Source organism: Pollicipes pollicipes, unplaced genomic scaffold (assembly GCF_011947565.3).
Source record: "Pollicipes pollicipes isolate AB1234 unplaced genomic scaffold, Ppol_2.1 Scaffold_4881;HRSCAF=5763_pilon_pilon_pilon, whole genome shotgun sequence".
Taxonomy (NCBI): Eukaryota; Metazoa; Arthropoda; class Thecostraca; order Pollicipedomorpha; family Pollicipedidae; genus Pollicipes; species Pollicipes pollicipes.
Genome location: NW_023596576.1, coordinates 50,191,495 through 50,253,199, shown reverse-complemented (window position 1 = coordinate 50,253,199; position 61,705 = coordinate 50,191,495). Strand labels below are relative to the sequence as shown.

The window sequence follows — 61,705 nt, the reverse complement described above, 5'->3', positions numbered from 1 at the left end:
TCCTCCACTGATAACAGAGATCATTGACTTTGGAAACCTGATATGACGTTGCAAGTCCTCACCTGCTCTAACGTCACCTCATTATACATCATTATAATATCATTGCATTTTTCAGTTGGGTATTCGAATTCTACACCAAAATTTGCCCACAAAGCTGCCCTTTTTGGGTTCAGCATGTGTTTTGTAGAAGGCACCGTCAAAGGTAGGTCATGACCTGGAACGAACTCATATGCTCAGCAGGAATATGATGGTTGTGCATGTAAGTTAATAGGTAGCCTTTTCCTCATATACAAAACCAAAGCTTTGCAGAAATACGTGCAAATTGTGTTATTCAAAATACCAACAATGACCTGACCTCAAGTCGCTAAGCTCGCCTGTTTCGAAAAATCTGACATTAAAAGACTGTAAGTGCTATCATGACCTACTGCCATGGTAAGTTTGAGCAATGGCAAATAATCTGCAAAAAAGTTAGGCGTGGGGAAAGTTTTTGTAGATTGGTCTCTTTGATCTGACCTAGCTCACTGACAGATTAGAATTTCAAATTGCATAGAGGATGCCAAACAGATAGATAAAGAGCCCCTGAAAATTTGGTGTTGCTGCTAGTGTTCATCTTTGAGCTGTGTTTGAAAAACCTTAGTGGGAAGTCAAGTTTCCCGCCCTGGTCGGGCGCGAAAAAACCTGTTCTGAGTGTTGCTGACATGCTTTACACTTCGGTGTCCGCTTCAGACACCTACGGCCTCTTATCTTTGGAGCCTTGCCACTATTGTGTGGTTAGTCGTGGGACTACATAACATGGTGGACATCCAGTGTTGGGAGGCCGCTTTACCACAGTTTTTTTCCTTCTGGCACTGGGGATAGCCATTCACTCCGTTGCGCCAGCTTCTTATGCAGCATCGGGCACGAGCTAAGCGATTCTTTTTCACCCATTTATTGTTCCTCGGCCATTGGACGCCGGGCTTGTCATACGCGTGGTGGATTGCAATGACCACCTGTATTCTAAGCTTTTTTTTGCTCTGGCCTTCTCATCGCCATAGCCCTGTTGGCCTGAGCTAGACAGCGCGCTTTGTCTGGATTCTCCCACAGCTTCGGCATAGACGCCCTGATTGAGCTGTTCCATGCCGTGTATTTGTCAATCGTTTAGGTGACTGTCAAAAGCTGCCTGCCGTCACCGTCCGTTTTTACTGACACATTCGGCCACGATATTTGTTTGTGTTCTGTAGGCTACGCAACCAAGCCCACTGTGAGAAACCACAGCATGACTAGGAACATGAACGTGATCGCATCTGAAGTGCTGCTGTGGTCCAATTCTGTTTTGGTGCCATTTTATGTGGTCTCCCCACGAAATAGTCAGATCTGCCCAAAAGTTATTGTGGTTACTCTGGTAAAAGACTGCTAGCCGAAGTCATGCAACTTTAAGATGGTTTCTTACATAATGATACAACTGAATAAAGGACTACGACTGTTTCATTGGCCCTGGATCAGGTACGAAAGTCAAATCAAAGTCGAGGCCAGGCCGCTCTATTATTAGGAAACGTTCTTCATTGCTTAGTTTTTGTCGTTCATTGAATTCTTTGGTCACAGTTACGTCTGGAAAATCTATGTAGGATTCATGAAGGTCAAGGGAGGTCACCAAGCTAAAATGACCCGGATCAATCTTTTGCTTTAGACATGCCATTTAACGTAGTCCTGGACGCTGATGTAACATTCAAATATCAAAACAATCAAGATAGTTTGTGGTCATCTTTACCTGCACGGGGCAACGAGGCTACTCAAGCGCATGCTTCGTAAGGCGTTGATAATTATTTTGAGGTGAGGTGATACAATTTATTTTGAGGTGATGCGTGTCCGCCGGGTCCACGCTTTTCGTATGGGCATACCACACATGCGACGGATTCCGCCCTTCCACGTTGAACACTCGGTATAAAGAGCTAAACTTATGCAAAACCCTTTTCAGAAACTAGAAACTTGACGTTTTGTAGAGCGTTTTCCGAAACACAAAATTTCACAATTTTACACCAACCACGTTAAACCTGTAAACCTACCCGCGGTCAAGATGTCCAACAACGTGTTGAGATGTCAGTAGCCTGCTTGAACGAGTCACCATGCGTCGGCCACGTAACCTACCCTATCATCTCAGCTGAGGGTTTCACCACAGGCGGGTCGGGCTCGTGCTCTGTCCTGCCGGTGCCCGCCTGACCACCTCCAGCCCCCCCCCCCCCCTCGACACCACCCAGCGCCGGTCGGCGCCCCGACCACTCACAGGAGGCGCGAAGTGGTGCCATCGCTGAGGCGGACTGCCAGGTTGGGCAGGTCGCGCCAGTCGCTGCCCGGCGCCGTCGGCACGTGGCGGATGCGCGCCGCGATGAGTGGCGCCATCTCCTTGCACACGTGGTCGCGCAGCAGCGCCGTCTCCTGGCCGGCCCGCATCTGCGGCAAGAGGCGGCGGTGACGGCTGGCTCGTCACGGCCCCGGAGGGGGGTGCGTCAGGGCGCGGCTCGCAGCCGCGTCAGCACATCACGTCATGTTCAGCGGGAATCTGTCGCCAACCACGCTGTAACTGTACCCTGCCGGTGACGCCTAGCGGCAGAAAATGACCAGGTTCTGGATCCTTTCAAGGCGAAGGATGCCGAGGTCCTGAAGTTCAAAGTCTTTTCGCTTTGCATGATAATGGACTGATATCGTCGAGATATGGATGGGAGGCAAATATGTTGACGTATTTGTCTGTTGCCGTTATGCTGCGACGATATGCTTACTATTCGAACATAATTTCGGAAGGAGCTGAGTCCAGTGACATAAAAATGAGGTGCCATGCGTTCTACCAAATGTCGTGTGACAACTCAACTAGGTACACATTTTTGATAAGATGCTTTCTAATCTTTCCGGCCGTCTCAACGAGGCAATCAATAACCGTGGCCCTGTTGGCGCTGAAATAATAGGACGATAACTTATTTTACCCACTTCACAACTCAGCATACGTCAGTCCCCAAGTGCCGTTTCCCAGCCATATATTTTGGTAACGTTCTTGCTTTTGATCGCGTTTAGTTTTTTGTCATCTAATGCGTGCAACATGAATTGCAACGACTTACTACACGCGACGACACTTTTGGGGATGTACACCACATTGAACGTCAAACGTCATTAATTGTCGCGATACTTCAAGCTGATCGCTGCGGGACTCTGGCGGAGCCAGCTTTGAACCCTGCATCACTCGGCACGTGCAGCCAAGCGGACGCTCTCCCTCGTGACACCACCCCTCCGCCTGTGCCTTTGTAACCGCCACTAGCGCAGGCAACAGGCCACGAGCACCGCCCGGAACGCACCACTCTCTGGAAGTGCGAGTTGGCGTCGCGGTCGTACGGCATCTGTTCGTGCTTCTCGCCGTTCAGATCTCTGGCAGGTCAGACATGGCGTCCCGCACAGTCACAGTCCGGTATGGCGCCGACTGCGACCACCGGCACGTGGGCGTGTACTGCAACACCGCGTCCTCAGGTCAGCCGGGGTGCGCGCTGCGCATGTCAAATGTCATCTGGGTGAGGGCACGTTGAAATACTGGCGCCGCTGCAGACAGCCTACGACAGCACCGATAAAGACAGCCTATGTGGTGGGTTTTTGACCAGCATCCCAAATCCTTAAATGAGTGGCACTCAACAAGTTGTTTAACGTTCAAATCCGCAGGTTATCACACGTCATGCTGCATGTTGTCGTTTAAGAGCGGCGGATCGCGGGGGAGTGCCCGTCCGCCGTTGTCCGTGAGCCGTTTCGCTGTCCATACCTTGGTGTCCTCCATGACCATGGCCAGCGAGGAGGCCCTCAGCGAGAACACGTGCTGGGGCTCCGGGTACAGGGGCAGGCGGAAGCCGGGGGCCGAGGCCATGATGATCGCCCTACCGAGTAAGGCACCGTCAGACTCGTCGGTGACGTACGGTGGCGGGCCATAGCGCCGCCAGCAGAGCGGCGCATGCCACGCATAAGCCCCAGACGATACACAACTGCATGCGATCCCAATGTTAACGCGGCGACCAGAAACTTCCCATCAATAGACGGCTTTGATCTGCGCAGATGACGGACTGCATGATGTCAGAGTGGTGCCGACCGAGGTCCCCGGCACGTGACCGACCTGCGGCGCGTCTGAGGGACGCCGTAGTTGCCCGCCTGCAGCACACCAAAGCCGCACTGGTAGCCCATCTTCAGCAAACAGGCCAGCGTCAGCTTCAGCACCATTGGCCTTGTAAGAAACGAAGTTGCGCACGTTCTCCAGTATGGAGTATTTTGGCCGGTAAAGTCGCAGAAGCTCAAGAAGCTGACGATCAGCGAGTTCTGCGGAAAAGTGCTCCAATAACAGAGAGCCTAGCAGGCTCCAACTGCCCAACAATCCTGTGGACCAGCTCTTCAACGCAACCTATCTTGCAGTTGTCACCTCTTCCCTGAGCTTCAGCAATATGCAGTTCAACGCGATATGGAACAGCGAATAGAAGGGCAGCGTAGTGAGGTGAAACAACAAACTAGTAGTATGATAGAAAGCTCGCCCACGTCCCTCTGCCGAAAGTTGTGGGTTCAAGTTTGACATTAGTCCGGTGTTTCGCAGGTCCAATAGACGTCGACGTTAAGAGACGACCGCAATTCGTCATCAAATAACCCAGAAACTGTTTCAATGAATTGCAAGATAATTCAAGTCGCACAACAGTAAAAAACTACGGGAGCTTTTTCGGGTAGTGGCGCAGCATCGCGACGGTGAAGCAAGCCTTCGGACCACGCGTTGAAAGAGGCCGCAGATGTGGGAAACCGCAGACATACACGAGGCCGTGTAGGGGGGTCACGATTTAAACACGGCACACACGCCCTGGGACCGGCGCGCGTCACAGCGGGTACCTTGAACTGCGAGTACTGCCGGGAGTTGAAGCGGTTCATGCCGGAGAAGCCCTGGCACGGCAGCCCGCCGCACAGCAGGTCCACCCTCCCCCGGCTTCGGCAGCCGCTGGCCGCTGGCGTTCTCTGCTCTGCACCCTGCAAACGTCACGCGTCAGGAGAGTGTTGTGGCACACTCAGTGACAGACCGAATTAGCCTCTCGTGCACATCACGCGATGTGAACATTACACCAACAGACATACCAATGTGGGTTCGTGCAATTTCTCCACCCCATCTGAATCTGGAAAAAAGACATTGCAGTTGAATGCCACTGGAAACAGCCATCCAGTAGTAACATGTAACTGAATCTGTCGCGGCAGTGATGACGCATACATATTTGGCACCAGTGGCATGCGAGCCTCCTGCAGCAGCGACACGATGCGAGTCTATTGCAACAGCGAGATGTCGTGTGCCTTGCCCTGAGACCACGGCTTCTCATAGAAAACAATGGCATGCCATCACTTCATCTGCGGCGGCAGCGCTGAGTCAGAAGCTAAACATAAGGGCAAAAGTTGCAAAATGTCGTTATTGGGCCCCAAACATTCCTGCAAGCTGAGAATGAACACAACACAGTCCTCAAGTGTCAGAACGTTCATAAAGGTTAAATTCCCTCACAAATTATCCGCTGCACCAACTGACGTCAGTTCCCATCAGCGGCTATGACGGCTGCCTGGTTGGGGACATCATGGCTATAGAGTCCAGGGCTACAGAGCCCTGTCCGGGAGGTGGCCGGCACCAGCTGGTGAACCGGCCCCGTCCTCACGTCTATGGCCAGCTGCAGTAGATGGTTGCAGTCCTCCGAGAACACCGTGGCCTGCGGGTTGTTGAGCCGGTACGCGTTGGCCGCCGGCTGGTTTATTTCGATCGCCCATTGGCTGAAAACCGACAAAAGGCTCAGCCCGTATGGTGATCATCCCGCGTAGAGTAACGTGGCAAACAGCGCTAGATAATACGGAAAGTCCCTTTTCACCACATCCACGATGTAATCTATTATACATTATCTTGGATTGCTATATTCATTGCACAAACCCACCTGATATATATATATATATATATATATATATATATATATATATATATATATATAGAAACGTGAGAGAAACGTGACACAGACGCCCACTGTCACTCCTCCTTCCCGACAGACAGTGACGCCTGCCAGGCCGCCCCCCAGCCCCGCCCTCACCTGACGGCCACGCCCACTTGGTGCAGACCGGCGGAGAGGCCGCCGCAGCCGGCGAACACGTCGAGCGCGCGCACCGGCGCCACGACCGGGTGTTCGGGCGGCGGCGGCACCGCCCGCTGCGCCGCCGCACCCTTACCCTTGCCCTGGCCCTGCGGCACAGGCGGCAGTCAGCGGCCGGCGCGAGCGAGGTGCCCCAGCACGCGCTGGAGCTGGCGGAAAACCGCGTGCGACGAGTCGAGTGACAACACAGCCGATCGTGGGGCGGTACGGGTGTCAGGGGCACTGCCCGTCAGAGCCGTCGGCCGTGCTCAGACTGAGCAAAACAGACCCAAAAGCACGGGACAAATACAGGAGAAAGCAGCAAATGGCTTCCCACATTTGACAGCCAGCGGGCACGACAGGGAGGGGATACGCCGAATCGAACATGCTTACATGTAAAGGAAATTTATAAGCCCATGTGTTCATCCTATGCTACACAGAGCCTCCAGGGTGCAAGCAACTGTTTTTCTGGTAGCAGGTCAATACGTACAAGCAATCTCTAGGCATGATCAGTGCCGGTACAAAGCAATCTCCAGGCACATGCTCTCCCACATAAAGCCATGCCCTAGGACCGGCCCCATGCGCAGGTCGTCCCCTCGGTAACCGGTACAGACAGCCTCACCGCACCTTTCTGAGCGAGTCCCCATGCGTTGGGCGGCCGGCGGCGGCTCGGTTGAAGCTCTTGCCGTCAGCGTCGTACGCCTCGAGGAAAGTAGAAGCGGTGAGGTCCACAGCGGCGGTACTCCTCTGGCGATCAGGTCAGGTTGCCGCCGTACACCACGTGACACTTGCCCATCACGTGACCGAACGCCACCGACACACCTCTGGCGGCGCGAGGCGGCCGGCGTCAGCGGGCGCCCGCCACGTGTCGTCGAGTTTACTCGAGAGGCACGCTTCCGAGGCTTGCAAACATTACGTAGAGCATCAGTCATTGTCTTTATCTAGACACGATCAATGCATGACGACAGAAGCGTCACACAAACCCACACGGTATCTTCAGGTAGTGGCTCACGCTCCACACCGAGGGCCAAATTGCATCCGGACACCCACACTGCCATTGGTGCTGCACGGCGCCACGGCAGGCCGCTCACCCTCGCTACTGTAGTAGATCATGTGCGGGTCGCTGTGCTGCGAGCCCTCCTTGCCCCGGAATGTGTCCTCTCCTCGGTAGAACTTGGTCACGCGGAGGAAAAACGTCGCCCGCCTCCGCGTTGCTCCCTGCGGACCGGACGCCTTCGGTAACGTTTCGCCAGAGTCACGCCAGATAACGCCGTACTGCTATTGATCGTAGCCAGTTGATTGGGCTGCCGTGTAAGCTCACTACCTAGCAGAATCATTTACAAAAGGCGACTCCTCACCGACATTAGATGAGTTGGTCGCTTAGGCTTAATGCTGTCTGAACTCTGGACACGAAGGTGCGGGTGTAACCAGTGCGAGATCTTCCCAAACCGCAAAGCGAGTTGAAAGCTAGGGCATCACCATCATCTCGGCGAACGATCAGGAGAAGGCTAAACAACTGACACCAATACAAGACCAAGGTCGAGTCGTCCTATTGGGCGTCACCTGTTCTGTTCAGTGAAGATGCTGCTGATGCGGGCCGATGCGGAATGGGGTACGGCGTCTCCTCGTTGGAACCATTCACGTAGCTGGTGGCCTTGCGGTAGTATTCAGGGTAGAGTTCCTCGTCCACCTGACGGGAACAACCGAACAGCTAGGTTATGGACAGCTATTGACGAAGACCTACCATTGGCGAGCGTGCAACAAATGTCCAGGGCTGTCAACTGGTTGCGACAATGACGCCTGCTTTCCTCGCACTGCCAATTCGCCTCGCTCTGAGAACAATTGGCGACAGAGCCTGCGCTTGGAGCCGGCCGCATCCGCGCCTCTCTCCAGCACGCGTGGTGGATCTCGCCACCACGATACCTGCGAAACGTCGCACGTCTTGACCGTCTTGACCCAGGCCTGCCGCTGGCGCAGAGAGAAGGCGGCGGGGTCCAGGAACACACACATCTGCCCACCGAGTATGTCTCGCCGCCGCAGCGCACCTGGCCGAAGCGCGTCTACCGAGAGCGAGTGGTCATCGGCCGGGGACGCGAGACAGGGCGGGAAGAGAGCGACGCTGGAGACAGGACGTCTCAACGCCAGGGACTAGACGCTGATGAGTGATTGACTGGAGGTATTCATGTAAGACTTTGTAAATAGCGAATAATGTCGCTACTTCATGAGTGGCGTGGTCGCCGCAACAATGCAGAACGTGCGAAATGCCATCTAAATAATGAAGAGAATAACCACGATGAGAAGTTGGGCTTTGGGTGTGAGAATAAGTAGACAAAAAAATAGTGCGCTGACGGAAGATACACAACTTCTGTGAGAGCATGAGCACGTGCACGTATCAAGACCAAGAGAAGGCCAAGAGGCGGCGAGGCGGAGAGGCGGAGAGGCGAGGAGGCGGAGAGGGCGAGGAAGCGAGGAGGCGAGGAGGCGGTAAGACACACAGACCGACAGACAGGAAGAGAGAAACAAAAAGAAAATCGAAAAAAGGGAGAGAGAGAGAGAGAGAGAGAGAGAGAGAGAGAGAAGAGAGAGAGAGAGAGAGAAGAGAGAGAGAGAGAGAAGAGAGAGAGAGAGAGAGAGAGGAGAGAGAGAGAGCGAGAGAGAGAGAGAGAGGAGAGAGAGAGAGAAGAGAGAGAGAGAGAGAGAGAGGAGAGAGAGAGAGAGAGAGAGAGAGAGAGAGAGAAGAGAGAGAGAGAGAGAGAGAGAGAGAGAGAGAGAGAGGAGAGAGAGAGAGAGAGAGAGAGAGAGAGAGAGAAGAGAGAGGAGAGAGAGAGAAGAGAGAGAGGAGAGAGAGAGAGAGAGAGAGAGAGAGAGAGAAGAGAGAGAGAGAGAGATAGAGAGAGGAGAGAGAGAGAGACCTACCTCGCTCCCCCCTGGCTCGTCATCCAATGGGCTCTCCACGGTGGGCACCTTGCTCAGCTCCTCCAGACGGAGCCGCTCACAGCACGGGCAGAAGTTAAGCCCACCGTCGGTGGCCACCGGCTCCGCCGCCACGTCCTCAAACCGGCCGTGTTCCGGCCGGTACCTGACCAGGGGTCAACGGACTGGTGACGGCCAGCACCGGTCACAGCCCAATGGCCAGGCCGTAAGCTGGCATGTCAGGACAGCGTTTCGCAGCCCGAGACCGCGGAACGCCTTGAAGTGTTCCAGTCAGCGGCCACGGACTCGCTGGCTGGCACCCTCCTTGTTAGATGTCAGGGCGGGGTGAAATAGATCTATGCATCAAAAGACGCTAATGACTGCAGACAAATTAGCAAGGTAAGATGCCAGGTTTAAGTTTGGTGAGATAAATCCAAGGCAAACTCGCATGAAAGACAGAACAATGCAACATACGCAAAACATGGGTACAAATGCAGATCAATATTACTGTGACGTCCCAAAGTCGTTGAATCAACTCACTTTTTCTGGAACCAGAACGTATCCGATTCGTTCTCTGGTACGTGGAACGACTCGCGCTGCTGGAACCAGCAGCGCGCGTCGCTCCGATCCAGGACTCGCGCCTGCCGGACCGGGGTCAGCTGTCACGCGCAAGCAGGTCTAGCACACGGCAGACACACGCGGCTGTCACGCGCAGGCAGGTGTAGCACACGACAGACACACACGGCTGTCACGCGCAGGCAGGTGTAGCACACGGCAGACACACACGGCTGTCACGCGCAGGCAGGTGTAGCACACGACAGACACACACGGCTGTCACGCGCAGGCAGGTGTAGCACACGACAGACACACACGGCTGTCACGCGCGTGCGGCCAGAGCGGAGCACAGCTGCGGAGCGGAACAGGGCAGGGGGCACGCTGAGTTGCCCATGACGGAGGTGTCGCCGCTGCGTGTGTTGACCTCGCGTGTGACGGACTCGGCTGCGTGTGCTGACCTTGCGTGTGACGGACTCGGCTACGTGTGCTGACATTGCGTGTGATAGAATTGACGGCATGCGCTGACCTTGCGTGTGATGGGCCCGGCTGCGTGTGCTGACCTTGCGTGTGATGGACTCCGCTGCGTGTGCTGACCTTGCGTGTGACGGACTCGGCTGCGTGTGCTGACCTTGTGTGTGATGGACTCGGCTGCGTGTGCTGACCTTGCGTGTGATGGACTCGGCTGCGTGTGCTGACCATGTGTGTGATGGACTCGACCGCGTGTGCCCACATTGCACGTGACAGACTTGGCTGCATGTGCTGACCTTGCGTGTGACGGACTCGTCTGCGTGTGCTGACCTTGCGTGTGACGGACCCGGCTGCGTGTGCTGACCTTGCGTGTGACGGACTCGGCTGCGTGTGCTGACACTGCGTGTGATGGACTCGACTGCGTGTGCTGACCTTGCGTGTGATGGACTCGAGGGGCATGTCCTCACACTCGTCCGTGACGAACAGTTCAGCAGGGTCGGCCGTCTCTCCAAGCAGGGTCCTCCTGGCACGGCTGCAGCGGAACGGCACACACTGGTCAGGTCGACATGCCAAGGAGCACGGCTCTGGATCCACAACAGACCTGCTTAGGCCAGTGGACAGCAGCAGAACAGTCGATATATCGCACCGATAAAAATGGTATCATTCTCATTTTACGAAAGTTCCGTAAAGGCGAGGTGTGTGTAGTGGGAACACGTATTTCATTATGTGTCAAATGGGGCAGAAAAAAATGTAAAAATAAACAGAAAAAAGACAACACGCAACAATAAACTTCGGATCACTGCACGCATCCAGCAGCCGAATTTACACCATTGCGAACTGCCGTAACAAGACAAGTGAAATTTTGCGGAAAACGCCCTAGATTGTAAATGCTAACATCACGAGAGACACCGGCGGCTGTTACCCAGAAACGAACGACATGTTTCAGAGCAGGGACGGTGTTCACGTGTCCGCCGCGGGCGGCACTGACCAGAACCAGGCGGCGTGGTAGCAGCGCTGTCCGGAGGCCGTCTCCCACATGTACACGAGTCGGGCCACGTACGGCAGCTGGCCGGCCGCCTCGGCCTCCACCACCACACAGTCACCCGCCGACAGACGCTCGCCGTTGACATCCACCGAGCTGGGGGCGGCGCCGGCCGGTCAGCACACGCCAGCTGGCCGGGTGGTACACGCTAGCTGGCCGGGCGGTACACGCCAGCTGGCCGGGCGGTACACGCCAGCTGACCAGGGCGGTACACGCCAGCTGGCCAGGGCGGTACACGCCAGCTGACCAGGGCGGTAAACGCCAGCTGACCAGGGCGGTACACGCCAGCTGACCGGGGCGGTGCACGCAGGGCACGCACAGTTCACCGTCCACAGCCAAAACCACCCGCCATTGTATGAAGATGCCAGCCCCGAAGTACAGTGGTAAAGTTAAGCACACAAAAGCGCACACGTTTGACAAATGGCTCTTGTCGCGTCACCCACGTGAACTACCACAAAACTACACCACTTTGTTGGCAAGCAGCTGCTTTGCTGCCACCCACGGCTCTAGCGCCGACCGTGCCGCACAGCCGCCGCTCGCTCTTACCTGTAGTAGGTCCTGACGGCGTGGATGCCGCGCGGCTCGCCGGCCCAGCTCGTACGGAGGGAGTGGCGCCGCACGCGGTGTGTTCGCTCCGCCGCCGCCAGCGCCGCCGTCCTCGTCGAGTCGTCCTCCTCGTCCTCACCGCCGTTAGAGTCCTCCGCCTCCTCAATCGCCATGTTCGGACACCTGGCGATGGCAGTTGGCACACAAGTCACGGCCATGGCCCTCGTCTTCGCTCGTCATGGCATCTATGTGCGCACGTCGGCATTAGCAATGACGTCCCATGCATGATGCTGAACTCAGTTCGGCACTTGCGGGTTTTCGTTGAATGACATTTCTCCGACAAGACGCTAGCAGCAACAACTACAAGAACATAAACGAAAAAATCAGGACAACATCGCGCCACAGTTGCAAGCCTGATGTAGCACAGCTGGTGATTCAGGTATCAGTTTTCTCCACTCGTTTAGCCATCGCAGTCCTCCGTCATTTCAAGAGGTGTCACCTGCAGTTGGTGCAGCACTCGTGACCTGCGCCTGGTGCAGCTCTGTAGTGGTGCATTGCACGGGCACTGACGACAGCGGACGGCGGCAACGCTTATCGTACGGTTGGTGCAGCACCGCTTACCGTGCCGTTGGTGCAGCACTGCTTACCGTGCCGTTGATGATGATGATGATTTGGGGCTTTAGGGCGCATCGACTGCTGTAGGTCATGCAGCGCCCACCTGTGCCGTTGGTACAACACTGCTTACCGTGTCGTTGGTGCAGCACTGCTTACCTGTCGTTGATGCAGCACTGCTTACCTGTCGTTGGTGCAACACTACTTGCCTGCCGTTAGTGCAGCACTGCCTACCTGCGGTTGGTACATCCATGCTTACCTGCGGTTGATGCAGCACTGCTTGCTCCGGCCGCTGCCGCCGAACTTCACCATGTCGCGGCAGTGTTTGCAGTCGCCGCAGTCGGGCTGCTGGCAGGCCTCACACACCCCACAGCGCGTGCGGCGCGGCCCCTGCTTCAGCTGCTAGCGGCAGGGGGACGCTCAGCGGAGGACGCGGCGCTCGCACGAGACGGGGCACGCGGCAGACGACATGAACGTGACGTGAGAAAGGAAGGGGGACGCTGACAGCTCCCACAGCCGCGCAAAGCACCAGCGATATCACAAGAAGCTCATTTTCTGGGCTGCTACACGACAGCACGGTAGAAAGTCGGTCCACACATCACCTGGCATACAGACATGCATGGACGTAGAAGGCTGGTGATCAGAATAAAACGGACGGTTCCACAGAAGACTCTCCTGATGGCTTTATCCCCGACATGGCGGCTGACCTTTCAACATCGAGCTACCCTGTATGTACGAACCAGCTAAGCTCGTCGGTCATTCATTCCGCAATCCGCCAACCCAGGGCCATCCACTTGCCTTATCGTCGAGTTGGGTCTGTCCCTTGAAGAAGTTCTCAAACAGTTCAGAGACCAGTGGCGTCGTCGTGGCTTTGGTGAGAGGCGCGGCCGCTACCTTTTTCACTCGCGTCACTTTACGGATCGCTCGGCTGCAATTGTAAATGGAGCCCCGTTGCATTTGGGAACCCTTCAGCCCAGCTGGACAAGCATGACGTAGCCATTTTAAACAGCAGCTTCAGTTTGAAAACCCATTCAAACCACACAGCACCTAACCCCACTCGTCACATCAACTCAACGATTGGTTCACCAGTCTACATCATTCACGGTGCCATGCCAAGTTCATGACAGTCACAGTAATGAACCGCTTGTACCGCCGTGAACACTGGAGTGACCCAGTTGTAGCCGTTGCTCATTAGAGCCAATCATCTCACTTCGTGATGCCTATGTACATATATGGTGCGTATGCCTACCACCACGGTCCCCCCCCCCCCCCCCCACTAATAACCATGTGCAGCGTTTGAGTGTCGTTTTTCGGCAGGATCTAGTGGAACACCGTTTGTGACGCCACCACGGCCATCACGTACCGTTTTCCGAGCGTGACGCCGGCCAGCCGGATGAGGGCGCGTACACAGGCGGTGGTGAGCAGCTGCGCCTCCTCGACACCGCCAGCCAGGTCGAAGCTCTGCACCTGGTCCACCACGAACTGGGCGTGGCGCAGCAAGCAGTCCTCCGTGCAGGCGTCCGTACCCAGGCCAGACGGCGGCACTGTAATCTGTGGAACGGAGCACAGAGAGCCATGGGAGAGGCGGGGATATGGTGACGTCAGGATTCGGGTCCTGCGGTCACGGTCTGACCCGGGACCTCAGTGCAATTGTTGGGGACGATCGGATCGTCAGACAAGGCGACCAATCATGCTTCAGGTCACCAAACAGCCAACGGTAACGCGGCAGAAGCAGTCGCCGTAAAAGTCAGGCACTTGCTCATCGCGAGCAAAGGAAGGAAGACGGATCAGCGGTACACACCAGCTAGGTGACGCACCGTATTTAATACACTGCCGCCAACAGTCTGACCTAAGGCATGCACCGCTGCGAAAGGAAGCAGGGCGGCGCAGGTCAACACGCGGCCAGTGCTGCATCGCTGGCGCAAGCCTGGCAAGAGCAGCTGATGGGGCGACACGGGGAGAGGCACACGGCAGCGTGCGGAGGAGCTGGGAGGCGCCACCGTCGCGCCCGCGTGGGGGCGCTGGCGGTCGAAGCCTATCAGCCCGTACAGCTCTGAGAACTACATGCGGAGCGAAACGAGCCTGAGCCTGCTTTTATTCCTTACGCATCGCACCGGATGTAGCATGGAGCATGGATGTGAATGGATCGGCTACGCTTGTGAATACGCGCTGGGGCGACGCCCACGCACCATCAGCCAACGACCCAGACCACTGCGGTTGAGGCGGCCGACCTTCCTGCGCTGCCCCACGGCCACACGGACAGGTTTGTGGTGAAACGGTGCTCCGCTCCCCTGCGTGTAGCACCCGCAACGGAGCAGCGAGCACGCCAGCGAGCAGGCCGGCATCGCCAGGCGAGCCTCTGCAGTCGCCGGAATCGACGAGGGCGATCTCAGGCGCCACGGCAAACATTCGGACGCCATGTTGCGCCTGCCAGCACGAGAAGTCGCCTGGCCGGCATGTTTCCGTGGATGCATGTCTCCGCCGCGCCTGCGCTCCTTCCCCAGCGGTCTGCGCCGCTCGCCGTGTCGTCCCCGTCCGCTCAGAGAGAGCCGCCGCTGTGGCCAGCGGCGCCGGTTGTCGCTGTTGGCACGGCTGTTGGCGGCGGCCGGCTGCTCACCGCAGCGACAGGTGTGTATCGAGCGGCGCCGCGTGACGGACTGACGTCACCGCCGCCAGCGGCGGTGGCACAGCCGCTCACCGCGACATCTATCGCCAAGTTAGCGAAGCTCGCACCGCTCGCCGGACGATCTTCCGGGACGAGGACGACGGCGGACAGCGGTGGCTTTGCTCGTCGATACCGACGAGCTCGTACCAGGCAGTTCAAAAGCCGTTCTTCAGGTGATAGCCGAGAAGGGGAGGTGTCGGGGGAGGTGCAGCCCGTCCCGGAGAGCCGTCAGAGAGCATGCGTAGGCGGGGAGGGCGTCGGTGGTCGGCCGCGCCTGTCCACCGCCGTACGGTCGGTGTGCGAGGCGCCCGTCCCAGGGCTCCGGACACGGCGCGGCCGCCGACCACCCCAGACCCGATAATTTTGATTATATGCCCACATGCTTCAAGATAATTTTATGAAACTGTGTCGAAACGGAGAGCAAATCTGCGTTACGACAGCCTGGCTCTCCGCCCACTTTGATGACCGAATGCATTTGCTCCCACATCATTTTGAGATTTTCAGATCTCGGATGTTGGGTGTATCTGAATGAACTTAAATGTATCAAAAATGTTTGATTTGTTATCGCTTCTCGGCCTTTTGGCTAAGATCAAAGTGTAGTATCTGTTCTTATCAGCTTAATATCTGATACGTCCCCTACATGGGGACCAGAATATTAAACTGATTTTTGAACTTTGGCGGGGTTTCTGGAGCTTGCTCCTGCCCTGCCGCGGGTTGGCCTGGCATTGCACTACAGCCAGGATCGGCCCACTTAAAATCCATCTGAAAATAAATACTGCACTTGATACAAATTTATTTACTTTCATCCAGCCACTTCTGCTATATAGGTGTTGACACCCACTCGAAGCATGAGGGAGGGAAGGGGGGGGGGGGTACCCCAACCTGCTTCTCCCTTCTCCAAGTAACTTCTAAACGTTCTGGTGTAACGGCGTTCAGAAGTCAACTTTCCGTCGGGCCTTAAGAGAAAAAGACATCTTCAATCTCGTCAAATCTTGAAGAACACACAGCAAACGTTTGATCTTAGGTCACGTATGACGTCATCTGAGGTCACGAAAGGTAAAAAGGTCGTTCTGATAGATGCAGTTAAAACACATGTCAACACGTCAAGACAGATATTGAGGGTATAGAGGTAAGCGTTAAGACTGTGGGGAGTCATTCCAACAATTTATTAAACCACAAGATACAGGTCAGGTCATCGCTCAAAATTGGTATACAGGTAGTCTGCGAGAAGGACACTTTTTCATTTGTATACATTAAGTTTCTGCTACATTGTTAACTATCCTAGACACAAAAATACATTTAAGGCTGACCTTAGGGTCAGCTGAGGTCAATTTGGGTCAAATCTACAAGCCATCGGAATTGGAAAAAACTTTAAGTACGAACCAGCGCGAGGCTACGTGACCGGCGCAATACTTTTCCGTGGTCACAAATAGTGTGTTGTAAATCTACAAATGCCCAAGATCGCATAGTTGTTTTATACATGATGCATAGTTACTTGCACGTTTTGCAACGTTTTTTTTTGTAACAACCTGAGGACAGGCATGCTGGTACGCAAAATAATTCGTCACCAGCTTCACAAACACGATATAGAGGTGGTCACACGCATCGCACTTGCTGATCTAACCTCTCCATCGCTGACAGGGGCCTTACGGGACGGATGCCTTCATTGGGAATCATGTGGGATGCATTGGCGGCGTGGCAGGGACTCGAACCTAAGGCCGACAGGTACAGAGCCGAGCGTCCTAACCACCACTATACGATCACCGACCCTCCCGCTATGCCAACACACACACATTGCCGACCCGCAAACGGCCAGCAGTGGCTGGCGGCGGAGGGCGGGGATGGGGGGGGGGAGGGGGGAGAGGGAAAAGCTAACTTGATAATCTTACCACGTATGGTAACCGGCGTATAAACAGAAAGAAAAGCACATGCATTTGTCATCAACATAGGTGGACTGCCGTGGGATGCCCGCGCAGGGACAGGTGATTGAATCAAGCCCCATCGAAGATGACGCTGGGATGACATTGATCGGACAAGGCGCTGTTTGCATTGTAGTATAGGACAATCATAGTAAGGAGTAATAGTATCAAGACACGCTCGGCTACATTAGACAACGAAGTCCTTTAAGGCGCTGATGAGGGGTAGATATCATTAAACCACTGGTCCACCATCCGATATCATGGCACGGGGATTAACGACGAAACAGGGCAGGTCGTAATTACGTGCTGAAAAAGGTCGCGAGCGGGCCGGTAATCACCAGGGGATTACGTCGAGGGGATTAGCAGTGGGGTGATGACGGCAAAACGTAGCGGGCTGAACGGCACGAGTGGAACCCGCCCAATGGAGAGAGGTCGTTTGAGCAATGACATCACGTTAAACTATCAACGGTTGCTAGCAAAGTTTGGAAAGTTTCAGTGAAAATTACTGAAAACGATGCGCATGGCAAGGATTCCCCCAAATGCAAGGACGTTTTCAGTGTCTGCAACATTGATGTCCGTCTCAGATGCAATGCAGTCCAGCCAAGCAGAATACCTCCGGAACAGCCAATTTTCATCCCAAGTCATATGCATGACACCCTAGAACACAACACACTTTGTAAAGTATTACCTCATGCATCCCGCTCCGTACAATATGTCCCCAATTTTGACAGCGAAACGAAATCTGCGTGAAAAAATTATTTCGCGTTCGTGTGGATGTCCGCCAAGATAGCGTCGCATTCGTATTCGACTTCATTGTCGAGTTCAGATTTTCGAAAGTACCTTCCCTAGGTAAAATCAGTGAGTTCTTCACGAATTTGCAGCCCTCTTTTCTCTAAGTCACTTCATGTGACCTCAACAGGTCAATGAATGGTCACAACATGGGCACCCTGCCATTCCGTTACTTGTCGAAGAAATCCAATAAAATGGGCATCATGTTGATGATTGTGATGTATATTTTCATCAGATGCTCGTGCTCGAGATGCTCGTGATATCCACTTTTATCGCATCCAAAAAACTTCTTTCGAGGTCAAATGTCAATGTCACAAAATAAAGCATCATGTCGTGCATTTTGTCGTACAAAAATGCAGAAAAAGCATGTTATATTGAAGCTCGCGACGCCCATTTCCGTCACACTTGCAAAACTACCTCTGAAGGTTAACGGCTAAGGTCAACAATAAAACACAAAAACGCACCCTGACATTTCTTCATTTACTTAAGAAATGAAACATTCTCCAGGCATACTGATGATTGTAAGGTCGCTTTCGTCGCATTTAAAATAAAACTTACTCCTAAGGTTGAAAGTCAAGGTCACGTAAAGCGCAGTACCATGGAGTTTATTCGTTTACTTGAAAACACAAAAACACATCATATTGATGGCTGTGAAGTCTACTTTCGATACACCTGAAGAAAACAACTCTCAAGGTAAAATATCAAGGTCACATAAAAGCCAGTACCTTGATAGATGGTTCTTTATAGTACGACAACAGTAGCCACCTTGAACATCAATATAATACTCTACCTATGATAGTTATTGAGTAAACGAAATTCCCGGGTATCACGTTTTTCGAGACCTTGACCTTTGAAGTTGAGCCAGTTTTTCCGAGTGTCCCAAAAGCGGACATTACGAGCATCAATGACTTGATTTTTCTCATTTCTTAAGAAAAGGAAGAAATGCTGCGGTACCGCGTTTTGGTGACCTTGATCTTTCCCCCAGTTAGTTTACTTAAGTGCGACTGAAGCAGACACTACGAGCACCAATATGATGCCCACTTTGTGGTATCTTAGTAAACGTGCGGTATCTTAGTAAAGTAAACGAATATACGCGTCGGCACTGGGCCTTGACCACTGACCTTGATAAATATGTTTTCTAAATGTGAGGGAAGCGGACATGCTGAGAATCGGAATTATATCTTTCTTGTGATATTCATCAAGCTAGAGTTATGAAGTTAAATAAATGCTAGAGTACCGCACTTGATCTCTGATCTCTGACCCTGATCTCTGATATTCAGGGAATTTTTTTCTAAGTGTGACGCAAGCGGAAATCCTGAGCGCCTGATACCTTACCTGTGGTATCTATGCGGTACTTGTGGTATTTAAAAGTAAACAAAACTTGTCAGGGTGACGCGTCTTTGTAACTTTGACCTTTGACCTTGAGTTAGTTTATATATGTGTGACGAAAGCAGACATCACTACCATCAATATGATATGACTTCTTACCTTTATTAAGTAAACGAATCAATGACTGGGTACCGACTTTTTGTGAACATGACCGTGGACATGGAGAGTTTGTTTTCCGAGCATAAGTAAAGCAGACGTCCAGAACACTAATATGGCACGCCTTTTGTCGCATTTCTTAAATAAACGAATACATTCCAGGGTACTACGTTTTGCATGGCCTTGACCACGACCTTGAGTTAGTTTTTCCAAACATGACGAAAGCAGATATCACGACCAACAATACGAGGTTTTTGCTGTATTTTTGTACGTAAACTAATGCATGATAAAATATCGAGTTTGTGACCTTGGCCTTTGATCATACGTAAGTTTTTGCTTGCGTGAGAAAAACAGACGTCAAAAACATCAATATCACAATCATTTAACTGTGTTTCTTTTAAATGAATAAATGCTAAGCTGCCGCTTTTTGTGTGGCTTTGAACTTCGATCTTTAGATTTTTACTCACTGTGACGAAAGTGGACACCACGGGCATCGCTCTGATATCCATTTTATTTCATTTATTTGGTCGACGAATCAACTTTAGTGTTCTGCATCTGGTGACACTTTAACCTTTGACGTTGGGCTAGTTTCTGGAGGTGGACGAACTCAGACATCGCGAGCATCACTTTCATACCTCTTTAGTGGCGTTGATTTGGTAAATGATTAAATGCTACGGTAGCACGCTTTGTGACTTTGACCTTTGACCTTGAAATTTTGTTTCTGCGTATGTGACCAAAGAGGACGCCATGATTATTACTATACACCATTTTTGTCGCACTCTTACAGGGGCAAAAATGTAATGCCATCTAATTCTATGAACGTTAACCGATAATCTAGAGGGTGAGTCTTTTTAGATGTGACCAAAGTAGACATCACCAGGCTCGATATCATTTTGCTGGACTTCTTCGGAAAGCAAAGGAACGGCACGGTACATAAGTTTAACCGTTCATTGACCAGTAGAGGTCAAACTAATTAACTTAGGGAAAAGAGGGTTGCAGATCCGTGAATAACTCAGTGTGTTACGAAATATGCATGAAAAACTAATGAAGACGAAATAAGGCAAACACTCCAGTAAAAACAGGCGATGTTTGAGCTCAGTCTGATCTTCACGCATAACCCTAGGTCAATGTTATTTGCCGTAATAATAAATTAATTGGTTTCGTTTCTTAAGAAACGGACACAGAGATGTCGATGTCAGAGTTGTTGCTTCAGTCGGAACGATACCGTACAAACTGCTCTCTCTGGCATCCTGGGTCTGACTTTGATCTACCATATGTCAGCGATCGTACAAATTATATCTAATTTTGTATGCCTTAGGGCTCAGAAGCCTACGGGGGTCAAATCACCCCCCGCACCCGACATGTCCGTCAAGTTAACGTATTGGTATTCGAATTAACTGCCCCAGTTGGTGTTTCCTAATGCAGTTTCCCTTGGCCAAACACACTGAGTTATTCACGGATCTGCAACCCTCTTTTCCCTAAGTTAATTAGTTTGACCTCTACTGGTCAATGAACGGTTAAACTTAGGCACCGTGTCGTTCCTTTGCTTTCCGAAGAAATCCAACAAAATGATGCGGGCTCTCTCTAAAATGCGCGGCTCTCTCTGAGCGGACGGGGACGACACGGCGAGCGGCGCAGACCGCCGGGGAAGGAGCGCAGGCGCGGCGGAGACATGCAACCACGGAAACATGCCGACCAGGCGACTACTCGTGCTGGCAGGTGCAACATAGCGTCCGAATGTTTGCCGTGGCGCCTGAGTTCTCCCTCGTCGATTCCGGCGACTGCAGAGGCTCGCCTGGCGATGCCGGCCTGCTCGCTGGCGTGCGCGCTGCTCCGTTGCGTGTGCTACACGGAGGGGAGCGGAGCCCCGTTTCACCACAAACCTGCCCGTGTGGCCGTGGGGCAGCGCAGGAAGGTCGGCCGCCTCAACCACAGCGGTCTCGGTCGTTGGCTGATGATACTTGGGCGTCGCCCAAGCGCGTATTCACAAGCGTAGCCGATCCATTCACATCCATGCTACATGGTTCATCCGGTGCGATGCGTAAGGAATAAAAAGGAGGCTCAGGCTCGCTTCGCTCCGCATGTAGTTATCAGAGCTGTACGGGTCGATAGGCTTCGACCGCCAGCGCCCCCACGCGGGCGCGACGGTGGCGCCTCCCAGCTCCTCCACACGCTGCCGCGTGCCTCTCCCCGTGCCACCCCATCAGCAGCTCTTGCCAGGCTTGCGCCAGCAATGCAGCACTGGCCGCGTGTTGACCTACGCCGCCCTGCTTCCTTTCGCAGCGGTGCATGCCTTAAGTCAGACTGTTGGCGGCAGTGTATCAAATACGGTGCGTCACCTAGCTGGTGTGTACCGCTGATCCGTCCTCCTTCCTTTGCTCGCCATGAGCAAGTGCCTGACTTTTACGGCGACTGCTTCTGCGGCGTTACCGTTGGCTGTTTGGTGACCTGAAGCATGATTGGTCGCCTTGTCTGACGATCCGATCGTCCCCAACAAATGCACTAAGGTCTCGGGTCAGACCGTGACCGTAGGGCCCGAATCCTGACGTCACCATATCCCCTCCTCTCCCATGGCTCTCTGGCATGGGAGGCATGATTAGTCGCCTTGTCTGACGATCCAATCGTCCCCAACAAATGCACTAAGGTCTCGGGTCAGACCGTGACCGTAGGACCCGAATCCTGACGTCACCATATCCCCTCCTCTCCCATGGCTCTCTGGCATGGGAGGCATGATTAGTCGCCTTGTCTGACGATCCGATCGTCCCCAACAAATGCACTAAGGTCTCGGGTCAGACCGTGACCGTAGGGCCCGAATCCTGACGTCACCATATCCCCTCCTCTTCCATGGCTCTCTGGCATGGGAGGCATGATTAGTCGCCTTGTCTGACGATCCGATCGTCCCCGACAAATGCACTAAGGTCTCGGGTCAGACCGTGACCGTAGGGCCCGAATCCTGACGTCACCATATCCCCTCCTCTCCCATGGCTCTCTGGCATGGGAGGCATGATTAGTCGCCTTGTCTGACGATCCGATCGTCCCCAACAAATGCACTAAGGTCTCGGGTCAGACCGTGACCGTAGGGCCCGAATCCTGACGTCACCATATCCCCTCCTCTCCCATGGCTCTCTGGCATGGGAGGCATGATTTCGCCTTGTCTGACGATCCGATCGTCCCCAACAATTGCACTAAGGTCTCGGGTCAGACCGTGACCGCAGGTCCCGAATCCTGACGTCACCATATCCTCTCCTCACCCATGGCTCTCTGTGCTCCGTTCCACAGATTACAGTACCGCCGTCTGGCCTGGGTACGGACGCCTTCACGGAGGACTGCTTGCTGCGCCACGCCCAGTTCGTGGTGGACCAGGTGCAGAGCTTCGACCTGGCTGGCGGTGACGAGGAGGCGCAGCTGCTCACCACCGCCTGTGTACGCGCCCTCATCCGGCTGGCCGGCGTCACGCTCGGAAAACGGTACGTGATGGCCGTGGTGGCGTCACAAACGGAGGGACGCGTTCCACTAGATGCTGCCGAAAAAACGACACTCATACGGTGCGCATGGTTGGGAGGGGGGAGGGTGGGAAGGGTGGTGGTAGGCATTCGCACCATATATGTACATAGGCATCACGAAGTGAGGTGATTCGCTCTAATGAGCAACGGCTACAACTGGGTCGCTCCAGTGTTCACGGCGGTACAGCGGTTCATTACTCTGACTGTCATGAACTTGGCATGGCACCGTGGATGATGTAGACTGGTGAACCAATCGTTGATTTGATGTGACGAGTGGGCCTAGGTGCTGTGTTGTTTGAGCGGGTTTTCAAACTGATGCTGCTGTTTAAAATAGCTACGTCATTCTTGTCCGGCTGGGCTGAAGGGTTCCCAAATGCAACGGGGTTCCATTTACAATTGCAGCCGAGCGATCCGTAAAGTGACGCGAGTGAAGAAGGTGGCGGCCGCGCCTCTCACCAAAGCCACGACGACGCCGCTGGTCTCTGAACTGTTCGAGAACTTCTTCAAGGGACAGATCCAAAATGACGATAAGGCAAGTGGATGGCCCTGGGTCGGCGCATTGCGGAATGAATGACCGACGAGCTTAGCTGGTTCGTAGACACAGGGTAGCTCGATGTTAAAAGGTCAGCCGCCATGTCGGGGATAAAGCCATCAGGAGAGTCTTCTGTGGAACCGTCCGTTTTATTCTGATCACCGGCCTTCTACGTCCATGCATCTCTGTACGTCAGGTGATGCGTGGACCAATTTTCTACCGTGCTGTCGTGTAGCAGCCCAGAAAATGAGCTTCTTGTGATATCGCTGGTGCGTTGCGCGGCTGTGGGAGCTGTCAGCGTCCCCCTTCCTTTCTCACGTCACGTTCATGTCGTCTGCCGCGTGCCCCGTCTCGTGCGAGCGCCGCGTCCTCCGCTGAGCGTCCTCCCCCCGCTGGCAGCTGAAGCAGGGGCCGCGCCGCACGCGCTGTGGGGTGTGTGAGGCCTGCCAGCAGCCCGACTGCGGCGACTGCAAACACTGCCGCGACATGGTGAAGTTCGGCGGCAGCGGCCGGAGCAAGCAGTGCTGCATCAACCGCAGGTAAGCATGGATGTACCAACCGCAGGTAGGCAGTGCTGCACTAACGGCAGGCAAGTAGTGTTGCACCAACGACAGGTAAGCAGTGCTGCATCAACGACAGGTAAGCAGTGCTACATCAACGACAGGTAAGCAGTGCTGCACCAATGGCACAGTAAGCAGTGCTGCACCAACGGCACGGTAAGCGGTGCTGAACCAACCGTGCGATAAGCGTTGCCGCCGTCCGCTGTCGTCAATGCCCGTGCAATGCACCACCACAGAGCTGCACCAGGCGCAGGTCACGAGTGCTGCACCAACTGCAGGTAACACCTCTTGAAATGACGGTGGACTGCGGTGGCTAAACGCATGGAGAAAATTGATATATGCATCACCAGCTGTGTTACAACAAGCTTGTAACTGTGGCACGATGTTGGCCTGATTTTTCGTTTTTGTTCTTGTAGTTGTTGCTGCTAGCGTCTTGTCGGAGAAATAGCATTCAACGAAAACCCGCAAGTGCCGAACGGGGCTCAGCATCATGCATGTGACGTCAGTACTGGTGCCGACGTGCGCACAGAGAGGCCATCACGAGCGAAGACGAGGGCCATGGCCGTGACTTGTGTTCCAACTGCCATCGCCAGGTGTCCGAACATGGCGATTGAGGAGGCGGAGGACTCTGACGGCGGTGAGGACGAGGAGGACGACTCGACGAGGACGGCGGCGCTGGCGGCGGCGGAGCGAACACACCGCGTGCGGCGCCACTCCCTCAGTACGAGCTGGGCCGGCGAGCCGCGCGGCACCCACGCCGCCAGGGCTTACTACAGGTAAGAGCGAGCGGCGGCTGTGCAGCACGGCCGCCGCCAGAGCCGTAGGTGGCAGCGAAGCAGCTGCTTGCCAACAAAGTGGTGTAGTTTTGTGATAGTTCACATGGGTGACGCGACAGGAGCCATTTGTCAAACGTGTGCGCGCTTGTGCGCTTGACTTTACCAGTGTTCTTCGGGGCTGGCATCTTCATACGGCAGGCGGCTGGTTTTGGCTGTGGACGGTGAACTGTGCGTGCCTTGCGTGTACCGCCCTGGTCAGCTGGCGTGTACCGCCCTGGTCAGCTGGCGTGTACCGCCCTGGCCAGCTGGCGTGTACCGCCCTGGTCAGCTGGCGTGTACCGCCCTGGTCAGCTGGCGTGTACCGCCCTGGCCAGCTGGCGTGTACCGCCCTGGTCAGCTGGCGTTTACCGCCCTGGTCAGCTGGCGTGTACCGCTCTGGTTAGCTGGCGTGTACCGCCCTGGTCAGCTGGCGTATAACGCCCCGGTCAGCTGGCGTGTACCGCCCTGGCCAGCTGGTGTGTACCGCCCTGGTCAGCTGGCGTTTACCTCCCTGGTCAGCTGGTGTGTACCGCTCTGGTCAGCTTGCGTGTACCGCCCTGGTCAGCTGGCGTTTAGCGCCCCGGCCAGCTGGCGTGTACCGCCCGGCCAGCTGGCGTGTACCGCCTGGCCAGCTGGCGTGTACCACCCGGCCAGCTGGCGTGTGCTGACCGGCCGGCGCCGCCCCCAGCTCGGTGGATGTCAACGGCGAGCGTCTGTCGGCGGGTGACTGTGTGGTGGTGGAAGCCAAGGCGGCCGGCCAGCTGCCGTACGTGGCCCGACTCGTGTACATGTGGGAGGCGGCCTCCGGACAGCGCTGCTACCACGCCGCCTGTTTCTGGTCAGGGCCACTCGCAGCGGACACATGAACACCGTCCCTGCTCTGAAACATGTCATTCGTTCCTGGGGTACAGCCGCCAGCGTCTCTCGTGATGTTAGCATTTGTAATCTAGGGCGTTTCCCGCAAATATTTCACTTGTTTTGTAACGGTAGTTTGCAATGGTGTAAATTCGGCTGCTGGATACGTGTGGTGGTTAGAAGTTTATTGTTGCCTGTTGTCTTTTTTCCGTTTATTTTTCCCGTTTTTTTCTGCCCCATTTGACACATGATGAAATACGTGTTCCCACTACAAACACCTCGCCTTTACGGAACTTTCGTAAAATGAGAATGATACCGTTTTTGTCGATGTGATATGCCGTCTGTTCTGCTGCTGTCCACGGGACTATGCAGGTCTGTTGTGGATCCGCAGCCGTGCTCCATGGCATGTCGACCTGACCAGCGTGTGCCGTTCCGCTGCAGCCGGGGCCAGGAGACCCTGCTGGGAGAGACGGCCGACCCTGCGGAGCTGTTCGTCACGGACGAGTGTGAGGACATGCCCCTCGAGTCCATCACACGCAAGGTCAGCACACGCAGTCGAGTCCATCACACGCAGTGTCAGCACACGCAGCCGAGTCCGTCACACGCCAGGTCAGCACACGCAGACGAGTCCGTCACACGCAAGGTCAGCACACGCAGCCGAGTCTATCACGCGCAAGGTCAGCACACGCAGTGGCGACACCTCCGTCATGGACAACTCAGCGTGCCCCCTGCCCTGTTCCGCTCCGCAGCTGTGCTCCGCTCTGGCCGCACGCGCGTGACAGCCGTGTGTGTCTGTCATGTGCTACACCTGCCTGCGCGTGACAGCCGTGTGTGTCTGCCGTGTGCTACACCTGTCTGCGCGTGACAGCCGTGCGTGTTTGTCGTGTGCTACACCTGCCTGCGCGTGACAGCCGTGTGTGTCTGCCGTGTGCTACACCTCCTTGCGCGTGACAGCTGACCCTGGTCCGGCAGGCGCGAGTCCTGGATCGGAGCGACGCGCGCTGCTGGTTCCAGCAGCGCGAGTCGTTCCACGTACCAGAGAACGAGTCGGATACATTCTGGTTCCAGAAAAAGTAAGTTGATTTAACGACTTTGGGACGTCACAGTACTATTTATCTGCATTTGTACCCGTGTTCTGCGTATGTTGTACTGTTCTGTCTTTTTATGTGAGTTCGCCTTGGATTTATCTCACCAAAGTTAAGCCTGGCATCTTACCTTGCTTATATGTCTGCAGTCATTAGCGTCTAGTGGCGCCTAGTTCTAATTCACCCCGCCCTGACATCTAACAAGGAGGGTGCCAGCCAGCGAGTCCGTGACTACGTGACTGGAACACTTCAAGGCGTTCCGCGCTCTCGGGCTGTGAAACACTGTCCTGGCATGCCAGCTCACAGCCTGGCCATTGGGCTGTGACCGGTGCTGGCCGTCATCAGTCCGTTGACCCCTGGTCAGGTACCGGCCGGAGCACGGCCGGTTTGAGGACGTGGCGGCGGAGCCAGTGGCCATCGACGGCCGGCTCAACTTCTGCTCGTGCTGTGAGCAGCTCCGTCTGGTGGAGCTGAACAAGGTGCCCACCGTGGAGAGCCGACTGGATGACGAGCCAGGGAGGAGCGAGGTGGGTCTGTCGGGAAGGAAGGGGCGTCTGTGTCACGTTTCTATCACGTTTACATATATATATATATATATATATATATATATATATATATATGACCAGTTGGGTTCGTGTAATGAATATAACAGTCCAAGATAATGTATAGTAGATTACATCGTGGATGTGGTGAAAAGGGGCCTTTCCGTAATATCTGTCGCTGTTTGTCACGTCGCTCTACGCGGGATGATCAGCATACGGGCTGACCCTTCTGTCGGTTTTCAGCCAATGGGCGATCGAAATAAACCAACCGGCGGCCAACGCGTACCGGCTCAACAACCCGCAGGCCACGGTGTTCTCGGAGGACTGTAACCACCTGCTGCAGCTGGCCATAGACGTGAGGCCGGGGCCGGTCCGCCAGCTGGTGCCGGCCACCTCCCGGACAGGGCTCTGCAACCCTGGGCTCTATAGCCATGATATCCCCAACCAGGCAGCCGTCATAGCCGCTGATGGGAACTTGCACAAATTGGTGCAGCTGATAATTTGTGATGGAATTTAACCGTAAAGAACGTTCTGGCACTTGAGGACTGTGTTGTGTTCATTCTCAGCTTGCAGGAATGTTTGGGGCCTGATAACGGCATTTTGCAACTTTTGCCCTTATGTTTAGCCTCTGACTCTCAGACGCCGCCGCCGCAGATGAAGTGATGGCATGCCATTGTTTTCTTTGAGAAGCCGTGGTCTCGGGGCAAGGCACACGACATCTCGCTGTTGCAAGAGATTCGCACGTGTCACTGTTGTAGGAGGCTCGCATGCCACTGGTGCCAAATATGTATGCGTCAACACTGTCGCGACAGATTCAGTTATATGTTGCTACTTGATGGCTGTTCCAGTGGCATCCAACTGCAATGTCTTTTTTTCCAGATTCAGATGGGGTGGAGAAATTGCACGAACCCACATTGGTATGTTTGTTGGTGTAATGTTCACATCACGCGGTGCGCGCAAGAGGCTTACTCGGTCTGTCACTGAGTGTGTCTCAACACTCCCTTTTCCCGTGACATTTGCAGGGTGCTGAGCAGAACGCCAGCGGCCAGCGGCTGCCGAAGCCGGGGGAGGTGGACCTGCTGTGCGGCGGACCGCCGTGCCAGGGCTTCTCCGGCATGAACCGCTTCAACTCCCAGCGGTACTCGCAGTTCAAGGTACCCGCCGTGACGCGCGCCGGTCCCAGGGCGTGTGTGCCGTGTTGAAATCGTGACCCCCCTACACGGCCTCGTGTATCTCTGCGGTTTCCCACATCCGCAGCCTTTTTCAACGCGTGGTCCGAAGGCTTGCTTTACCGTCGCGATGCTGCGCCACTCCCCGAAAAAGCTCCCGTAGTTTTTTCAGATGCCGTACGACCGCGACGCCAGCTCGCACTTCCAGAGAGTGGTGCGTTCCGGGCGGTGCTCGTGGCCTGTTTGCCTGTGCCAGTGGCGGTTACAAAAGCGCAGGCGGAGGGCGTGGTGTCACGAGGGAGAGCGTCCGCTTTGCTGCACGTGCCGAGTGATGTGCAGGGTTAAAACTGGCTCCGCGCCAAGAGTCCCACAGCGATCAGCTTGAAGTATCGCGACAATTAATAACTTTTGACGTTCAATGTGGTGTACATCCCCAAAAGTGGCGTCGCGTCTAGTTAAGTCGTTGCAATTCATGTTGCATACATAAGATGACAAAAAAACTAAACGCGATCAAAGGTAAGAACGTTTCCAAAGATATATGGCTGGGAAACGGCAGTTGGGGACTGACGTATGCTGAGTTGTGAAGTGGGTAAAATAAGTTTTCTTGTCCTTTTATTTCAGCGCCAACAAGGCTACGGTTATTGATTGCCTCGTTGAGACGGCCGGGAAGATTAGAAAGCATCTCATCAAAAATTTGTACCTAGTTGAGTTGCCACACGACATTTAGTAGAACGCGTGGCACCTCGTTTTTATGTCACTGGACTCAGCTACTTCCGAAATTATGTTCGAATAACAAACATATCGTCGCAGCATAACCGCAGCAGACAAAAACATCAAAATATTTGCCACCCATACATATCTCGACGATATGAGTCCATTATCATGCAAAACGGAAAGACCTTGAACTTCAGGACCTCGGCATCCTTCGCCTTGAAAGGATCCAGAACCTGGTTATATTTCTGCCGCTAGGCGTCACCGGCAGGGTACAGTTACAGCGTGGTTGGCGACAGATTCGCGCTGAACATGCCGCGATGTGTGCTGACGCGGCTGCGAGCCGCGCCCTGACGCACCCCCCTCCGGGGCCGTGACGAGCCAGCCGTCACCGCCGCCTCTTGCCGCAGATGCGGGCCGGCCAGGAGACGGCGCTGCTACGCGACCACATGTGCAAGGAGATGGCGCCACTCATCGCGGCGCGCATCCGCCATGTGCCGACGGCGCCGGGCAGCGGCTGGCGCGACCTGCCCAACCTGGCAGTCCGCCTCAGCGATGGCACCACCTCGCGCCTCCTGTGAGTGGTGGGAGCGCCGACCGGGCGCGGGGTGGTGTCCGAGGGGGGGGGGGGGCTGGAGGTGGTCAGGCGGGTACCGGCAGGCCAGAGCACGGGCCCGACCCGCCTGTGGTGAAACCCTCAGCTGAGATGATAGGAGGGTAGGTTACGTGGCCGACGCATGGTGACTCGTTCAAGCAGGCTACTGACATCTCGAACACGTCTGTTGGACATCTTGACCGCGGTAGGCTTATAGGTTTAACGTGGTTGGTATGAGATTGTGAAATTTTGTGCTTCAGAAAACGCTCCAAAAAATGTTGTTAAGTTTCTAGTTTCTGAAAAGGGGTTTGCATACGTTTAGTGCCCTATACCGAGTGTTTAACGTGGAAGGGCGGAATCCGTTGCATATGTGGTATGCCCATACGAAAAGCTTGGACCCAGCGGACACGCGTCACCCCAAAGTTGTTCTCATTTCGGGTCTCTAGGGGCTGCTAGGTCGTTACTGTAGCAATCCGGTAGCTGCGCATCCTGCGCAGCTACCGGACCTACATGTTGTCCCTATGTTGGGTTCTCACGGTAGCTTAATTCTTCGGGTTGCTTAAAATGCGTTGCAACAGCTTGTGTTTTTTTTCCGGGGGGTCCATCATTAGGCTATAAACTCCCGGTTTCAGTATTGGTGCTGGAATGACCTTTAGGCCATCTGACCGTACAGCTGGTAGGGCCTGTAATCTGTTGCTATGTGGATCAGCGATCCATCCAGGGCTGACAGCTTTGCAGCGGCCTGCGCCGGTCTCGACAGAGGTGACGTGTGCTCCTGAGTGCCCCCTCCCCCTGCCCGCTGCCGCTGCCGCTGCCGGCATGGCTGCAGTCCAGAGCCTGCTGTCGAGGTCGTCTCCGGCGTCCCCGCGGGGACAGGAGGCCGTGATGTGTCGCCGATACGTGGCGGCGCCGTGTAATCCGTGCTTTACGGCGCGCCGTCGGGCCCCTCCGGTCATGTTAGACGGCACCAGACGCTGCGCCGGGGGTGGGACGGCCGGCGGCGCCCCCCGCTCCGGTGACGGGTGGCCGGCCGGGGGCGCGCTGACCGCCCACGCCCCGCCGCCAGGCTCTACACGCAGCACAAGAAGAACGGCCGCTCGGCCGGCGGCCGGCTGCGCGGCGTGTGCGCATGCGCGGCCGGCCGGCCTTGCGACCCGGCCGACCGGCAGTACGGCACTCTGCTGCCCTGGTGCCTGCCACACACGGGCAACAGGCACAACCACTGGGCCGGCCTGTACGGGCGGCTCGAGTGGGACGGCTTCTTCTCCACCACCGTCACCAACCCCGAACCGATGGGCAAGCAGGTGCGGGGCGGCGGCGGCGGCCGACGGCAGAGCCGCGGACGCGCCCCAGCTCGGCGATGTGCTGGCCGCGGCAGGCGCATCCATAGCCGGGCACGGATGCAGCGCTGGCGTACCAACCGCGCGCGCGGGGGAGGGGGCTTACACTGAACACACCTGATGCGGTCATGCGTCACGCTCCGATTACGTTACACTCGGTGTAGTTCTATTTGTTCACTGGTTCAGTCGGCTGCATAATCCCAATAATGCTTGACGTCCTTGTGGTGGAGCCGGTGAATAATGCAATGGCAGGCCATTGACATGCCAACGCTCCGCGCGCCGTGTTAAGCTTGCTGTTGGCTCACTGGCGGCCGACCAAGGTCCCGCCAGACTTGGCTTGGCCTGGCTTGGCCTAACCCGACCTGACCTGATCTGACCTGACCTGACCTGACCTGAATCGGCAGGATCGCGTGCTGCATCCGGAGCAGCACCGCGTGGTCAGCGTGCGCGAGTGCGCCCGATCCCAAGGCTTCCCGGACTCGGCAGCTTTCTTCAGCAGCAGTTCTTCGGCAGCACGCTCGAGAAGCACCGACAGGTACCCGCGGCCTTGCGACGCTTGGACTGAGAGGAGGGGGGGGGGGGGGAGGGGAAGCAGGTGCACCGTCCGGATTCGGACAGTCGTGTGCATTGAATTGCGGTAATGCAAGTTGAAGTACGAAGCTACCGCGCGCGTGAATTTAGCCCCAGCCAGACGTGCGGTGCGTCACCGGACGCTCACGGCTGGGCGATGGCGATGGCGATGGCGCCGTCACCGGGCCGCTCTGTCGTGTCCACAGATCGGTAACGCCGTACCGCCGCCGATGGCCGCCGCCATCGGTCGCGAGATCCAGCGCTCGCTGGCGCTGTCGGCCCGTGAGGGCGGAGCGCCGGCCGCGCGGGTCGGCGGGGACGCCGACGGTGGCCAGCGGCAGCCGAGTGATGCCGGCCAGGGCGGCGCTGAGGGAGAACCGGCGAAAGAGGGCGGCCCCGGCGCCGAGGACGCGGCGGAAACAGGCGGGGGCGGCTCTGACAGTGGCGCCGAAGGCTTGCGCTGATGGCAGTGCGCGCGGCGCCCTGACGGCAGGACGCAATCAAGTCATGCCGGGCTTTTAGCTGTCGTCTGTCGAATGAAATGCAGACGTCTTCGAGTTCATTGACGGCTGCTAAACATGTTTGGACCGCATTGTCATTGTTCATGATTTTACTTTTGTCTCGGTGTGCCTCAGGCCTCCCACAATGTAATACATTTTACAACTTTTGGTTGTGTTTTGATTCGTATTAACGAAACCGGATCTTGTGTTTCCAGGTGGGAGTGGGCTGAGGCATGTGAATGAGAAGGTCGTGGTTCATTCGCTTCCGACCGTGATATTTTCGCGTTCATGCGTTGTTGCACGCATCAAAAGGCTTAGTCCTTGTTTGGGCGATGGATGCACCAGCCTTCGCGAGTTATTTGTTTGGTCCAAAGTAGAACTACCGTGTAAACGAACAACAGCGCGCTGTTTCGCAGGGCGCGGTGTATGCTGTGTGCCCGAGCCGCGTGCTATGTAGAGTCGATTTCTGAAACAACATTGTTGATTAGCATGTCGTACTTGCATTCATCTCAGACCCGTTATCAAAACGAATATCTGATTCAGTGGAAGTTGGATTCGGACGTGCGCGGCGCCGTGCGGCGGCGGTCCAGGTGTTTTGCTGATATCTGAACAGGCGGACGTGCGCGCCGCCGTGCGGCGGCAGTCCAGGTGGCATGCCGATATCTGAACAGGCGGGCGTGCGCGGCGCCGGGAGGCGGCGGTCCAGGTGGCATGCCGATATCTGAACAGGCGGACCTGCGCGGCACCGGGCCTCGGTGCGGCAGCAGGGCACGTGGTGTGCCAGTCCTCGGCAGGCGGGCGTTGGAACGCAAAAAGACAGAGGCGCGCAGGTTCCATTGAAGAAAAAAAAATGTTTGCACATCAGATGAATGCGCACAACTACCGTGGCGTTGATGTGTGGGCACCGGAGGTGAGGTGTGAGGTGCCCTTCACGACAGCCTGTGCGGCTGTCGTGAAGCGTAATGACGGTGGTCTTTTCCTCATCATTCTACCTTCTCTACTTTGCTATTGGAAACGTCCTTGCGCGTGGCGTAGCACGTTTCGCGGCGGCAGCAACCAGATTACATCCAGCGATTTTCGCGTGGTTCGGAGTCCAGCACAGTAGACCCCACATGACCATCGTAGTCGGTACGTCCGTAAGCCCAAATCATCGTCATCGGAATCCACCACAGTGCCGCGGTCTATCCGGCCTGGGGCAGGTAGTCGGGTCGCACAATTTGCAGCCAACGCCTGTATCTGTTTTGGAACCTCCGTGTATGCGTTGTGTACTTCTAATGCGATCAGATACGGTGCAAGGCTGTTTGTCTAGCAACACATGGATTCATATTGTTTCTGAACCTGCGCCAAAGACACGTCGACGACTGGCGATACCAGACGCCTTCGGAAGGGTTGGCAGGCAGCGTGATCGCCTCATACCCGGAAGACTCAGACCGCTATCACACGAAGGACGTCACAAACGCGCATACAGAACGACGCGGCGCCTCGCAATCGCCCTGAAAAACGCTGAATGCACGGCGCGACACCACATCACTACGTTTTGAGTGATTCGGAAACAGCGTCAATCTGCAAGCTTACCGTATGCCCAGCGACTTCCTTCGGAATGCTGGCGGTGACTCGTTGATTTTGATAAGTAAGCAAGCTGTCTGACACGTGCGAAGGGCAGCAATAACCTGCAGCGATAATTCGTAACGTAGTGTTACGAACCACGTTCCAGGTGCCACATTCCAGACTCTGAGCCAGCATTGTATTTAAAACAGTCATAATTCAGCCTGGAGCGTATCAGGCTACGATACAGTAATAAAGGTGTTTTTCTGCCGGCCCGTAAGATGCTCGTGCAAGACGTGTTGAAGTGTTTAGCGATTCTAAGCGTCTTTCCGTGTTAGTTTTAACATGTTGCCGTTACGTCGCACGACTATCGAGCTAAATCCCGAGAAAACACCCACTCGGCTCGGGTTGAGAAACTGCCTGTGCTGCCGATTGTGTAAATTGCGCACAGCTCCGACGTCCGCGTAAGTGAACAGCGCCTTTCGGTCGACGACCGGAGTTATTGTGCGCACTCCAGCCCTCATACGCGTTACAGCCGTCTGGGGCTGTTCTTCCATAGCTGTTGCTTTAAATGCAGGCGACCAGATGCCAAAATTGTCAGCAAGCAGAGATCGGCCCATGGATTTGAGAAGTGTAGCTCAACGTCATTAAACTTGGTGACAAATAATGGCGGGCTTAGAACACGTCCTTGTATTGCATCCACCTGTAAATAAAAATATCAGAAATGATAACCAGTCTTTACGGGAAAACGATCCAACAGAAAGTTCTGGAATGAAGATAATCGATATAGGACCACGAATCCCATGTTTAAAAGGCTTGACCAAAATGTGATCACACCATATTGAATCAAAAGCCCTCTGAGCGTCAACATAGGTTATTACCATATGGTGCTGTTGTTGGCGTAAAGTGTCGGATTCGCTGTGCTATGATGCTTCCTAAAACGCATTGGACATCATTTAGCATGCCTTTCTCCAGAAAACGCGACGACAGCATCATGTTTCCCATCTTTTCTATCAACTTACATAGTGACGAGGTGAAAGTGGAGGGTCTTTGACCTGAGCCGTTCTTGCTTGGTTTAAGAAGAGGCACAATCGCGGTATCCACCAGGCTGCCGGGAATCCAACTCTCTTCAACAATAACATAAAAGCAAATAACAGGCCATCAAGCGGACGACGAGAGACGTTTGAGCATCTCGTGGCTATCATCAGTCTTTCACATGTTCCGCAAAGTAGCCATGGTCGCCTTAAGTTTATCCGTAGTGCATGGCAGATTGATCTGAGCGAAATGAAATGGCCCCTCTGGCGTAAAATTTTCAGGAATTGGATTTTTTTCACTGTTTCACTGCGTCAGACGTTCTGTAGCAACGGTGATGCCAACTTTATCCGTATTGAATGGCAGATTGTAAATCAGTTTCTCTGACATGACGAAATTTACAGGAGCCGTCTCAGAGCGAGCTCTGTGGCGCAAAGCTGTATGTTATCGTTTCCGGTTGGGCAGCGTTGCGCCAGTACCTGAGCGGTCGTATTGGTATGATCCGCCGATTGCACATCCCTCAGCACACACGTGCAACACTGGTTGCGGTTGGGAGAAAAGTAGCCTGAAATGTGTCTGATGAGATATTTAAATGTATTTGATAGCATTCCTACCATTCGCCGTCCACCATTGGAATGGAGTACTTCGAGGGTCTCCGTTGTTGTTGTTTTTTTTTTGGGGGGGGGGGCAGCGCTTAAAGCAGGACAAGATGACATCTGCAACTGTAGGTGCCCTCAATGGGTCAGCCGGGGGTACTGAGTCCGGCCGACCATCGAACTGACGCGAGCCGATGTTCCGTGTCTGAGGCCCCGGCCTATTACCAGTCCCATCCTGGTAGCTGAGCCACATTGGGAAATGGTCGCTGTCCATGGGGTCGTCGGCAACGGCCCGACAATTAGAACACTGCATAAGCTGTGGATCGGAAGTATGTGGACCATAACACAGATCTGACGAGCTGGATCAAATGTGTACATGGCCCCCCAAGCATGTTGCAGCGGTCACAAGTCCATACGACGTGGTGTGGGTTAAAATCACCCGAAATGACCAAAAGCAGCGAGCTCCAAGACCAGGCGATTGTCACGTGACAATTAAATCTACCACGGAGACCGCAACTCAAGGCGCCAGATACACGGCGACCACTCTGTCATAGGTCGGTGGTGAAGATTGACTTGGGCCGTCATGACGTGGACAGTGACGTGGACTGCCAGACGATCAGCTGGCATGCTGTGGTGAAACAGCACCGCCGTACGCGACTGTGATCGATGGCTCATCTTTACGGAACACTGGGTAGTGTCTTATCGTTCTATGAGCGTTCAGTTGATGTTTCGACACTTGCGGGCTGTTCAGTAGCGGGCAACACTCGCTCGCGAGAACTGGGGATGTTTGAACTCGACACTGACTTCGAATATGAATACGACGCTAACTGCACGAACATGAGATCCTGTGCATTGTTTTTGACGCTCCCACAGTTTCGATGAAAAGCATCCATCGAGTAACTAAAGCATAAGGGCGAACTGATGCTTCCACTGGCAAAAGCACCCGTCGAGAGACGCGTTATAAGGGACAAAACGATATTAAAACACCGCGGTCACGGTCATATCAAGCTACCTGGCAGCAGCGGTCGATCTCAGCATAATGGTTTCCATCTTCCGACCTGTCTGACCAAAAGAGCTGAGGTGACACCTTGGATAAATCCTGCGATTACTGCCCTTTGCGGAAGGGGGGGGGGGGGGAGGGGACAACTTCGGGTAGGCTGCACTTCCCAGGGCGCCCCGTTCAGCACGGTGATTCTGCATCCGCTTGAGAATCACGGATGGAATGATGTTTCGGACTATCGTTCGTTCCATTCCACCCTCTCGGCCGCCAAAAGGTGGTATCCGATCATGATCTTAACCAGGGTCTTCTTAGCTGCGAGTCCAGTGCTCTACCAACTGAGCTCTTGCTTACTAACAGTTAGAAAGCTCTGTCTAGTTATCTCAGTTAGTGGAGCGCTGGACTCAAAATCAGAAGACCCCGGTTCGAATCCCAGAAATTCCAAGGAGATATTTTCCATTGTGATGCATGTATGGCTCTGTAATATACATATGAGCCGAGACCACCCAGTCCTTGCCAGGACTCAATGTCATGTGATCATGGCCAGCAAGCTAACTAGCCAAATGTTTGTACACAACGTGTGTACAAAGTAACACATCATGTGGGAGCAGTGATTTCATCCGTCATGCTTTTACCTCGTTTCAATCCTTTCGTGAAACCATGCCGGGGCGTGGGGTGGCGGTGATTGTGTCATACCCATCGCGTGGTACCTCGAGGAGCCTGGTGGAGTCTCTGCCCGCATTATAGGAGGCGGAACTGCCCCTCCTGCGGGGGCGGGCATCGAGCCAGCATCCAACAAACCGTTGGCTCACCTGGCCCACTGCTTCTCTAGCAAACGCATCCGCTTGGTCTCGCGGACACGTTTTCCAGCTTCATGACGTCACAGGCCGTCTAGCGCCCCTCCCGTAACCTCACGCAGTGCTGTCGGTATTGACACTGCTGGGGAGGACGGTTTTGAAGCAGGCACTTGCGTCCTCACTGACAGGTGACGGGAGGTCCGGTTCCGGCGGGCTGTGCTCCATGCAATATATGTCTTCCCCATGCAGGCGGGAATACACTGCATCCAAAGATTCAGCGAATCAAAGATGGAATCCAAAGGAACTTTTGTGCGTTACAGAGCCCTTCACTGCCGTGGCGTGAGATACCTCGTGACAGCCTATTCCGGTACCACGGCCTCTTCGTGGTGCCCTGGTCGCTTACGCTCTCGTAAGCCCTGGAAATACGCCCTGGTGTACCACATGCTGGTTGGCTACGTCGGGGACCGGTTTGACCAAACATCAGAAACTTAAAACATTTTGCTACGTTCGGAATAAGACGGAAACCCCTCACCTGCACATAACCTGTCCTGACCTCAGGTGACATGCCAGGGCGGCCAAAAGTCGGTACAATGCTGTTGGTGGGTGCAAGTTCTGCACCCATGCGGGGCTCATACGAAGTCTTGTCCGTAATGAATGGAATTCTTGAAAAATTTCCGGCCATGGTGTGTACGAATAAAGAGCGTCGTAGCTTACCATGCCACTACCTTCTGGTAAGAGGCCTGCGATGTGAGTGGGTTTTGCGCCGCACTAACCCTGATGTCCTTGGTGCTACGGTAGCGCTGCGACCCGGTAGACTTGGAGTGTCTACAACACGCATCGTCTCGTCCTACAACAAAACTTCATGCGAGTTGTGTGGTCGGCGCACGATGGCGTCAAGTCTCCTAAATTGAATACGCTCGCCACCACGCCAAAGATGAACTCCTCAACCAGCGGCCCAAACTAATTCACTTCACTCCTCGCCGCCACCGTATTGCCTCATAACCCGGTCGTTCGCGCCTGTCGCTGCAGGCATCTGCACTCAATGCCAGTTTTTCCACTCCTCATGCGCCCGCCGCCAGCATCACCCATCTCCACCCGACCTCGCGAGCCCGCGCCCGCGATGCTCCCCATGCCGGGCCAATCGTCCAGCCGGCCAGCGGCACGCCACGTCACTTACAATCAGAGTCGCCGGCACCGGCCATGGAAGACGAAATGGGGCCGGCTGAAAAACGGCGCGTTCGCTCGGTGTGCTCAGGCCGGGTGCGGGTTTGGGCGTTGCGTGGAATTTAAAGAAGCTTTTATGGCAAGGTGCTGTGTAGATTTTGTGCACTACCAGGCAGAGACGATTTGGCTTCCCTCGCGTTTATTTTCAACCCGCTCGTTCTAAACCAAACGTCAAGAGAAGCTAAGTGATGTTCTATCACAGGAACGGTCAAAGATGCCTTAAAGTTCACGTGCTTCAGCACTGATTAAAATTTGAGAGGTTTTGGCATGGTGGACGATAACTACGCCCTCAGTCAACACGCTGAGGTCGTTGACAGAGATGCAGCAGAGAAGGGGGCCTAGAGCGGAGCCCTGGAAGACCCAGATGCTGTTAGTGATTCGGATAATTTACGGTTTCCCCGAGCACCGGTGAAACTAACCCTGTAAGTTTGGTTTTGAAAATACGCAGAAAACCAAGAAAATCCGGTAAGTTCCAATTTACTCTTGAGCTTAGCCTGGGCAATCACATCAAAATATTTGCTCCGCTGGCCGTGGAACACATGTGAAAATCGGCGAGGAGGGGGGACAAACGTGATCGTTACTTGGTTTCTTTCCATGCGCCGCATGCGGTTAACGTTGCAAGTTGTCTGGAGTAGGTGGTGGGAGCCGTCCTCATGTTCCCCTAGCCCACTGCCTCTGATTCGCTCAAAGTCGGCAGGTAAAGTAGGTACTTCTCTACCCGGTCGTTGGCAGGAAGCATATGTTCGTACATGAATATCAGCACGACTTCCGTCGAATGATGAGGTCGGAATTTGAGTTACCTTTTTCTAAAAATCCTTGTCCAAAGACCAATGCAAAGTCCATGAATGGAGCAGCTGTCCCTCGAAAGTGTTAAAAAATCAGCTTTTCGAAAATCTCAAAATTTTATGTGAAATTATAATCATCTACAACCTATAAGCCCAGTCAATACTCGCGCAATGGATGACGGAAGGGAAGCTATCGTGGAAAAGTTGTGTTTATCTGCATTGAGTAAGTCAAGATGCTTACGAATTCGAAACACAACAGGATTACAAAAGCAGTAAAAAAATCCCAAAATTTCTGCCCCTGTCCGTCCATTCTCCAAGGTGGATTATCAGAATTTCTGGAATTAAAGAAAAAATGGAATCGAATTGGCACCTCCAGCCGAAATCCGTGTTGAGTTGGGAAAAGGAGGTGGTTCTGGATTCGTGATTGTGAGCTGTTCGTGATCTGCTCGCTCTGCAACTTTGGCAGAGACAGCAACGATGAAAAGTGACCGGAAACTGGACGCACCTGAAGGATTGCTTGATTTGTAGATGTCCGTTAGGCTAACGGTTTATTCAGCGATCTACTCAGCGACAAGTTTCGAAAATTTTTCTGAAAGCACTTCAGATGGTCAATTATGGCACGAGAACACTGAAAATTAGCATGTATGTTTTCAAGGTTATGTACCCTTTATGGCTAAAAGCAAGGCTAAAAACAGAAAAGTCCATATCAGCAAGCTTTGATGGTCTGACTTCAAATTGTGAAAGACCAAATATAAATCCTGCAAGGTCAAACTGACGTCCAAAGGACGGAGAACTGCACACCACTAAAAGCTTACCGCTTGAGTTAAAGCTTTTCAAACATCAGAATGTTCACCAACGTATGAGCTAGTGTCTGCTAAAAAGTTCTTACGCCTTGAGGTCACCCTTCATGGTCAAACTACATCTCAAATTACAGACAACTCAGTATCACCAAAAATCACCGGCTGATTATAGCTTTTTAAACCTGAGAGTAATGAGTTTGACCATTGTTTGGCCCTAGAGGGTAACACTGAAAGGTCGGAACTTTTGACGGACACTTCTTTTTTGTGGTGAATTTTCTGAGACCAAGTTTCAAATTGGCCGGTACTTTTTGGGTAATATGAAGTTCCTTGTCATTTGAGCCTGAAATTGACCTTCAGGAATGACTTTGAGATGTCAAGATTTTTTGAAGGACGCTTGGCCATGCGTTGATTAATGTTCTCATGCCTGAAAAGTTGAAATGGACAGGTAATTTCTTGGTCGGGTTGAGTTTCCCGTAATTTGAGCCTGAGTACAGGCTTAAAGGGTGACGTTAAGAGGTCAGCACTTTTTGACGGACGCTAGTTCATGCTGCGGTGATTATTCTGATACCTGAAAAGGTGAAAAACTGCAGGTAAATTTTGGATAATATGGAGTTGCCAACTATTTGGGCCGTAGTTTGACCTTGAATGGTGACCTCGAAAGATCAGGACTTTTTAACAAATGCTTGTTTTTCGCTCTTAGACACTCTGGTGAGCCTGAGTACAGCCTTAAGCATGAGTACAGCTTAAAAAAGTTTAAAATGCTTTAAAACGTTTAAAAAGTTGACATCGGCCCGTACTTTGTTGGTGATATGGAGTTCCCGTCAATTGAGTCTAAGTTTGACCTTGAGGGATGACATGAAGAGGTCAGAACTCTTAAATGGACGTTAGTCCTAGCGCTGGTGAATATTATTATGGTTGAAGAGTTCATACCAGCGGATAATTTTTGGGTGATAGGAAGTTCCCGTAATTTTAGACTAAGTTTGACCTTGAAGGTAAACCTCGAGGGGTCAGGACGTTTTGCAGACGCTAGTTTCTTCTGTGGTGAATATTCTGATGTTTGAAAATTTGAAATCGGCAGGCAATTTTGTGATATGGAGTTCTCCGTCATTTGAGACTTAGTTTCACATTGAAGGGTAGCCCCGAGAAGTCAGGACTTTTTGACGGACGGTAGTTCCTTCTGTTGTGAATACTGTCATGCTTGTAAATTTGAAATCGGTTCCTTATTATTTGGCCACATGGAGTTCTCTTTTCTCGTCATGTGCTCGATACCCCATTCTCCCTTGATGTTCTCGGGCCATAATTGACCATCTGACGTATTTTCAGAGAACGCGAGACTCGTCGCTAAATATATCGCTGAATAAATCACCAGCTTGACGAGCATTATCCAGGAATCAGGGACATCGCAGAGAAAAACTGGAGTTGGCCATATACAGGAACATGAAGCTGATCGCCTTAAGACACAAACGAACCGGACGGATGCAACGCCGTCCCTGACACAGACAGCCGACCCGTCAAAGTAGAGTGCAGCTGCCAGCAGCTCAGACACTGTCAGCGGCGCCAGGCTAAACGCGTAGGCGCCAACGTGCAACAATGAAACACAAACCTGACATTCTTTGAAACGAGATGGGAAACTCCAGCCGATCAGGTAGGTCGTACCTAAGATGGCTTACAGTAGAAGGTGCCGTTGCCGAGTCTCAGGGTGCGTGTGGTGGTCGGCATGTTGATGAGTGATCTGTCCAGGATCTATGCGCATGATGTGATATGTCACGTTGATGGTTCAAGACATGCCAACAAAGAACCCTCAGCGGGAAAAAGAACATTAAAGGGCCGTCATGCATTGTAATCCAACTGGCATGCATGTCCTTAGGCATGTTTTGACATGAGATCTCGGGCGTTAATGAGAGTGACGCGATGCTTAAGCATTTTTGCATCCACCATTGGTAAAAACAATCCATCTGTACAGCCTTATTGCACAGCACAATTGATGAACGGGCTGGCTAAACAAAGGAGGAGCCGACCGATTTTTCCCGGCGACGACATTTCTAAGAGGGGCGCTATCAATATCATTTTTGAAAATAAACGGTACAGGTGAATTTAATGACCTGTTTTGACAGGTCTCAGCTGAACGTCAACATGCATGACCATTTATCACATGTGTCGCGTTACGGATAGCTGTTAACATACGGTTCTGCAATGACATGAAAATAGATATTTAACATCTGAAAGTGAAAAACCGCTTCAGTTGTGCCTTTTCGAAACGACAAGATCTCGTGCTATCCTATATTTTTATTTTGCTTGACACCAAAATATCAAGACACCACGTCGACGTGCAAATACTTAGAGGATGAGCCTAATTTTAAGGAAAAAGTGTTATTGAAATTGAGACCTTCATTTAACTGCATTTCTCAAGTGCCCCCAGAGGCTTGTTGATGAATCGATTAGAAGGAAAAGCAAGTTAAGTTCTTGCGAATCCTGTAAAGCAGTTAATGGATCACTAGCAGCGCTTGGAGGGTGCAATACGATGGGGCACTGGGGGCCGGAGACTTATTACGTTCTTTACTTTCTCGAATCTCGAACCTGGAGCCCTCGAGCGACGAAATTGTTCCTGGAGACCTCGACATCTCAGGTAGTGAAATCTCCCTATAGACTAAAAACGGAGCAAACTCACTGCATGCAAATGGGGTGAAGTGGAATCGCTACGAGATGGTCTGTGGCCATTCTGCGGTGAAATCAACAGTTTCCCCATTCAGTCATTCTTCTAATGCACTCCTGCGCCGCAAAATCTAGCCAGCCTGCCGGTAATCACCTCAGCTGTAAGCGCTCCCTACGGCCAGCACCGCTCGTTCGGGCATGCGCCGCGCCGCGCCGCGCCGCTCCAGCGCCGCGCCAGCGCCGCGCGCACTGCGCGGTGTCACGTGTCCGGCCGGTGCTGGGTCAGCGCCGGACCCGGTCCTCTGCAGCCCCGGCGCTGATCAGCCGATAGCGGCGCGGCCGGCGGCAGTGACGTCCGCCCCGCCAGCAGGGCCCAGCTGGGCCTCAGGCCGCTGGCGCAGTCGGGCTCGGCCGCGGCGGAGCCCGGCCACGCTCGCCAATCGGTCAGCCTCCGAGTAGACGTTTTTTCGGCCGGTCTGCTCATCTCTCGGGCGTCACGCGCGCTCGCGCGCGCGGCCCCGCGAAAAAAGCGGCGGCGGTCGGCCCGGTGCGGGCACAGCCCCGCTGGCAGGCCGGCAGCCAAGGCCGGCGGCGTTCCAAGTGGCAACGCCGCCGGATGTGACCGGCATTGTCGGAGCTCCGAGGTGATGTCACCCCCCGGTGTCGCGCGCCGCTTATGCGGAATGCGTCCTGTTGATAGGATCGACGCCTCGTGCCTCTGTTTGTCGCGCTGAAGCGTGCCTTCGGTGTCTAGCTCCGTACGGCACAGCCACCAAAATGGTAGGAAATTACTTCTGGGAATCGATTCGCTAGTAAACAAACATCTCGCCACGCCCCAGACAGTGGTCGACGCACCTCCACGGGTGGGACTGTCTGTACCGACAGCTGCTACGGTACGTCGTTCGTCCGCCGGCGCCACTCCACTCATCAGACTCGGACACATGCATGCACGAGTGTCCGGCCCGGTCCATCCATCACAGCAATATGCATGCGTCATCCGCCCCCACTCCACTCATCAGACTCGGACACATGCATGCACGAGTGTCCGGCCCGGTCCATCCATCGCAACAATATGCATGCGTCATCCGCCCCCACTCCACTCATCAGACTCGGACACATGCCTGCACGAGTGTCCGGCCCGGTCCATCCATCGCAAGCAATATGCATGCGTCATCCACCCCCACTCCACTCATCAGACTCGGACACATGCCTGCACGAGTGTTCGGCCCGGTCCATCCTATCGCAGCAATATGCATGCGTCATCCGCCCTACTCCACTCATCAGACTCGGACACATGCCTGCACGAGTGTTCGGCCCGGTCCATCCATCGCAGCAATATGCATGCGTCACCCACCCCACTCCACTCATCAGACTCGGACACATGCCTGCACGAGTGTCCGGCCCGGTCCATCCATCGCAGCAATATGCATGCGTCATCCGCCCCTGCTCCACTCATCAGACTCGGACACATGCCTGCACGAGTGTTCGGCCCGGTCCATCCATCGCAGCAATATGCATGCGTCATCCGCCCCCACTCCACCCATCAGACTCGGACACATGCCTGCACGAGTGTCCGGCCCGGTCCATCCATCGCAGCAATATGCATACGTCATCCGCCCCCACTCCACTCATCAGACTCGGACACATGCCTGCACGAGTGTCCGACCTGGTCCGTCCATCGAGGGAATGTACACGCGTCACCGGCCTTGTGGGCGCTGCTCGCGCCGCCGACCTCAACAACACATCTTACTTTGGAGTCGCCCTGAGCCCGGGTGCAAGGCTGCCGCCGCCGTCGGACACAGGCTGGGCCGTCATACCGTCCTGCCCCAGCGCACCGAAGTGGTCGTCTAACGCTACCTGATTGGTGGCACTATGCATAATGTTATTAGTTTGTCCTCCAGGCGCGAAATCCCATACATCAGCGCCTTATGCCAGTTGCCTGTTAACCGTAAAACTGTGAATGCATACAATAAAGCGGGCTTAAGCTCCAATTCAAATAATTAAATTCACGGTCGGATTGAGACGAGGTATAAATCGGAAAGGACCCTCCCCGGTTACCTCACTTGGAAGAGCACAATCAGAAGACCCTGGTCCGAATCGCAGCAATTCCATGGAGAAAATTTGGGTTACGAAGCGTACATGGTTGAAGCCGAGCATCATCTCAAGCTTCGATTTGTAGATAACAGCATGCCAGACAAGGACAACAGTCCGAACAAATATTTCATCCATGTTAAATGATCGAATTCTTCATATGGATGACAAAAACCTAGAGGGAATGCTTCACATTTGAGGAAATTGAAGCCATCATCAGATATGATGAAATGAGCTAACTTTTAACTTTTGGTATGCTTGTAATAAAAAGATACTGCTTTAGACAACACAGTATCTCTATTCAGCAGATATGCTCTTCGATACGCCATGGTTTGAGTACGTCATCGTGCCTTGCAAAGCATTATTTGAGAGCTTATTGACGGCCGCTATATCTGGGCATTGTCCTTACGAACGCCAGATATGAGTCTCGGCCATTATATTTTTTGGCCTTGCTCACAGAATGACTTATACGATGCCAAAATTTAAATGACGTTATCATGACGTCGCAAATGTTAAGCTGACCTTGAAATATTTTTCGAAATAGTCCGCAAATCTTCGCGGACGTGTAGCTCAGAAATTAGGGGGGGGGGGGCTTAGGTCTTAAGACGGGCGGGGCTGTGAACTGCACGGAATGGTCCTCATGACGGCTTTTTTAATTCAAAACCCCATAGAAATATGTAGCACTCTCCTTAACTAACCACGGCTATGAAACTACGGCCAGCGGCCAGATAAAGATCGTGCGCCAAAAGATAGTGTGGGATAGGGATCGCGCGGAACAGTCGCAAAGCTGTGTTCGATTCAAAGTTTAAAGAATCGATTCACAATTAATTCATGGCCCTTGTTTAATTCAGATCTCATTCAAATCATGATTTTGTGGATTTTTTGCAAGTTTTTGCTGTGAGTCGATGCTTTGTCGATTCACATCCAAGTTCAATAGTTCAGTTCTGATTGAAATTATCTTCTTACATTGTGCGAATTGGTTTAGCATTGCTCCGTCCAACACTCGATGTAAGCACGCTGATGTGTTTTTGTTGATCGTTTAAAGGCAATATTCCTAATTTGAAGATACTGAAGCAAACATTAGATATGATGAAATAAGTCCACTTATAACTATTTGTGCACTTTCGAGTAGCAGAGACTGCTCTAGACAACACAATTTCTCAAGTTTTCATGAAGCTTACGGCACCAGTAAAATGCAGTAATGCTTAATCTAATAACGTATATTTTGATTTTTTTAGTTGTCGCTGTGGATATTCGCCACGTAAACCGGTTGAACACCTTGGGGTGATCAAATTTTTATTCAATTATTCAAAGTGAGGATAGAGTCTAAGCCTGGCTCGACCGGGAGTGGGAGGGGACCGTTTCCTCAAGGCTTTCTGAGGTTAGCGACAATGGGGCGCGGGACGCGAAATATTTGGTACATTCATGTGCGCAAAATTGAGTTCCAGACTAGTCGGGCCACTCGCTGAGGTCATGTGTGTGCTCATTCGACTTGCTATGACGCGCTTTCTTCACTGGTATCTCATCATCTTTTGTGTGCGATATTTCACAGATGATACAATCCAGCCCAGCCGGCAGGGTGAAACGATTTGAGGGCCAACTTGGCTCAGTTTAAACGGAAATTCACTCTTAGCGCCGAGATTTGTCCGCTTTTGATATTCAGTGGTCTTAACCTTGGCCTCAGGTCACATATCGCATGTTCATCAAAACCGTCTTCCTAGCATTTTTTTTTCATCGCTCTCAAGTCTGCAAAGATATCGCCTCCCCATCCCCCCGTGCGCTGGGCTGGAACCCTGGGCACGCTCAGGTTGCAGCATCTGCGTTTTATGCGTATGAACATGGGGACTGGCTTCAGGCTCATTCGCGCGAACAGAGCCGGATTTTGATATAGTGCAACCGAGGACAAAAATGCATTTATCTCGCTGCCCAGGTCGAATGTCATTGTTGACTAATTCCCGAGGTTTCTATTTCTGCCGTGATATCAAATCCCGTCTGTTAGTCAACCATAAGAGACAATTTTCAGGATAGTCCCATGCTGAATGAGCCAGTCGATCCTGATGATGTTGATCCACCCGCTGCATCCTGTCTACCGTCATGTGTCGCCCTCTGCTTTTGTACGCTCCAGTAGCATGCTTAAATCAAAGGAGCGACCGCAAACGAGCCAAGCAGGGCACAGGCACTTGGCCAAGCATATGTAACACTGTTTGCTCTATCGGACACAAGATTAGTCCACAGCGTCTTGTGATCAGGTAGCTGCAGTGGACCCCATCGCTTATGAGCCGATAGACCGTCATGAGAAACACAGTTGACCAGTCAAACCACCTGACGATTTTACGGAGGCATGTTTTGAAGTGCATATCGCAAGCGGCCGTGAAACGGAATTTGTTTGTCTGAAAAACATGTTTGTGTTGTTTTTCGTTTTGCACAAAGCGGAACAAGAAGACGTGGCCTTTTACATGCAGCTTTTGTTGCATGTGTTGTCGTCTCGTACTTTGTTATACTACTTTGTCTCGAGCCGTCATACTATGACGTCAGGGGGCAGGACTGCCGTTGGCCGGGAATTGCCCTGTTCGATGGTAGAGATAAGGGCCCCCACAGCAAGATAATAGGTCAGGTGGTAGAGATAAGGGCTCCCACAGCAAGATAAGAGGTCAGGTGGTAGAGATAAGGGCTCTCACTGTTCAGCGCAAGGTCTTATCCCAGAAATCCTCCCATTCCAAAGAATCGGCTTAAATCTGTCAAAAACAAGTTAAATCTATTCATTTAAACTTTACGCTGACCGTTTGATGCTGATTTTTTGGGATATCCAATGATACTATTCATAATTCACACATATTTCTTAACCAAAAGAATCGACTCACTTGTGACCCACAAACATCATGTCATCCATGAAGCATTGACCGATTAATCTCGAATCAAACACAGGTCTGGACGGTGGTCGTGATGACAAAAGTTCAAACGGGACCAAATGTATCCGGTATTAAGGCTGCATGGCCGACTTCGTTCCCACACCGCGACTTGGCTGAAGGCCACAAATTACAGCCAGTGCCCGGGAACACATACCACGCCAAAAACCCCACCACTACGCCGTGAGAACTGAGCAAGCGCCCAGCCAACGGTCGATGCCGGCGAGAGATGCAGGTGAGGCGCTGCTTCGGCTTCGTGTTTGGGGCACCTGCTCTCGTGAGGTATCTCCTTGCGCCGGGAACTTGTTGGAGACTGCGATGCCGCCGGTTTTGAAGCCCCGTGCCCAAGGCCTTATAATACAGAGTGAACGGCAGAATTTAAACCGAGACGTACTAAGCCTTTATGAGTCGAAAGATCTTCTATTGAGTTAACGACCTTCAGTATACCAGAAGCGACTGGTGAAGCGACGCTCTGATGCTAAATCACGATTCAATTGACGGTACTCGATGCTTCAAATTATGCTAATCTTCAAAAGCTCAGAAAGGCTCAGCAAATATTACACTTAAAAAAAGAGGCGCAGACGCTGCCACCAGAAGATCTCAGACAGATTAATTATACAAGCCCTCAACAATGCGTATAAGTTCAACGTTAAAGGCTGCGAAAAAAAGAACATAGACGGCAAAGCTGGAAGTTTATAAACTTCGACACAGAGCATTACATAAGGACATTACTTAGGGCTTGCTCAATTTAATTTCGACAAGGTTCCGACCCTCCCTTCCATCGCGTTCTAGACATTTAAGTATGAACCATTGGGTGATGGCTTGCCAAGCAGCCGGATACCGGGTTTTCCTAGATAACGTCTATATATCTGACCCGACCACGATCCATGTTTCATTATTCATGACGTGTGCAATTTCGCGGCATCAGTGACGAAGATGCCTCTCAGATTTTCGGCGCGAGCTGTTACGTCGAACACGTTTCAGAGGTAGAGCGAGGGGACGGGGAAATATCGAACATTCAGCACCGAGCTTCAAGTGCTACCACATTCCTTCCTGAAGTCTTACAACTACCTTGATTACACCTACGCGCATACGGTTTCCATCTCCACTCCCTTGATATTTTACCACATGCTGTGACATTTTCTTACATCAAATAATTGCGTCATTCATTACCGATGGTCTTCATCCCGCGCTAATCCAAGCTTTAGTTTTGCATACCACCTTTGCATACGATCCTTTACAAGGCAACAATTATCACGGGGATGTTTCTTCTCACAATCTTTATTCTATACCACATTGACAACATCCTTATGAGGTGTTGCAAGCACACTTTCGCTGCGATCTGGAATACGATATTTATATATGGTGACAATCTGTATCCCGCACGATCTTTTGTGTGGCGTATTTTGCGTACAGTCCTTTGCATACGGTGTGTCATTTCATGTCATGTCTCTGACAGTTTTCTCTCACCATTATTTTCACACCATTATTTTCCACCCGATATTCGGGAAAGCCAGAGCAGGACCTCCAATATGTGTCTCCTCCCATCGGGCTCAAATCGCTGAAAGGAGTTCAGAAAACATTTCCAATGACGAAAAGTGTCTTCTTTGTTCCCACTACTTTTGAGAGGCTTTGCCATTCTTGGACTTCATGCTCAAAATGTATTTGCACTTCTTGACGATGAAAAGAGGTCAAAGGCACATCAGCCCTGTTCGCGGAGTCGTGCCAACCGGTCTGACCGAAGGTCACCCGACCAGCATTGCTTCTCGTCACCGCTGTCACGCGAGAACGAATACGGCCAGGATGTCGCAGGCCGATGGTTATTCCAACAGGTTGCACAACGCCAGTGCGACATTAACGACCAGCGCATGCTGAGTACCTGCGGTGCCGTTCATGTAGTGCCACCTGGTCGTAACCATCTGATACCAGTGGCTACCCTCTGCATGCGGACCCGGCCTGGCAGGTCGGTGTCGGAGCCCGCGCGCCGAGGTCACACCGTCGTAGTCGGCCCCCTGTAAGTGCAGCCCGATATGGCGGCGGCGAGGACAGGGGCCTGCCCCATGCTGGTCGCTGCCGGCGCTCGAGACCCCAGGTCACCGTCAGGAGCGTGGCCTCGGGTCATGTGACATGTGACGTCACGCAGAGCACGACCGGCGGTATCAGTTCATCTCGAGCTAACGGCTGAGTACTGGACTGAACCGAAGCCAGACGAAGCATCCGGCCTTTGACTCCTTGCTGTGCTCTCAATGAGAGACACCGCATGCACGAGCGCCTCGTGTTTGCCGTCATTATTCCGGTATAACTTTGTACGGTTTTCACGAAGAGATTGGATATTGGTAGGCACAAAGCGCACAATTATCACGGTTTTGATTGGCGAAGTTTGGAAATTGGTAATAAGTATAAGGAACCCGAAGTTTTACAGTTTGAACTGTTAGAATCAGCAAAACTATTTTCATTAATATAACCTTTGTTTTTCTTAAAACTACAAGCTAATGTAAGCATTGTTTATGGTTTCACTCGACTTAAGTGTAATTGCCGAGGATCTTGCTTTGCACTGCGTGCAAGTGCTTTCAACACACATCGGAATGCTGGTATACATTTAGATATGCATCCGGACATATTCTAGTGACGTGTGCCGATAATGACTTGCAGGTCAATCACCTGCAGGTCTTGATGTGTTTGCTAGTCATGCAACACATGTATCGTGTCCTTCTGTCTGGTACGAATAAACTAATGTTAGATGGCACATCGTTTATTTAAGCTCAGCATGTCGTCCTTGAATATTGGAAGTGCTGGAATATATTATACTATATATATATATATATATATGTATATATATATACACTATATATTAGAATGCATATATATATATATATATATATATATCATATTGAAAGTGTTGGAATGGATTGGAAGTACTGATTTAACGAAGCTCTCAGGCGAGCTTTCGCTACATTGACAAAACTTGACGTCTTATGCTGTGCTCATGGCCACGGGTGGAAGGTGAGTATGTGCATGTTGCATATGCATTCTATGCATGCTATGTACGCTGCATACGAGATGCGTGTAATACATGCGTGCTGTATATGCATGTTATGCATGTTATGCAAGTTACATGCTCAATACACCATGGTTGCCATGGTTGCCATGAACACAGTTTGAAACATTGGGTGCTGTCAATACAGTCAATCTTTGCTTGATAACATTGCTTAACCAATGTCTCCTAGTTCTCCTGGTGTACTGAGGACATATTATTGTCAGACAAGGAGCCCCAACTCATAATAACATAAAAGGGAAGTTCTGGGTCTTTGTTGCTTGCATCAAGAATTGCTTGCTTATTGTAAGTTGGTGAACATTTTTTAAGGAATCAGTACAAATGTACGACGGGTCATGTCAACAGCGACCTTTTTCTCTCAGAGCGAGAAGTATGAGCGGCAGAGTCGCATCGTCGGGTTAAAAAACGATAGTCTGGAAAATAAGCCTGAAAATTCAAACCCATCTACAGCAACGCAGATGTCTGACGAGAGACGATTAACCTGTCAGAAAGAAGTAGCCACTTCTAGCGTTCCTTATTTTCGATATTATCCATAAGAAACTAGCCAAATCAATATCGATGCATATCCCCTAGCATACCATTATCTCCAAACAACCGTTATCAATCGGAGGCGTCGCCGTCATTGCTGCGACGCATCCTGCTACGGTGCTGGTCTGCACCGTCGCATACAGCTGGCGTAATTTCCCTCGACCTTGCCACTCGGCTTGGCAGGCACCTCAGAACGAGTACTTGGCTGAGGAGGCTCGTCACGTGCTTATCATGAACTTTGCATCGACGTTAAAAACGCTTCCCAAAATAAAACGGCAATTCCGGTGTCGAATCGGTAGGGCGAGGTAAACTGTCTGGGCTTCTAAATCAGTCCATTAAAAGCAAAGCCCTGTGTTAATGCTTCGAGGAGTGCGGTGATTCAACAGCGATCCCTTTCGTCTCCATGGGGTGGCCCGCATACCACGACGCTGCTTCACAGTCATCGATACACGATCGTCTGATGACTATATCATACCGGCTGGTGTTTTTGACGCCACAGCTGGTAAGACGTCGGTCGACGTATCCGTCGGTATGATATTCCATTTTAAAAGAAAAAATCCGCTACAGCTACCCACCAAAGAGAAAAGCTCATCCAGCTCATTTCAAGCGCGCAATATTGGTCTGCTACATTAGAAGCTCTGGCGTTCGGTTTACAACACCCAGATATCCGTGTCATCAGGATACAGCGCGAGGATTCCATCCCACAGTATATGTCGCTTTTGTCCATACTTTCCTTCCCTCCGGCTTGTTTCTAGGCTTTTTAAACCTGCCTAAGACCTCTTCCAATGCCTCGGGATGACATCAAGAGTCTGTTGGACCAAACTGTGCAAAAGCCGTAGATTATGCGGCAGCTGCCGCATTTCACATGCAATATCCGTCAATGGACTATGCTGCATTCATAATACACGAGGAGCTGCAAGCTCTTGTATGGACAGCATACGCGTTCACATCAGAGCCCGGCTCAGAGGACTCGGGAAGCTTATTCGCACCTGGCATAGACGTAGAAATTGTTCCACCAAATGTCGTGGTGATGCATGGCGCTACTGTGTTCCGCCTTTAGTCCACTTGTGGTTAACGTGCACCTTAAAGCTGTTGCACACGGCGTGTTGTCTATCCAGTCGCTCATTAACGCACGGTTTTAAATTGTTATCAGACCTCAACCGAGAAATGTATTGCAGTGGATGGACAGTTTGTCTTGACTCATCTTCGTTTGGAGCCTTCTTACTTAAAGTTTTGGCACCGCGCGCGGACTTAATCCTGGACATATGTATATCATCCGACCCAACCACTCTTCTAAGCGATAGCGGCCTTCGTGAAATTCATACTTAAAAATAGCACCATTTAAATGCCCGCCTGGTATATTTGTCATATCCTTCTAACTCGTGAGAGGAGAAAGACACCCTGTGACGTTTGTACTGGACTGCGACGCCATAAGCGCCCAGGATGCCTTTGTGGTGGCACAAGCATTCTTGTTGGCCTTGGATTAGCCAATTGTGCGGCATTTGTTGGCGCAAAGGATCACAAAACATGCTGTCATTCATCATGCTCTGGAATATTTTAGCGCATTAATATGCTTTAGTTCTCTAGTAGCGCAACATTCCCCATTTTTGAATGCCTGATTATAGCAAAAGAGCACTTGTACAGCCATGGATCATTCGACAAGTGTGAGAGGAGATTGACTGCATGTCGTGCTGATTGTCCATTGTTAGCGCATTCAGAGCTACATTTGATACCGTGTGTGGAAAACATCTGAATGTCCATTTAAATCCTTCTGAAAATTGGAAAAGCTGTTGTTTGAGGAAAAAACAGCTACTCAAACGGCGCAAGGACACCAGTTAACATTCAGGATGAAAATCGGATACTGACTGCAAGTTACCATAGAGCGATTCAGTCTTGACTGTCAAAATGTGTCAGCAATTATGAGCGCCAAAGTCACAAGTTCCTTCACACGTCTTATGGCACCTTCCGCTACGCCGATGCGCCATCATGTTGGCTTTCTCCTTTCAGCGTATTTAGATACCCCAAACTTGGCGTCGCAGATGGCGAATCGGCAATTGTCTTGTGTTGTGGATTGCCTCACAATTGTCTTGGTGTCTGGATAGAATTGCTGTAAGAGTTGCATTTTGCTCTGATTGTGTCGGAGAGATCAGACAAAGATCTGAATGAGCTTGCACAGTGCTTTAAGATCCCATCAATGACACAGAGCCACCAGCTAGCGTCACGTCACCTATGATATCTGAGGATGTAAACCTTCTGTGAAATTCGATCTCAGATGAAACTGACGATCGCAAAGAGGGCTAATGTCTCAAGTCTTGCCGGAAGTCTGAAAGTCTTGACCTCTCAAAAGGGCTTCTTGTGAGGTAAAGACACGTTATAAAAGTACCTCCATTTAGACAAAAAGGGGCCTCGCGTCCTGTCCTCTGCATCTTTGAAATGATTTTTTTCCCAGCGGAAAGGCTTAAGAAACGACCGTCTCCTAAAATTTTCATCTCCAAAGAAGAACCCCTTACAAACCGTTGGGCCTGAGAAACAGTTCCTGCAGAGTCTGGGGCTTCAATGAGAGCCCTCCATGGTCATGCGTGTTGCATTACGTTAAGAGAACAAATAATGAACTTCAGGGGTTCTCCCGGACTCATAAGAGCTTGGATGGCGGCGGCTAGTACGAGAAGTCGTATGGAGCCCAGTCTCATGAAAGGAGTGCGCCAGGATGTCAAGCCCTCCCCGAAGAAGTCTGACTGCGCGCCTGCCGCACTCACGTAAAGCTTGACTTGCTGTCGTAGCTGGTTAGCCTTCCTCTTAAACACCTGAAAACGCAATGCCAAACCGGCGCTAGACCATCTGGCAATAGCTGTTGTGGCAGAGATCGGTAAAGTTTGGGTAAAGATCCCATTGCGCGACGAACGGTGTTGCTTTTACCAGGGGATGTCGAACTTCCTTGCCACGTATGCCAACTCAGATCATTAACTATGAAGGTCATTACGCCGCATTAGGAATTTTCAGTGACGGCATCTGTCCACCTACGGCCCGAGAGGTGTCAAACTCACCAGGTTGCCAGCAAGGGTAAATTATTTTCGAAGCAGCTTGGACACCATAGCGGTGTTCAGATTTAAGAGAAATGGACACGACAGCAATCATGAACATGCAATTCTTCAGTCTATGCATGTGATTCGTAAGAACAGATATAGTGCCTGGTTGTCGATTCCTAAAAAGTACTAGGGCCCCGAGTCCTGGAATTCACCAAAAGTGGACAGTTTCAAAAAACTTTTCGCATTTCAAGCGCGACAAATATATATATATATATATATATATATATATATATATATATATATATATATATATATATATATAGCCAAAAACCAAAAAATAAGTGGAAGAAATGCGAAAAGTTTTTTGAAACTGTCCACTTTTGGTGAATTCCAGGACTCGGGGCCCTAGTACTTATATATATATATATATATATATATATATATATATATATATATATGTATATATATATGTATATATATGTATATATATATATTGGCTATATATATATATATATATATATATATATATATATATATACTTATATATATATCAATCAGGCATATCAATTTATCAGGCTTTTGCTCTGAAACTCGGGGCCCTAGTACTTATATATATATATATATATATATATATATATATATATATATTGGCTATATATATATATACATATATATATATTGCTTATACATAGACCATGAAAAAGGGAAGGTATTTTGTGCTTTGAATGGTTAAATTTTTTGACCTTTTGAACGTGACTTTTCACGTCGTCTGTAAGATTAAAAGGGGCTCACCAAGAGGCAAATGTCATCTTCTGAAATATTCTTGGTTTAACGTTTCGGATACATCATCTATCTATTTCCAAAAGCAAGAGCCAGCCAGCTCTCCATTTTATGTCGGCGTCCGACACATAAAAAATCAGGACATAAAACACAGGCATACACGCAAAACCACAATGAACTTCTCATAGGATACACTTAGTGCCGTTTAAGCCCGACAAAAACGGATTATCCAATAGCCGTGCAGGAGGCACAATTACGTAAGCTGTTGAATGGGTAAGCGAGTAGCATTATGCACATAAACAAAACAGTACTAATGACCCTATTCCTCCTACAACAATCGGAAGGATGGAGAGATAGATGGGTTGATATTTAGGCCACGTGCCTTCATCAAAACGGGTATCAGAAGGAAATTCGACTTTATTTGCCAATCCTGCTCAATTTATCAGGCTTTTGCTCTGAAACAGTGAGTCACAGCTTTTACAGGCCACCAACATTCGGGGAATTAAACAACGAGAAATTGCTTGCCATTTCTACGATACAGTGCACATCTAGCTAAGGATAAGAATGCGTGCCAAATACGCGTGCATGCAAACTATTTCAGGTAAACAAGCATCACGCGTTACGTATCAGTCATACATGCAAGCGATTTCAAGTACACAGGCATCACACATCGCTTATACATGCAAACGATTGCACATATCGTTTGCTAGGATAAGCGATGCGTAATGCATGATGCCCGTTTACTTGTAATCGCCTGCATGTGTGTCTGATGCGTGATGCATGATGCCTGTCGACTGGGGTTCGTTCCGTCTATCCATATCTTTATGCCTATAAAATCTACCGGTTCATTTCTTCTGGTTATTCTACGAGGAATATGGGGCTATAGTCTTATCTATGTGCAAGAGACACCATTAACATACCACGCTGCGACCCACACAACGCAACATAACGAATCACAACGCTGCCTACCGATGGCCCAATTCCCGCGTGGTTTTAGCAGTGCCATGTATGCATGAGTTATTGGCGATGTTGTTAAAGACATATCAATCAAGAGTTTGATTTGTTTAGAATTTGTTTGTTTGGCACTGGTGGTCATAAATGAGTAAAGCTTACAGAATGTTGACCTTTTTGTGTCCTTTGTTTGAAAGCACAGAATGGTAAATCAAACGAAGAATTCACACTTCAGGAGACAAAAAAGAGGTGTAAGTGCAAACTTGCATCACCAAACTTGTGCGTTTAGCTTTTTGTATGCATGGTGAACAGCCTGAAAAACTGGATGAAGCAAAAAAGCCAGATGTCATGTCTCTGGGTCCTCAGTAATATATATATATATATATATATATATATATATACACACAGACACACACACACACACACACACACACATATATATATATATATATATATATATATATATATATATGTGTGTGTGTGTGTGTGTGTGTGTAATCAAACGTGTGGTTAACGAAATGCTACTTGTGTCAATCTCATACGCATCGGAGGTTGCAACAGCCTTACCAGTTGAATTGGTCCGTAAGTGGTCATGCGAATATGCTTATTTAAACATACTTGGTGCTCAATGAGCTCACCGCCGTCCAGCCAGCCTCAGCTCCTGCTGGACGGCTCTGACCGTGCCGGACAGCACGGTCAGCGCCGCACTGATCGTACTCTTGACGGTCCGCTACCACTCTGGCCGAAAAATGCACTTCCAACGCAGTACCTGTGCAGCGCCTGCTCAGCCTATAACAGTGATGCAGCACAGAGATTTGGCCTCGCTAGAGATTGCCCTAATGACACGCAAGGTTCATTGGCATCAGATGCGGATGATATAGTAGGGCAACAAGTATCCCTGTGCACTTCAGGACTGCGTATCCATCACATAAAGGTGTGGTGTGCATGACATGGTTTCATAAAAATAACAACCAGGCTATTGCACCTCCTTCACTGCTATGAGGGGGCGATCATCAGAACGGCCCTGCGCGGTGGATAGGCCTTTGATGCGCTGACATGTCTCAAAGAGCTCGTTAAAACCTAGACCTCTGAGGAGTTCCACTTCATTCCGTTGCAATGACAACAACTTGCCGTAGCAATTCAACTTACAGGTTTTTTCTGGATTCTCTGGATTTCCTGTTACAAGTTCTCGACAGTCACACGCACACTGTATAAACTGTGCGACACCAACGTGACGGTAACGCTCATCTTTGAGTGAACTGAACAAAGTTAAGTCGATGAATGAATCCTGGTACCCCTGCAGGCATTTGGGAGAGAGCCGCTGCTCGAGTTTTAACCCTCTGTAGATTGCGAATGCCGCGCAAGGTAACTGAATATGCATGGACGTGCAACGTTGGAGAATAGCAGTGCTTCGAGGAACAAGCAGCATGATCAAATGTTTAAAATTGATTAGCTAGGCGCATCAGCGCTATTTAGATCACACCCATGGCTCGATTACGCTTACTGGAATGCTCAAGATTGCTGTCTCAGTTAAATGTATTATACAAAGCCCGCACTGGCTCAAGGTATCAGGTCATACGATGTAAAATACGTCCTAAGCTCATAAGTTGTTCATTGCATTAGCGATGAGCATTATTCACATAGATAAGACAGTAGTATTAGCCTTATTCCTTGGAAAAACTAGGAGAATGGAGATTTGGTTAGGTTGATGTTCCAGCAACATGCCTTTATCGAGACAAAAGTAGACGTCATTTCAAAAGCAGAAGTCCATTCTCCTGGTTTTCCGAAAAATAAGGCTAATACTACTGTCTTATCTACGTCCTAAGCTCCTCGCACACCAATTTCTCTTTTTTTGCGCTGGCAGGGCACGCGATGCATAAGGTGGCATAGCTTCTCGCACACAAGCTTCCCTTTTAGCATGGCCACCACTATGCATGTGCGAGATTGCTTTCAAATTTCCTATGTGGCCAGATCTAGCAGTCATCCCCACAATTAATATGTTTCATTTTCATGGCAGTATTCCAAAGGCAAAACCACCGTTGAAGATGTTCAGTAACACTGGCATAAGAACTAATAGGCTTTCCCTGGCAATATGCAGTCATGCCATTGCGACCACAAGCGCCGCTGCTGTTCATTAATATCATAGCGCATTTTATTTCATTTTTTTCATATTTCGGTAGCAGATTCGTAGGCGAGGAACCGACACCCACTCGTAACACGACAGTCTTGTATTCCCACCGGAGACGTTGTCAATACATTGTCGGAGATCTTCCCATGATGTAAGCGACTTATTCCTTGACCTGGCCTACCAACTCATCTGGTGCCTCTGCTGACGATGGTCCCATGCCACCAACGATGCTACGGATAACGTGGTGCTCGCTTCCGGGGCTCAGCCCTCCCTGTGCCATTCGATGTGTTCGCGGCGGTCGCATAGGCTGGCTGGGCACTCCCGACGATTCAGCTGCCTGTACATCGCATCGGTGTGACGTAAGACGCCGCGTTGTGGTATGAACTCCTAATCGCGTCCGAAACAAGGAGATCGGTTGGATTGTGAATCTGGACTTCTCGCTGTGGGGCAAGCAGCGGTTCACGATGAAAGGGAACGCGTCTAACTGTTCATCAGGTGAGGAAGGCGTCAGGACAGCGCTCCAGTCGTCGGGAGCTAGATCATGTAGGAGCATATCAAGTGCTCATTCGGTGATAGTGGTGCATACTATTTTTCTGCTGTTCTATTCAGTTTTACGTTGAATATGGAAGTGGGCAGGTGATGGTCTCTGCAGTGCCTGTGCAGGACAGACATCAGTGTGTTGGACATGATCTGGAAAGTTCGTGATAACCGCGTCTAGTGATGACTCATCTACCGAGCAATTGGAGCACAGGTGCAAGTAAAATCTGGGTGAGCAAAAATAATTATCAACGCCTTACGGAGCAGGCGCATGAGTAGCCTCGTTGCCCCCGTGCAGAACGTGAAGATGACCACAAACCATCTTGATTGTTTTGATATTTGAATGTTACTTTAGCGTCCAGGACCACGGTAAATGGCATGACATGTACCTCAGACCAAAAGATTGATCTGGGTCATTTTAGCTTAGTGACCTCCCCTGACCTTCATGAATTCTACATAAGATTTTGCAGACGTATCTGTGACCAAAGAATTCAATAGGCGACAACAACTAAGCAATGAAGAACGTTTTCTAATAATAGAGCGGTCTGGCCTCGACTTTGATTTGACTTTCGTACCTGATCCAGGGCCAATGAAACAGTCCTAGTCCTTTATTCAGTTGTATCATTGTGTAAGAAACCATCTTAAAGTTGCATAACTTCGGCTAGCAGTCTTTTACCAGAGTAACCACAGTAACTTTTGGGCAGATCTGACTATTTCGTGGGGAGACCACATAAAATGGCACCAAAACAGAATTGGACCACAGCAGCACTTCAGATGCGATCCGATCACGTTCATGTTCCTAGTCATGCTGTGGTGGTTTCTCACAGGTGGGCTTGGTGTGCGTGGCTTACTAGAACACAAACAAATATCGTGGCTGAATGCGTCGGTGAAAACGGACGGTGACGGCAGGCAGCTTTTGACACTCGCCTGAACGGTTGACAAATACACGGCATGGGAACAGCTCAGCCAGGGTGTCTATGCCGAAGCTGTGGGAGAATCCAGACAAAGCGCGCTGTCTAGCTCAGGCCAACAGGACTATGACGATGAGAAGGCCAGAGCGAACAAAAAGCTCAGAATACAGTTGGTTCATTGCAATCCACCACGCGTATGGCAACCCCGGTGTCCAATGGTCCGAGGAACAATAACTGGTTGAAAAAGAATCGCTTAGCTCATGCCCGATGCTGCATAAGAAGCTGGCGCAACGGAGTGAATGGCTACCCACAGTGCCAGAAAAAAACTGTGGTAAAGGGGGCTCCCGACACTGGATGTCCACCATGTTATGTAGTCCCACTGACCAGCCACAAAATAGTGGCAAGGCTCCAAATATAAGAGGCCGTAGGTGTCTGAAGCGGACACCGAAGCGTAAAGCATGTCAGCAACACTCAGAATGCGCTTTTTCGCGCCCGACCAGGGGCGGGGTGACTTGACTTCCTCCCAAGGTTTTTCAAACACATCTAAAAAAGAACGCTCGCAGCAACACCAAACTTGCATAACCTTTTTATCTATCTATTTGGCATCCTCCGTGCAATTTGAAGTTTTGATGTTAGTGACATAGGTCGAGTCAAAGAGACCAACCTACGAAAGCTTTCCCCACGCCTACCTTTTTTGCGGATTATTTGCCATTGCTCAACCTTGCCATGACAGTAGATCATGACAGCACCTACAGTCTTTTAATGTCAGATTTTTCAAAACAGGCGAACTTAGTGACTTGAGATCAGGTGATTGTTTGCTATTTTTCGTAAATTAAACAAATTTGGAGGTATTTACGCAAAGCTTTGGTGCTTTTATGTGAGGAAAAGGCTACCTATTAACTCACATGCACAACCATCACATTCCTGCTGAGCACATGGGCTCTTCCCAGGTTATGACCTACCTCTGACGGTGCCTTCTACAAAACACATGTTGAGCTCAAGAAGGGCTGCTTTGTTAGGCAATTCTGGGTGTAGAGCTCGAATACTCAATTGAAAACATGCCACGATATTATAATAATGTACAATAAGGTGACGTTAGGACACGTGAGGACATGCAATGTCATATCAAGTCTTCCAAAGTCAATGATCTCTGTTATCAGTGTAGGACAGGCTAGATGAACGAGAGGGACGCATGTAATCACCTCCATACCGTCTTTGTGAAGCTGACAACGCGTAATTTCATGTACCAATGTGCCTGTTCTCAGTTCCCGACGATGCCAAATGTTGAATGGACTATGGATAATATGTGTATGCAACAGCTACGCGATCTTGAGTACCTGTAGATATTTAATGCACCATTTGTGACCACAGAAAAACAATGTGTTGGTTACTTAAACCCGGTTGGCGCTTCAATTTTCCTGTTTGGATGGATTATAGATGTGACCTAAGCTGACCTCAACTGACCTTTAGATCAGCCTGAAACGATTACCCTGTGTGCAATGCTTTTGTCTCACAGATGCACGTAATAAAATAAATGTAGTCAGAAGCACATCGAGAAAGAAAACAAAAGATGGTCGTCCTTGTGGCCTACTGGTGGATCAACTTTCAACGGTGACCTGATCTGACCTGACCCTTGTGATGGAATAGAGGTAATCGGAATGGACTCCCCACAGCCTCAACGCTTACGTCTGTGCTCTCAACATCCGCCTTGACGTGTTAAAATGTGTTTTAACTTCACCTATCAGAACAATTATTTTTGGGCTTTCGTGACCTCTGGTTACTCCAAGTTTGACCTAAGGTCATAAATCTGGAGCGCATTCTTCATAATTTGACCAGACCTTCACAACAGTATATTTGTTTTTCTCTCATACGACGTCTGGAAGCTGCGAATCCCAGGGAGTGAAGTTCTCCCCGACCGGGTGCGGCTGTCTCAGACTCCCGACCGGGGACGGTGGTCCCAGGTCCCCGAGCGCGGGCGGTTATCGCAGGCGCTCGACCGGGCACGGTTGTCTCAGACCCCGACCGTGGGTTAAATTCACGTCAACACCACACTTGCGAGAAATGATGTGTCAGAAGCGACATCAGCACACGCCACATGAGTTCAGCTGGCGGAGAGCGATGCTACGCAGACGGCTTGGAAGTAAGTCAAATGAATTATCTAGCTTTGTTGAACAGCAGTGCCAGTATCCAAACATGTAAGAAATAAAACAGGTCCACTGTTGCGTGACAGACTTTGGAAGCTGTGCGTTAGTGTCAAGATGCCCTATTGTGCTTCATTTTTAGGTAACGGTCTATCTTTGTCGGCCATATTCTTGCGTTTCTTTGAATCCTACCAGCATGCTTGAATATGCGAGATACACTGCTCGCACGTTTTTGGCATTTCTATCGTAGCTGCTGCAGTGTAATGACCATGACGCTGCAGAGCTGCCATTATGTTGTTGGTTCCTTGCGGTCATCGTATCGGT

The 61,705-nt window shown here is 51.5% G+C and overlaps 1 non-coding gene and 2 pseudogenes across 1 annotated transcript; 2 read left to right on the top strand and 1 right to left on the bottom strand.

The window, feature by feature from the left end:
* Positions 1 to 2,256: 2,256 nt before the first annotated feature.
* Positions 2,257 to 19,616, bottom strand: LOC119100552 (DNA (cytosine-5)-methyltransferase 1-like; annotated as a pseudogene).
* Positions 15,493 to 15,685, top strand: LOC119101860 (U2 spliceosomal RNA). Its single transcript, XR_005094624.1, has one exon. It is a non-coding gene; the product is annotated as a U2 spliceosomal RNA (small nuclear RNA).
* A 1,526-nt stretch (positions 19,617 to 21,142) lies between the features above and the next one.
* LOC119100550 (DNA (cytosine-5)-methyltransferase 1-like) lies at positions 21,143 to 42,658 on the top strand (annotated as a pseudogene).
* The last annotated feature ends 19,047 nt before the right edge of the window (positions 42,659 to 61,705 follow it).